Genomic DNA, 60,998 nt, shown 5'->3' on the forward strand with positions numbered 1-60,998 from the left:
AAACAGAATTGCAATTCAAAATTATAGATACACAGAGTGTAAAATGAATGTAACAGCAACTGCAATACCGTAAAACCCCGTCTACAAGCATATAGTGTGCTTCTGATGAAAGCTACATTAATCCAGTCGCCATTATGGAGTTTGAGCAAATAAAGTACGGATCCAAGCATATACAAACAAGTATTATTTTAAGACCGATACATTGTATTGGTATATTAACGCTTGCTTCAAATTAATTAAGCTCTTATAAAAAAACACTATATGCTTGTAGACGGGGTTTTACAATATGTGCTAAAGTTCACAGAAAGGAGAAACTTGGCGCAAGTTTAATAAGTAGATTAGTAACTTGGGTAACATTCGTTCCCACCAGTGTGGTTTGTAAAAATTGAAAATATTAACGTATTTGCAAAATGACCTGAACGAACCCCTAGATCAGGCTTCCTCAAATAGATTTGTTGAAGCGCCACATGAAATAAAAAAAATTTTAATTTGAGGTGCAAATGACGCCATTTGGTGCAACATTTTGTACTTTTTTAGCCTGTCTTTTCAAGGATGACATGGGAATCGCATTGTTTTTTTGTTTTTGTTTTAAATCTAAATGGCGCCTCGCGCCACTCGGGAAGCCACGGCGCGCGCGCCGCTATTTGCGGAGCCCTGCCCTAGATGACCTTTGAGACTTCACACCTGTTGACATCACACATATCAATGTACCCAAGGGTCATTGTGTTCAAGTCTCATTAAAATCCATTAAAGCATGTGCGAGAAATCAACAAAAGATTTTTTAAAAATTGCAAAAAGGATAACATTTTCTCCACACACACAGCCACCTCCACATACTAACAATGGAGCTCATTTTGTAGCCCCTTACTTCGATTGGCAGGGACAAAAATTCAAAGGGGGCGGCAGGGGGCACTAATTATTTAAGGGTGCTAATTAGGTTGAATACTGTAAATCATGTCCTAATTTTAACCACCTGTTTTTACACAGAACCCTTGATCAGCTCTAAATTATACAGTAAACATAATAGCAAAATAATGTACATTGGCACTCAAACACAAATCTTTGAAATGATTATGGCTTTTTGTGGGCTCCAGAGCAAATATGTGACCATCCACGACAAACTCAGTGTAAAGTCCCAATTTTAAGTATCTTAATTGTTGAACAGTTGAAATCTCCAAAAAACAAACTTTAAAATGGTATGTCACTTGTCATAACTGCTTGCAGGTGCTCTAAAATCAAGTTTGCTCTTGAAATTCTTTTGTTTTCTATTGATTTCTATACTGCTTATTGGTCAAAATCTCTGAATAAGCACTGGCGACTCTACACTGAGTTCATGGTGGATGGTCACACATAATTGGGAACTCCTGCTATATAATTATATCAATGCGTGCCCTTCCAGTGAGGATATCCTACCCAGGACAATATGCATGACGTGTCACTGGAGCGGGAACAGATAATAATCAGTTGATTTTTAACTTTTTTGAGTCTTCTCAAAAGTGGACTCTCACGATTCAACTTATTCTTCCAAATATTGTTTAGAGCGGGTCTTCTCAACTGGCGGCGTGTGCACCACTTGTGGCGCTTGGAGTCAGTTGAAGTGGCGCACAGCAATTTTAATCATTTTCCCACACAAATCTTGAACAAAAGCAGGGTAAAAAATACCCAATCTGAGCCTTTAAAAAACTTTAAAAAGCTGCCCCCCTGGATGCCCGATTAAGCATCACTGCACCTTAACCGCTATGCACACATGTATGCTATCTCACAGAGTCGAGTCCTCCCTTAAAATTGTCCTGTTGGCACTTCAAATAAACTAAACTCCTCAACGAAAGTTTGGAAAGTTTTTTCAAGCATCTGTATCTCCAATTTTTTGTGACATATTCATATCGTGTTGCATATCACTGGATAGCTACAATACTCCCCTTTACAATGACACCCCATTTGAAACAATAACATTTTTCCCGGCTGAGTACATGCCTTGTGATTGTAGTGGGGTCTCAAAATGAATTTGCCAAATTGACCATTATTCTGTGCAGCAAGCTGCAATCCCATAACTTCACAATCTGGGACCTAATGCAATCCTCCAAGATGACACCGCTCGCCCCACATAGCCACGGTAGTCAACGACTACCTACAGAATATGGGAGTAGAAGTCAAAATAGCCTGCCATCAGGCCAGACCCGGGGGCCAGACCTCAACCCGATTGAACACTTATGGGACCAGCTTGATCGTGCTGTGCGTGCCAAATAAGCCCATAGGCAACCACATTCAATGACCTGCGACGAATCCTTGTGGAAGAATGGAATTCCATCCCACAGTAACGTGTATCAGGTCGGTGAGCAGCATGAGGAGAAGGTGCCTGACTATTGTGGCTGCCTGTGGTTTTCCACCGCTATTGAGGTTAGTGGCTAGCTTTGTTTGAGCACAGAATAATGGTCAATTTGGCAAATTCATTTTGAGACCCCACTACATTCACAAGGCGTGTACTCAGCCGTGAAAAATGTTGTTGTTTCAAATGGGTGTCATTGTAAAGGGGAGTATTGTAGCTATCCAGTGATATGCAACACGATATGAATATGTCACAAATAATTGGAGATACAGATGCTTGAAAAAACTTTCCAAACTTTCGTTGAGGAGTTTAGTTGAGAAGGCCTGGTTTAGAGAGTCAAGATTGATTCCCTTTGACCATATCTTTTTCACTTTTAACATATATAATTTTGCTCATTTTGTGTCCCTCTTCACATCATTATTTGTACCATAGATGATTCCTTGCTACACACATTTTTGTCTCTCTAATCCAACCTCCATGGGTATAATCACTGTACCTGTTGTTAAATCTTGACAATATTCCAATAAAATGTTTTGCCAAATCCTTTCGACAAAATACTAACCGTCCAGCGGGTATTATTTTGCACAAGGCACAAGCTTGACGTCGCGCCTATACTATCTACATTTTAAAAGGATTTCGCAATACATTATAATAAGCCAGTTCATAGATGGTTCAATGCAAATCGATTGTAATATTTCAATTGACTTCTAAATGCTAATAGCACAAGAATAACAATCTCTATTAAATTTATGGCAGAACACTGGACAGAACCCTTATCAACCATTTCAAACCATTGCAACCCACCATTTACCATTCTGTTATTCCAGCACATGTGTAATTACAGAACCTGTGTCTTCTCACCTCTAGCAGAACCTACTCCAATCCAACATCCAGTCATTACTGTTACTAACCGTGTACACACAGTCTATGTGTAGTTCAGATTCAGTAGTCTTCCGACTCACTGCTCATTGTTAAGATGGCACTTTCATCACATTTGTAGCTCTCATGACTTGTCACTTGTTTCTTCAACATAGAGTTGCATCTATAAAAACAGAAAAACAAATAAGATGTCAGTGATTTTAATGTAAATCCCCATTCAACATGAGGCAAGCAATACCACAGAATTAGAAAAGGAGAACCGGGACTCCTTATACCGCCACATACAATCGCGCCATCAGCTATGGGGAGAAAATTGGGGATATTCGGGTCCTTGCCGATGGTGCGCGGAGACAAACAAAAACAATGCTGCGTCTCATCTGAAGTGTCTTGGTACTCGCGTGCAGGTCGCATCAAATGCGTATCTCAAATGCGACCATCATCCATGTCACGCTTGCATGACAACGAATGCCTCTAGCGCATTCCGAGGGAAACCGAACACCCCCAATTTTTGCTCCATGCCTGTATCAAGATGGCGGTCGAATCCTGGATCTCTGGTTTTAATTCTGTGAGCAATACACATAGCCAACCCTGTAACGTTAAGTCTTCTTTCAATGTTGATTGTTTGGGGTCGGCTCGTTATTCCTAAAGAGGCATTATTCTGAATTTATCAAAACAGGCTTTATTCCTAAGGGGCATTTTATTGAATTTGGCCAAATTTTATCGAATTTTGCCAAGATAATATTCTCAGCTTACATTTAATTTGTTTTTAAAGAATCAAAATCAAAAGTAATCCTATACAGATTAAATCAACTTTTATTCAGCTCTCATTATATCCAGACATCACTGAGACTTTGTGAAATCTCACATCGCAGTATTGAAAATAATAAAATATTATTATTGCCAGGTGAGATATGCACCTGTTTACTTGTAGGCCTATTAACAAGGCATCTTCTGTGTGGAAGACCCTATACACTTGCAATGAGTACAGTCCTACCTTGATTATGTGGGATGACATTGTTTTTAGTGGTATCATTTTGGCATCAGGAAGGCTACTCAGTTCTGTATCAGCTTCTATCCATGGGAAACCCTAGAAAAAATAAATACGGATTGAAACATTGAACAAACAACACAAGGAAACAACTACTTATCTCATATTTCATGAGGACAGTGCTGATGAACTGGCTTACAAACCCACAAACACATCTCTTACAAATGCCTTGCTATGGCCTTTTATAATTGAACACAAGTTCACACTACTTTTTCAATAGGTGTTATTTTAATTTGTTAGCTTCCCTTTTACACCCATCACAATCACATAATTACATGGACAGAACCTATTATTAATTGTTCTAAACTTCTATCCACTTCAAGTTCATTGCCAAATTATACTTGAATTTTCATTAAAGAACTATCTCATTTTTGCATGAACATGCACTTACAAAATGCTGCGACATTTACTACCGATAATTGGCTGAGTAATGAAGTCGCCAATATAATTTTGCCTCTAAAACATTGCCCTTTAGAAAAATTGCACAGCCCACAAGCATTTATTACAGACAATACGTAGTAAATGTAGTAGGTGATGGGAAGTTCTCAAATCTTCCCCTGCTGTTGTTGAAACTCACCTGTACAAACTGACTGTCTTCCATATCTAAGGTTGCAGATGCTTTGGTATATACAAGTACATTGAAAGAACAATCTGAAAATCAGAGAGGATAGAATTGTGCCCAATGAAAAACCTTAAAACGTGACTTGTAAGAAAGTCTTTCCCTGTCAGTACTGCTTCAACTTCCCAAGTAACAGGATTAAAGAATTTGACCAAAATTGCACTTGTGATATTTATGTACTGGGGCCCACTTCTTAAATACTAGGTTTTGCATACATTGTGTACCTTTGGAATTACATTCAATAATGAGTTCTCTTTCTCAAACTAGCAAAGACCAAGTTCAAGGCTATGTAAACAATGATCAGTAGCGGCACCAGGAATTTTTTCGGGGGCATAGTGAATTTCTGGGGGGCAAAATCAACAAATTTTGCTCAAAATGCGGAAAGTTACGTAATTTTGAGGGTTTTGCCTCAAAGCGGGGGGGTGGGCAAAATGGGGCAAGAAAATATTCCCCCCTTGCCAACCCCTAAGCGCCGCCTATGTAAACAATGATGCAACATAGCTTAATTCTTGTTGGGATTTCAGCATTACAACACCAGGGGAATTTTCTTAGCTGTAGTATGATACCAAATTTGTGTAAAAACAAATCAGAATTATCAATGAATTAATGATTGAATGATGTTTGGTGCAATTTGAAAAGGGCAAATTCATTGCCTAACATGTTCCACGCACCTGAAGTCAGTGGCTTTCAGCGGGTACCATATCGATCGCTAACTGACAATGCTGACTGCTGTCTTTTCAATCTGGAGAGCATTTCTCTGCCATTCTTTTCAAACAACTGCTATATCATGTTACAGCTAACAAAATTCTCTACACGTTCATCTGGATTTTATTGCTTTTAATTCATTGTGCTATGAATTATGATTATCCAAGTGAGGACTTTCTGTTTTTGATGCGAGGACTTTCTGTTTTGGATGTGGTTACTTGCCAAATGCCAATCTTACCTTGTGGTATTTCTTGCAACAAGGAGTCACATGTGTTAATTCTTAGTAGAAATGCTCTCAGTGATTGCTCTAATATCATCAGATAACTGTCATCCCTGGAAGATAGAAGGTTATTTGGTTTGAATCAGCAGAAAATCAGAAAGTATCAAAAATATTGTATGTGACATGATCTGGTCCATGGAGGCCAAATGAGGCATTTTTGAAAATTGATTTACTATATTCATTGCCTTATACAAATTAGGTTATCATATACTGAAAACATCACAAGGTCTGGCATACTTGCTTCTAAAGTTATGATGTTTTGCGATGTCTATTTTCTTATGTATATTGGGTTTTTTTTACTCCATATTTTTTACTTTTATGGCAATTTCAAATTTGCCACCTGCCTCCATGGACCAGATTGTGTCACATATGTATGTGCATAGATGTGTACACTTGATGTGAGAGAACTGTGTGCAATGTGCCGAGCGTATACGGGCACAAACGCAGAATTGATAATCACACTTAGTAGCTGATCAACAAGACTGTTGACCCATGTCATCAAGCATATATAAGGGTGACAGACTTCACCTCTTCTACATGCTTGATGATCATCATCACGTAACTAAGACTCTGAAGAATAAGGACATTTATTTTATAAACAGGCCTTTACAAGGTGAATTGAATCATCCATTCAGTAACATCCAGGACATATCCTACTAGAGGCACAAACATACTCTATCCCAATCTGCGATTTCCGAGGTCAGTGTTGACACTGATGATGGACTATTCAATTTCTCGCCAAAATCAAACTATCAAGCAAATTAGCGCACTTTGGAATCGATAACGAAATAGTCTATATCCGTGTGTCATTTTGGGGTTTGATGGGGATATCTATATTGCACTTTCTGTAAGATTATGGATCAATGAATATGAAAGCCTATATGTTTATAATTTTTTCAATGCCCCATGGCCGCCATATTGGAATTAGAGAATAAAAGATATGATTTTGTCTTTTGCCTATCCAATATCGTGTCATAATGGATGGGCTGGCCAATATTTTGAGTAGTGGCGCAGCCGGCATCCACTACGATAAAAATATTGGCCAGCCCATCCATTATGATACAATAACAAAATCCTATCTTTTATTCTCATTCTTATTCAGTTTAGTATAATTCTTTATAGTAGTAAACTGCCTTTTTTAGCTTTCTTAATTCGCGCACATGTATTACGCGAACGCATTATCTCGCGATCATTGAGGGTCTATAAGCGTGCCGCCGTTGTGTGTCGGCACGCTCACTGTCTTATATGACTATCAACTATCGTGTCATAATGGATAGGTGAAAACCAATCAAATTGCATGTATTCTTGACAAGACGCACCAACTGAATTAGAATTCAAAATGGTCTAATAAAGCCTACTCACTCTGCAGGTGGTTCCGTAGGTGGGGCTAATTCAAACACATATCTTTCTATTGGTTTCCTATCGGGACTCAATATCACTACAGTCAAGCACTGGACCTCTTGCTGTGGAAACAAAATGATAACAACAACATCATGACACTATGAACCACAATAGCCTCATCCCAATGGCATAGTCCAATAACCTCAATTACACAATCATAGTGCAAAATCTGACCTTAAGTTGCAGAGTAAGAGTTTTTGTACCCAAATCTTCAAAGGTCATTCAATAAATGTGCCTCTGATAGATGAGCATGTTGTGGATCCTAGTGTGATGAACTTTTAAGATAAACTTTTAAGGAAAGGGAGAAACAGATACAATCCTTCACAAACTAATACACTATGACCCTGCAGTGCCCACACAAAATTTATTGATGGACATGTGTTCCATCTGAATAAGTTGCACAGGTTGATTGTGATCTAAACGATGCATGTGTGCTGCTATAAAGGGTGTGCCTTTATGGGTGCTCTTGATTCTTGTGATGACAGCCTTTTGAACACACACTCTGTCAATCCCAGCACATTTCTCGACAACCCATCATCGTTTCGAGAAAACTGGTTTCAGGAAAAAGTTTGGTGTCCTCAGAAAAGCAGTATTGAACAAGATTTTATATTTTAGTTGACATGAATTCTGCTATCTTATTGGTCAAACACTACTTGGATAAAAACCCATACTACCTGCGTCCTCCTCATTATTATTTATGATTATATATAACTCAGGCAGGTATAGTAGTTCCTTTAATCACCTGCATACTGGCTGGGTTGCCAAACCCGCGATTTGGTAGCCCAATTGGGGCGACTTTTGAAGATTTTTCCTGCGACTTTTGACAATTTCCTGTCCCATAGAAACCAATGGTTAAGAAAAAATTTGGGTGACTTTTCAACATTGGCTCCCGCGACTTCCGATAGTTTCTTGCCCCATAGAAACCAATGGTAAAGAGCAAAATTGGGCGACTTTTCGATTAATTGACCCGCGATTCGGACTGAAATCATTTGGCAACCCAGTACTGGTTACACTTCACACATGTGCTTGCATGATTTTGTTACACCTCACACATGCGCATTCATTTTCATCTTACTTAACCTGGGTAAATCATTCAATATTGAAATACTGTTCTCCCGTAGAGTGTATGAACACCCAGGCATTACCTTGATCGGAACTGGCTGTGAAATCTTTGTAATCACCTGCATCTGCCCCAAATGAAGAGAGGGGATAATTGAATATTGAATTTTTGAATTGAATGATCTTAACCACTAGCCTGGACCATGCCGTTCTCCTTAACATGCACATTGTTATTTTTATAAGAGCAATGAATATATTGGCCTACTTTTCAGTAAGATTACCTAACTAAAATGATAAAATCCTTCAGCAAGGCTTACCAACAAGTCAGATGACACAGAAATCATGTTCACTAAAGGATATTTGTTGCTCCTACAGCTGTTTTCACAAAATACAAGAAAATATGTACGATCTAGCTGGTATTCTATTCTGCCTTAGGCTTCGTGGAACACGGCACCTGATCGTATTATTTCCTGCATTTCGTGAACAAGCTGGGGGTATAACTATTAGTGTCTGTATGTGCATTCCTATATTGCCTACCTTAATTATCAGTGGTTTTATTCCTTGCAACACATCAGTTATATACTGGTTGACATCTGGGTGTCTTGACAACTGTAAAATAAAGAAAAGTTGATGTCTCCAACAATGACAAATCTGAACAAGCAGAATTCATGAAGTGAATTGCACAATCGCATAAAATATAAATAAAATATTACATGACATTTCGAGATCAACCATTGATTTCAAATGAAATATCAATAACTTTTATCATACAAACCCTGTGCAACATTCTCACAGCATTCTTAATTTCTCAAATTCCACACATTGATCATGGACAAAATTCCACAGATTGATCATGGACAAAATTCCAGATTGATCATGGACAAAATTCCACAGAATGATCATGGACAAAATTCTACAGATTGATCATGGACAAAATTCCACAGATTGATGATGGACAAAATTCCACAGATTGATGATGGACAAAATTCCAGATTGATCATGGACAGTGCAGTATCTCAAATCTACAATGTAGTTGAACTAGTGGCCATTCCTGAGAGAATTTTTTGTACTAGTCGGTATCAATTATCAAAGGTCAAAATTTGACGAGAAAACCCATGTGGATTCGCATATAAACAATACATGTAAATGTAGTTGTGACAATCAACTTTTGCTGTCTTTAGTTGTGCAAGCCAAAGCCCCTATTAGCAATTCGGCATTCAAGAAACATGTTATTTGTCGAAAGTTCAAATTTCCAACTTGGGAACAAAACTGCACATAATTCAAGACTTACCTGTACTGGTACATTGTACTTCTTCCTGCTTTCAAATATTCCTGATGGGTAGATCTGTCTTGTGTATAAGATTTGATGGATGGCAACCTCTAAGAACTCACACAAGATGTCTGCTGCAGCTGTGGAAAGAACAGAAATAGAGCAGGATAAGGGTGTGAGTGAGTCAGAGAAACAATGTGCAAAATTCAATTTTTATTTTTTTTTTAGGTCAACCATGAATGATCCTAGCATTTAGGTCTAGGTCCAGAGACACTTCAAAACCGGAAAAAACTTTGAAAAAAAAATTTAAAAAAAAAAAAAAAAAATGTAATTTTTTTTTTTTTTTTTTTGTAATTGGTACCAGTTACCCGCCCGAAAAATGCGGTGGGTACCCGGGCACAAAATTACCCGAAAATCACACCCTAGAGCAGGAAAATCAGGACTTGTTGCATCTTTATGGAGGAATTGGTTGGGTAATCTATCCACGATGACACAATGAGAAGGGAATGAAAATACCTTCAGCCAGTTATCCATTGTCAATTTCAAAACGCTTTTGACCAATTTCTTACCTGTCTAATTTGGCTGGGCTAACTTAGTCACTGATATTGGTTTTCCCTAATACATTGGCATAGCCGTGAATTCTCTGTGTAGTCCCTAGAGTCCTAGTGAGTAGATTTTCTTGCAATATTTGGCCTATTTATCTTCAAATTTGATCATTACATGTACTTTGATTCCAGCACAATATCCAGCGTAGTAAAAAATAAATTTTTGGCGTTTCTGATCGTCACGATGAAGCATTTTTCAGGACAAAAATGGTTGTTCAGTTCTTCGTCTCATTTGTTTTTGTCTTAGGCAGGTGGTAGGTTTAGTCTTGGCCCACACTGTTTGTGTCTATTGAACGATGAGCGTTAGGACAGATGCAAATTGGCTGTGCAAAAGACTATTGTTGATGCTGACATGTCATATTTTCACGCTAGACTTGATCAACCAGTCCTTTAACTGCTTACGCACGGTCATCGGGTTGTGCTTGTTCCACCATGTTTATTGTTTCGAGATCGGGCCTAGAGATTTAGGCTATTTTTACGCGTGACCTTGGAACCAACAGCGGGAATCTGTATTAAATCGACATACATGTGTATAGAAAAGATTAGGGGGGATCAGCAAAAGTTATGGTCAAACCTCTGTGCGCAGTGCACACTGAAATTTGTTATTTTTCATTTGTGATCATTTTTGTTGGACGCAGGGAGAGAGGCGGCTTCTTAAATCATCTTTATTCGCCGAAATTCCAAATGATATTGCGTTTCAAGAATTTGGTAAAAATCCTAGTTACGTTTCTGATTCTTATATGAGTACAGTTTCATATGCATCGTCCAAATTTCAAAGAAATTTGTTAAAATGCCAGACCACACAAAATGGGAAAAACGAGTCTCAGTGGACATAGGAACGGCGTCCATGAGGCTCACAGCGAGTCTAGGCTAACTTCACAGCTGAGACAATTAAAACAGGAAGTCACTCGCTGCCCACTTCAATGTGTTTATCCACTGATGGAATGATATATGGGCAATTCCAAGCGTTGCGGAATGATGCAAACTGCCTTTGTACGAATTTCTTTTTGATGCAGCAGCCAAATATGTATTAACAGCACAAGGTGAATACGGTAGCATAATGTTAAAGTATTTTTGGTTAGTGAATGATTAAGGTAGGAAAAACTTTTCCAAACCACCCTAATTTCCTAATTTGCATATGCAAAGTTCGTTGCGGAATGATGCGCACGGGACCAGTATTTTTTGCACTAAAACATTTTTGACAAACTCTGTGAGTTTAGTAATCTGAGATATTAAATTTGCCACTTAATCTAAAGCTTAGGATGTAAACTGACAATTGTCAGTATCGATTTAAAAAAAATTTGGGCATCGTCTCTTTATGCCAAATTTTCCGACACTAGGTCACGTTATGGAATGATGCAAGGAGCGCGGAATGATGCTGTGCGTAAAATCCCATAGAAAATGAAAAGCAGTCCATGTTTGAAAATAAAAATAAATAGATCAATAAATTTGAGTAAATTGTGTTTTATATACTTGGCTACTTATGTTAGCTGACAAATATCAATATTTATCCAAAAATATTGATCACTGATTTTTTTTAATCAGATAACTTGTGTTGCATGGTCACATTTTGAAACTAAAATTATGTCAACATTTTGCTAGTCTAAAATTCTTGGAAGTGAAATTTAGCACTGGGTGTTAGCCATAGGATGTAACATAACAACTATCACCATCTATCAAGAAATAATCATCACTGTTTTTATTTTATCGTAAATTTAAAGAAAAAATCCTTGCAATCCATGAGTCCTTATGGCGTTGCGGAATGATGCAGGGGGTTTTGTGGAGTTATGTCACTTACAATGGTTCAGGCAATGCTGAAACATCAATTACTGTAAAGATAATTCTGTGCAATACATTTCAGAAAGTTCTAACCCAAAATTGTGAATATTTTTTTTCAAACGGGCATATTATGAATTATGCATCATTCCGCAACGTTGCGGAATGATGCAACTTTAATTGGTCGTTACCGCATAAATTAGACTTTTGAAAATTATTTTTGGGTCATTGGATAGGGATGAATAAATTTGCTTTGCATTCTAGTTTCAATGAAAATCAACCTTATTTTAAAATTGCAGTGGTAATAATGATACTAAAATTGGTACTCAAACAATGCTGACGAAGCTACACGTTATAAAATTTGAAAATTTCTGGTATTTATATTTTGAGCTACTTATAAACTTTATATTCACATGCATAATTTGTTTCCAAAATTTTACAGTACAGAGCAGTTGCTGTGTTTTTAGTTTCGCTGCTTTTACCAGTCAAGAATATGCAAATTTATGCAAATTAGGATGTTTTTCTAACAATGGACACCATTTCCTCCTAAAAAAGTACGTTTTCAGAATATATAGCTTTTTAGCTACAATATGAGACCAAAATCACATACTTGACTTGATTTTTAAATTTTGACAATTTGGGCGAGGTTGCTTGGAATTGATACCGATTGATCAATGGCTTTGCGAGTCAAAACCGTACAACTACACCAAATCTTTTTGATGCTAGAAAGTCAATCTTATGTCTGGTTCCATACAGCAATACCCAGTATTGCTGTCTAGTTAGCAGGTACGAATAATTCCGTGTGAATTGAGACGTCGGAGCCGGTCAAACACAGAGGACTAGCCTACATCCCGTATCCTACTATCACTCAAACAAGCAAATCTCTTCACGAATTCACTCACCTTGCGATCATACATCATCAGTTGAAACAAACATCTAAGTTTCCAAAAACAACTTTGTCATTCCTCAAAACTACAAGTAACTTCATTAATAAAAAATTGAAATCCTACTATTACCCGTTATTGAAAATTTTGTTCGATTTATGTCAACCAAAAGAACGCACGAGTCGAGTTCAGTTGACCAAAATGGTATCTGCTGCCTCCGGTCACCTCAGATATGACATCAGTATCAAGCTGCTTATTAAATATTCATGAAAAGGTCACAATCGGTGGATCGGATTAGTTGAAATCAACGCCACGTTTTTGACCTTACTGGGGTCAGAGATATGCATATGGCCATGCGTTTTGAGTTGGGGATTTTTGCCGGACATTGCATATTTTTGGGAAATCGCACCATTTTTTGTTTATAATTAATTATTTCAGTACCTGTACATGCTACTATAGGCAAAGTATACATATTCTGAAAGGAAATTTCATGAGGATTCCAAAAATGCAGTTATTTATGATGCAGGGGCAATGCTAAGAAATATATATAAAGATAAAAAGAAAATATATAGTTTTACTTTGCTACCTGTTATGGTGCTCAAATTGCGCAAGGGTTTAAACGCGCCAATGCAAAAATGGTGCTGAATTTGATGAAATTAACAAATCATGTTCTGTCTAGAAAAATTAAGTAATTAAAAGTACAAGAATGATATGTACATGTATATATACATGAATTCAAGTTGACATTACAACAAGTTATTCACAGTATTTTGAAATTTGTTGTCCAAAATATGAAGTTTGTAGTAAGTTAAAGTTGCACTTGTATACGATATCAAAGTCAACAACAGGATTTAAAATAATAAGTTTTGCTGATTTGCAGAATTTCAGATCTATATTTTGCAAGTTAATCCCAACATGCAAAACAGTTTCTTTTGGAATTACTGTCTCCTGGGAAAGTCTTGTACAAAATTACTTTATGTTCAAGAAAGATACAGGTACTGGTACAAAGAATCGCAAAAACTGAGATGAAGTCAGTGCTAATTTAAATACACATGTTTGTTCAACTGATGTACATTGAAGTGACTTTATGTAAATGTAATTGTAGTCTTTTGAAATTGTGAAGACCATGGGGTTAGGTGGTTGAGCCATCCCCCACCTGATATGAGTTGGTTAGCTAACTCACTCCCCCCCCCCCAAATAAATGTCAAACACCCCTAAAACCAACCCCTTCCCAAAGAAAATTTCACCCCCCCCCCCCCCATAGTGTGAAATTGAAAATTGGCCTGGTAAGTGGTAAACACATATGTTCACCTTAAGGTTAAATACAAGTGATTTTCAAGGCTTGATTCCAGAGGGGCGTAAGTTAATAATGGAAACAGCCATGCAGAAAAGAATGAACTCACACGCATAATAGTGTATCAATCTGAACTAGGGCCACGGACAAACCGCGGCTCGTGAGTCATCCTTTATGTTGCAGGGATAGGGAAGGGGCGACCACGATAGGACCATATGGGCTGATTAGGGGGGTGTGATTGTGGGCAGCCGTTTTCGGCAATTTTCCTTTGGATTTTCTAAATTTTCAATTTTTAAAATTATCCTGGATGATATCTGTCGTGAAATATATCAATGCTTCTATAGGCTATAATAGGCCTAGTATGCCTATTTATACCCTGATTATGCAATATATAGGCCTACAACAATAACTACAACAACAGTAACAAAACCAACAACCAATATTTTGTTAATATAATTTGTAAAAATATATTCATAGGCCGCGCCTATAGACTAGTATAGCCTAAAAATTCCTGAATTATACAATGAAAAAAAACGGGCAAAAACAATCAATCGCTGCAGTCAGAAAGAAAGAAACGAACAAGAAAAAAAGTGAGAGAAAAATAAAATAAAATAGATGGAATGGACCACATAGGGACTCGAACACGTACCAAAGTTTTCCAGCTCAAAACTATAGTATTATATAGTCGAACGTGAGTCAGACGCAGCTAACCGATTGAGCTACTGAGTGACCTGTGAAATCGATTGATCTCAAACTGACTATTATGGAATAGTGCATACCAGGCTCTTATGATAAACAATCTCATCACCGCTGTAAATGTCGGAGGTATCGATGGCGAAAAACCTTGATTTTTGCAAAAGTAGCTTAAATTTGGAGTGAAATTCAAATGGTAAAGGAATCGACATACTTTTGAGAAACAATGTAGGCAGTTAGAAATCAAAATTAACGTTCCACAATCCAGATATCGATAATGTAACATAAGAGTGTTTTGTGGTACAAGATTCTCGAAAATTGTTCCCAAAAACGGGCTAATAAAATTTAATCGGTACTGTATTTGGTTCTTCCCCATGGCAACATTATTTCCTTGGTCGATTTGTAGTACAATACAAAAAAGGAGAAAACAATCACTCGGCGTGGTTTTATACGGAGCGAATATTTGAAAAAAACTGCATGGAACGTGTTTTTGATCTTGTGAACATGGTGCGTAAAAATGATTTAAACAAAGGATTTTCAAACGGGTTCTAAAAATTTGTATAAACACACAAAAATAATGTTAAGATACATCCATGCACCAACATTTGACTCGCTGCGATATTTGATTGCTGAGAAAACGTGGTTTTAGACAGACGATGGTGGACTACATTATTCAATGTGGCAACAGCCAAAAGCGTAAACAAAACAGACAATATGGACGGCAACACTGCCTGCACGATGGACATAATTATTTTTCCCGGAGCCAAGATCCGCTTTTTAGCTCTATTACAGAAAAAAAATGCACAAAATATATTTCCCAGTGCAATATATACATTTTCACATGAAAATAAATAATTTTAAATTCAAAGAAAAAAGAAGAAGAAAAATTTTTAATCATCGCCGGGGATGGGAATCGATCTTGGGACCCTATGCGTGGCAGGCGAGATCCGTAACCACTACACCACGTAAACTCATTGATACACATAGGGGAAATTTTCAGTATATATCGTAACATATAAATGCGTTATTCATACAAAAAATATAAAAAACAGTACTTACAATGAGGTTCACTGGCGAACCTCAACGGATTTAGACTGATAAAATAGTGCTTAATAACATACGTACAGTTTTGGAATAATTTGAGACATTTTTGTGTTTACGTGTAAAAGCAATGACAACGTCAAAATTGAGCCAATCTTGGCCGGCCTCCCCTGGTTTTAGAGAACAACTTTATATGTCTTTTATACGTTTTTTATACGTTTCTTTGTGTAACCTTAATTTTGGGCTTTAATATAGTGTACAATAGCCATTGTTTTGCACAACAATCACGCCGGGTAATCACAGGGTCAAATGATGGCTACTAGGAATTTGTGTGTCTTTGTCCCTTCAGAAAACTTACCATGATGCGCCACTGAACATGTAAAATACATGGACCCCCCCCCCAAAAAAGATTTTTACCAGGACCATGTAGGTAAATTAAAAGAAGGTTATGTTTGAATATTTAAATCTGAGAGTGTAAATCAAATCAGAAATACAATCCTGATAAGTTTTCGCAAACTTCACCGGAAAAGAGCACATCCTGAGCCGCTATTTCTCGAGCAGCCATATCGTAAAGCCGACTCCACCCTGGCTAAATAATTCAATTAAAACCCTAAAACTCAAAAAGATTACACATTCAGAATACGGTACTTAATAATATCCAGGCTTGTCATATTTAGGCAATTTGACTAATTTTGGGTAAAGAAGCAAATCAGAAACAACATATATAAACAAGCTGGAGCAAACATTAACACAAAAGTGCATATCATGGGCCAGCAATCCAGCATATCATGGGCCGACTCCACCCTGACATTTTTTTCGTTCAGCTGCTATAACTTTTGAAGTATACATGCTATATTAAAAGTTAAGGTACCAATTTGAAGCACTCACTAAGAGTAGGGATGACCAATGAACCATCAACTTGATTAGAACACTCCCATAGACATGCAGGGAGCTCAACTGTGCACTGCTTGCACAGACATTTCTAAATTGAGCTCATTCTTTTATTTTTCATAATTTTTCTGTAAAAATTGGGGATGTTAAAGGGGGGTAACCCTATTGGTTTTGGATATGGATTGTCTTTAAAATTACATAATAATATCAAATATCACCTCCTTTATGCTGCTTTGTGAAAAAACGAGAGCATTTTCAGCGTAAATGTGAATAAATAGCCAAATTTGCAATCCAATACCTTGGTATACGTGAATTGCATTCTGGGCAGGCAATGACGAATGCTGACATGCTGTACAATGCCCGCCCGTATTGAACGGAAAATGTTTTTTTTTTCTTGGTGTTTGCGATATAAAGGAAACAAAATATATTTCCCCTTGCAATATGTACATTTCAAATGAATATAAAAAAGTTTGGGTAAAATGGAGAGGAAAAAACCTTCCGAGACCGGGTTTTGAACCGGGTACCTCTCGGGTAAAAAACAAACGCGCTAGTCAATTGAGCTATTTAGCACACCACGCTTACTGTTGCCGTTTTCATAACTATATATACGGCGCACCGTCTCCTCAGCAGTTAGTGTGGTTCGCTTTTTTCACAGAATGTGTATGACGCGAAACCAAAGTAGCTGTTGCGGTGACTGATATTTCGTTCATAATTCCCTCCCAGAATTCCAAAGTATTTACCATTGTTTACAAACAAAAAAAAAAAAAAAAACCGCTGTGATTCACGATTTCTCGGAAATACATCGACTTGGAGCGTCAAATTTCAGGATAGTAATGAGAAAAATAGTATCTATTATGTGATACCAAAACCTCATCAACAATGAAAAAATCGGGGATGATGCTGTCGATCGGGTTACGGACCTTTAATGCCAATGCCAATTATGTTTTGTAACTATCTTGCAAATTACAGCAACATAACTTATTTCATTTTCCTGTAAGTGCGAGTCAAAATTGGTCCATCGCCACAGTGCGCTTAATTGCCAGTGGCTGAGTTCAGCACTGCTCAAGAATGGCACAAAATATTCATGTCAATAAGATCAGGTGAACAACTGGCCTACTGAGCTGTAATTTGGCAGAGTTGCCAGTAATACCTCTATCATACCCTCTGTAAAAAGGAAAAAAAATTGAACAAGTAGATCTCGAGTTACAAATTAAATCACCAGCTTCCCTTTAGAATTTCCATACTCCTTTCGAATCATGCTAAGAAGACACCTTTCTAAACATAAATGTGAAGTTTCGTGCTCATTCGATGTATTGTTCACCTGATTTCAACCCTAAACGTTTTCTTATATTTAGGCCTATAACATCTACAACTTGCTGCTGGCTATACCTTGTTTAAAAAGAAGCACCTGAATGTGCAACCATAACTGTTTCAAAATAGCCCGCGAAAGTCATGCAGCTAACTTCGAGGTCATGCATGAATTGTATTGAATAAGGAATACTACGGGAACCAGCACCTTTTGTTAGAAGTCACACATGAGCATGATTGTGGATAACCTCTATTCAAAGTATGCTCTATTGTTGTGAATGAGTCAATGACCTTCAATGACACTTAAGATTTTCTTTGCATACACCTACTAATTGGTCATATTAAATCAGATAACATTGACATTTTTGGTTGTGAAAAAAAAGTTCACCTGTACTTAGTGCAATTTTGATTTTGTGCCATATCGGCCATCTTGGATGATTTTTGCCAAATGTTCTCTAAATGCATGATTTCAATGCCTCGGTTTGAAAAAATAATTTATGCCATTGACTAGTAAAGTGCCATTTCATAAGAAACTCCTTTGATACTTTCACAATATGTTGTTTCATGTTTGCATATATGTTAAAATAAAGAAATATATAAAGGTAAATATATGCTTATGCCAATTTTGCTCCCAATTGCTATTTTTGGACCTTGTCATTTCATTTCGTTCCAATGACCGGTCAGAATGGGAAACTTTGAAAATTCATAATTCGAAAAGTTTTTGACCGATTTTGACCATTTAACCACCAAAATACTTCTATTGATGAGTTCTATCCAGAAAACGATCTTTTGTAGCAATAGGGGCAACATGAAATTTTGATGGTTATCCAGGAGCTTTAATTTGGTATATAATTTACCTAGATGTAGGTATCTACAGTAATTGACATTTAAGCAAAAAATTCTGCGCAAATGTCCGGGCTCCAGCCTATGAGACCCCCAACTCATAACATGTGGCCATATTCATGTAAGAAAACAGCGATGCGGATATACTATCATGATCACCGGAACTGAGAAATGCGACATTTTTGATGTTTGTACCAGGGAATTTCAGACACGGAGACCAGGCTTCCCGTTAGTGTGCGTCATTGCGTCCAGACGCGTATTTTACAAATTTGGACGCAAGTTCACATGGCTAATCAAGTATTTTATGCGTCCATTGTGGACGAGACAAAACTTTCAAATTTTATCATTAATTGATGATAAAAATAAGAAATTTGTATTCTTTTATATTTTTAAGATAATAAAAGCCCCAAAATTTTGACCCACCTGCTAAGAATTGAAGTAAATTCTGCAATATTTGTAAATGCAACATCAGGAAATCATGCACTTTTTGCATGCTTTCCTAACGATCGTTGTTTGATGGCCTGGGGAAGTCCCGATTGATTTGTTTACAAGCTGAACACGTGCCGCTATAAACGTGCAGTTAATGTTTATTTAATTATTTATCACAACCTGACAATATTCAATTTTTAATATTTTAAGTTTATTTTCTCATAAATAATCTTGGTTTCCTTTATACGTATTATTGTTACGTTGAATAATTAAAGCAATTTTAAAGCCAAAATTCAAATGATGACCCTTTTTCGTATTATTTGTGGCAGCGCACTAGTTTTAGCTTTGTAGCACCAACAGCACATTAATTTAAAAAAAGAAATGCGGAAGTAAAATTACGAACTAAAATTTGTTCCAGATTGACAGACTTTGCTCATGTTTTTGCACCTGTTTTTGACCACCTTTCGAACCAAAACTGACACAGAAATGAGAAAAATTACCATAGCGAATGGAGATGGAATGTCACAGCGAAAATGCACTTTTTTTTTTTTTAACAATCAACATTTGATGAGGTGTAGACCCGGGGTATGTGTGTATCGTCATAATCGTGAATTTCAGATGGACGCACAAAAATCTGTCTGGACGCAAGTTTTTGCAACCTCGTCAGCAAACTTGCGTCATTACGGGCGCACATTTTTAAAACCTTAACGGGAACCCTGACGGAGACTCCGCTGAGATTTCTACAAATTCGTCCAAAGGTAACCAAAGGGTTGGGGATCGCATTTTTAACTATCACTAAATGTTTCCAAATTGAGGTCGGCTAAAAAGAAGACAGTTTTGGGGACTGTAATTGGTGTAGATGTCACATTTTGAACAGTGAGCAATAAGTGACCAATTTGACGTTCAGCACAAGTGTTTATCTTTACTCAGGGTAAGTCAATCTTTGACAAGATGTTAATATACAATGTACCTTTGCTACGGAAAGTGCTATGACAAAACGGTTTTCAGTTTTGGCTTTCTTTACTCACAGGCTTAATTTGATATATAAAATGATGTAGTTTGATGGCAAATTTGAATTCACCTTTCATATCTACATCGAGGTTAGACGTTCGCCTTTCGTATCTCTTTCCTTGTTGGAAAGGTATAACGTTGAGGAGATAGGAACATGTACAGTCCAGAAGATCCGGGACCTACTCTGCCATGTTTGGCTGAGTACCGGTAACGGTACATGAACACGGTCTTTTGTGCCTATGTAAATTAGTCATTGTGTAAAGCTGTGTTTATACCCAGACTGAATCATTGTCGCTAACTACACAAGTTATGTGTGCAATTTTAGAGAACGTTGACCACACAGAGGGTGTCAATATAGGCCTACGTGTCGCTTTTGAAAAACAGCGAATCATGCGCATGCTCAGCAGGCAAATCGACGGCGATTTAGTACACTGACCATGCGTGCGATTCAGGTTTCTCCAAAAGCGATTGAGTATAAATGCATCTTTAGAAATGACCGGCGATTGTGTGTTCTCAAGAAGTGGGTTTTATCATGTTAATTAGTGACCTCGATCAAGCATTGAAATGCTGTCATTTTTTGTACTGGATCGTTCAAGCATCTCCAACAAATTTTTCAATGTAAGTGCCTCTGGCCCTAGTAGAAGTAAAAACGGATACTATGGCCAGAGTTCTAGGGACTAATCGAGGTCGCGTCACGTCACTGTTAGTGTTACACTGAAAAGTCATGAAAAGATTTTTTTTTAAACGTGTAACTTGTATTGTTCTCAGAAGAAAAAAAAAAGGTTTTCTACCTATGACGCTCTAGTTGAAATACAGCAAGATAATGTAAGATAGTAAAATGTAACTCTGTATTTTAGATAAGAGTATCTCGAGCTAGTGGAAACCTTAAACCTTGGCCTGGGGTAAATGGGTGCCAAATTCTGCAGGCTAACATGATAAACATGCCGACTTTTTAATTTAAGCTTACTGTCACTGAGCATGTGAGACTGATTTCAAATGGCAGAAAAAAAAGACATTGTTATACATATAGGTTTAATACCTTGACAAGATTTCAGCGTATCTTTTCTTTCATATGAAGTCATCTTACCAGCCAAAACACCGTAAATTCGGCACAAAATGTATGCAAAAGTTCCCGCATTTACAACACAACAGGTGACCCGGCTGACGCGAAGCAAAATAAATTTTGCAGGGTTGCCATATGAAGTTTCCAGCCCGAATCCTGGGTTAGCCTATCTCCGTCAGGCCCTATCGCGGCGGCGTCCTACTTTACCCACAATCCTGTTCGTTTTTACCCATAATCCTGTTCGGCCGCGAACCGGCACAGAGAAGCGGCCGTGCGCATAGGTTAGGAGACTGACGGATTTAGTCTAAATCCTGGGTCACCATCACTGAAAAGTCGCCCAAAATGTTTACTATCGAACGATTTATATTGAACATCAACAACAATAACTGGAAATTATGCAACTGTAGTCTACAATTTATCCTTTTGTTTCTCAACCTTATTAGTTTCTATAACACAGTAGCAAACAACAATGAAGTAAAGGACAAAATCTTCATATGTCGCCCAATTGGGCTATAAAATGGTGGGTGAGTGCGGGCAACCAACCAAATAAACTTTTCATCAGGTCGCACACCACCAAATGGTTTAAAGCAATGTGTGATTTCCATTAAAAATAGATTTTTAATTTTCCACCAAATATTGTCAGGGCTGTCAACTCTCACGCATTGGCTGCGAGTCTCATGCATTGGGTCACTTTCTCTCACGGTCTCACGCTAAGGTAGTATAATCTCACGCATGCATAAGTAGTAAATCTCACACAAAAAGCTGGAAAATGAGTAAAATCTCATGCATTGTAAAAATAATTTGTTGTCCCCCCGCTTTTCAGATTCTCGAGGGCCGTGGCTCAAAGAGTGGTGCAATAATTATGTGTACCCCCGGGGTGGTGAATTATAGGGGGGAAAGATTTTTTGGCAGGCCAAAAAAGCTTTTTTGGCAGGTCGAAAGGGGGGGGTCAAGCAATTTTGGCAGGTCGAAAGGGGGGGCAAGCAATTTTTGGCACAGATATTTTGGGCACCGTTTCTATATTAGGCCCGCGTAGGAAAACATTTTTCAACCAGCCAAAAAGGGGAGGGGAGCAATTTTTGGCACACATCAAGAGGCGTACATTCATGTGGCGCCTTTTAAATAAAACGCTCTAAATAGGGTTAGGAAAACAGTACAGATATGCTTTAATATGCACATTTCCTGCTCGCTGCCCTAGCAATATATATCTAGACAATTTAAAGTTTGGAAATTGGGATCCCAAAAATTTGGTTTGTGCAAAGGGGGTGGGGAGGCAAAGAATGTTATGCATGCCAACAAAATCTTTTCTTTAACCCCTAGACATTTTGGTGAACTCAAATTCATAACTTTTAGTTCTGTGGTGCAAATGGTGGTAACAGCAAGCCAGAAATACTGCATATTTTTTAAATTTCATATACTGTTTATCTATTCACAGTTGAATTGAAAGTGATGTCAAAATCGATCATTGCCAGGTCAATTGGTTACGCTATCTGTGTTGGGAACCATGATCAAAATGATCACAACACAAAGTCAATGGGTTCATAACAGGTGTGCAAACCAAGTGTGAACCATGATTAACTAAGTATGACATATTCACTATGATGGCAAATATGCCTTTATATTCACTGGAGGGCACACTATTAATTGACAAAAATGTGTGCCAAAATAGCTTCATGATCTTAAATCAGTAAATATAATAATAACACAAGACATGGATCACCAAGTGACCCTTCTTTTACAATAAAGCTCACAAAATGTGTTTAACATTTCCAAATTTTATTTGAACATGCAATAATCAAACAATTGAAGTACTTCCAATACCCATGGCAAGAAAGTTTGAAAAGATAATAAACACAACAACCACTCAGATATCCCGTGCAGTGCAGTGATTTTCTGATCAGTTACGTTCTTGTCGTCATTCTTCTTCTCTACATTTTATTGAAGTGCCAAGTTTTTTGCCCAAATACATTAAATTCTGACCTTACAGCTGATCCCCAAACTTTGTTGATACCCTGAAATCTTCCAATTTCTTCTCTAATCAGCACCAGTGGCATCTGCAGTGGGGGGTCACAGGTCTTGATTGCCCCTACTGTTCAAAAATGTTTGGCTCGCTTTTCTTGACGTAATAGGTACCCCCATTTTCCCCGACACTGGCTGACAAAATTGGGGAGGGGGTAATTCCCTCAGCCCCCCCCCCCCCTTTGCATACGCCACTGACCCAGCAAACACAAAACGTTTACAAAACGTTTTTGTTAGGTTCTGGTTAGGTCTTTTACGTCTTCGTCTTCCAAAACGTGTTTAAAACGTATTTAAAACGTTGCGATTTGGTTATAATGTTGCAGCTTTAATTTCGTCTTATTAGGACGTTCACAAGACGTATTGTGAACGTTATAAACTGAACGTTATTTCGCGACGTGTATAAAACATTCGCCTGCAACTTTCTCAAAACATATTGTGCTGACGTCTGTTAAACGCTTCTTTATCAATAGAATATTGAAATGTACAATAGAATGTAGGCCTAAAAGAAGAATTTAAATTCTACAAGTAGAAATTTGATTTTAATTTATTCATAAACGTGTACAAGAAGATGACGCGTTTATTTGCATTTTGCATAGGCCTATGGAGTCAATATAAATAATTATTGCGATTTTGTATTTATAGGCCTATACTCATGCATAAATAGTTCTATAGGCCTATATGTACACGTAGAACGCAAACATTTCAAAAACTGAAAGGGAAGTAACAAGTAAGATTTCAAATGGTCCCATGAAAACGGTGTATGTATACACATACACTTTCACTTTGTGTCTTGACCTCAAGAGCAAGACTATGATAGCACCCACGCAGAATATGGAAATAATGCATCAGGTTGAACTTGACCTTAACGGTCACTCACCAAAGCAAGTACAGTACTATGTGCAACGTGTATGTATATCAACTGTATTATTATGTACGCCGGAATCTCACTGTGACACATGGCTCCGGGAATAATTCCTCTCTCTATATATATATTATCAAAGCATCAACGTTTTCCAAGAAGTGACATTTTCAGGTAGGCCTATAGTGATGTTTTTTCCTTGATTTGTGTTACCGACTAACCACTTCCCTGTGAAAACGGAAAGTGTGTTGTAGTGTTTGTAATGCAAGTATCTTGTTGGTACATGTATTGGCGGAATTATTAAGGTGCAAACATAATAATTATCCCAAACAGGTATGCATACAGGGATGTGTTTCTGCTTATCGTGTATATTTTTCCCGGGATCATGCTGATATTCCTGCCGGTAAAATGAAGAACCTGCTGCTGCTGTCGAACACGTAACTGTTGAGGTCATACGTATTACCTTTGGTGTGATTACTATCATCATCATGGTAGACGTATCACTACAAACGGTTCTCGTGTTTATACTACAGTTTTCGTCCGGAGTTTTCGTCACTTGGTCACTGTAAAACTGCCATGGACGCGTTTTTTCTTCTAGAAGCCGGACCTATAGTTTTGTATATTATGTATGATATTTTTGGTACTTTTGTAAAGTGTACTAATAAAAGTTTTCAATACGTCATTATAACGTTCTAAATACGTAGTAGAAACGAACATAAGTCGTCCTGCAATAAAAAACAAAATATACAATACGTTTTTTACGTTCCTATAACGTATTAAGGACGTATTGGACGTTTCGACAACGTCCGTAGTACGGTCGGTGCGTGCTCCAACGTCCGATACGTTTTCTGTAGGTCCTGGATACGTCCTGGGTGACAGAAAGAAAGGTTTTAAAGCGTTGTTTACGTTGTGAAAACGTTTTAGAACGTCTTTTAATAACGTTTTTAGAACGTAAAAACCTTCAACAAAATTACGTGTTTAAAACGTTTTATCGAAACGTCTAGAAAACGTCAACGGTACTTTCTCAGAACGTTTTGAGAACGTTATTTGGTTAGCTGGGGATTAACACTCAAAAGACATTAGGCTTTATCTTTAATAGATTCCTTTTAGGTTTGCCATATCCAAGATTATTAGCACACAATTAAATGACCCTACACATTTAATCCCATCATAAACTTACAGAAGGAAAATGATCAGCTTGTCTTTAAGGGGGTACTACACCCCTGCCAAATTTTGTGCCTATTTTTGCATTTTTCTCAAAAAGTATAGCGCATTGATGACAAGTAAGATATGTATATTATAGGGGCAAGGACTACAACTACTGCACTGGCCATTTTCTTTCAGCACAGACAACAGTTGTGGGGTTACAGTCAAAAATGAGGGAAAACCAATATTTGATCAATAAATCAATAACTACTCGTCTTGAGTTGCTGAATTTTCAGTGCAGTAGTTGTAGTCCTTGCCCCTATAATATACATATCTTACTTGTCACAAATGCGCTTATAATTTTTGAGAAAATGCAAAAATAGGCACAAAATTGGCCAGGGGTGTAGTACCCCCTTAAAGGCCCATTCAGTGATTTGCTCATCCGGACGATCGTAAAAATCATCAAAATTCAGATTTTGGTACCTTTGTAATTGGCATAGATGTGCTAACATAGCCTGCTAGTGGTTCGGTCGAAAAGCCGTGTATTTTAGACAAAATAAAGCATTTGCATGATTCTGGACTTTTGATACTGACAGTACAAAAAGTCCGACTCGAGATCGAAAGAAGCTCACTCTCCACGCACCAACACGCTGCTATGTATTGTTTCTACTACTTATTACATCAGTAGCTACTATTTTAAACAAAATACACAATTTTAACTGTTTTTCATATTTGAATTGACCGTTAGTTTGCCTCGGTGACCTTTAATTGCTTATTTTGTTTTCTACTACAAAATTGTAGCTTTAAAGCGTCTGTTTTAAATCAATTTAGACTCTACTTCCCCGTGTTAGAAACACTGGACTAGGAAGTTTTTCCAGTCGATTAATTGGCGCACTGTACGAAAATCTCGATTTTCTCAGAGTTGAAGTAGAAAACCTTTCTAAAACTTCTGTTTTTTGACTAATTTGTCGATGTATTCAGGGGAAAAGTGGTTTAATGAAATTCTGTAGACTTATTCTTTATTTCTAAGCAACTCTGACAAATTTCCATTTTTTTTTAATGTTCCTGTGAAATCACTGAAAGGGCCTTTAATTCAAAGCTCAGTCACTGACTTTACCAGTACCTGTGAGTGTGTGATTTCCGGTTGAATTGAGTGTGCTCGTTTCCAGGCAAGACCTGTACTACATCAAACAGTAAAATATCTTGCCCCACCTGTTGAACCTGTCTGGTATGTCAAAATCTTCTTCTTTTTTTTTTTTTGCTTAACACTTTATCAGGTGTTCTGGTACACTGATGGCGTCCATAACTATAAATCACTAATTAATTGATTGCCTCTTCAATAGATACTTAAAAACTCATGTATTTATTTCAATATTATTGAGAAAATGCTTAAAAGAATTTTTACATTTAAAATAGACTTGGTGGTTTAGTAAAGCATTATTGCATAATAATGCTTTAATAAACCACCAAGTCTATTTTATTCCAGCTCCCTTCTTATTTGAGTACTTTACTGTGGATGATTTACCTTATTTGGATTTATTTTTAAGAATGGAATCTTTACTCTGTAAATGCTATCAATTATGTTCCTTGAAAATTCCATTTAATATGCCTTAAAATAATACTACAATAAAAGAAAAGATATGAAATGATTTAAATTCAAGATAAATATAATAAACATATCATCATTATTTCCATGTCTACCCTGTAATATACTTGATTGATAGATTTCAATGTTCATGCATTTACAGTTATTAGCTCTGGATATAAACCAAAGAGTAATTACAATGAATAAATCTTTGGTATTGGAATCACTTTATTTCAGGCCTGAAGTGTTACACATTACGTTTTGTTACCTGGAGAGATTTGATCATGTCTCACATCCTTTTTCAACCAAATCAACGGTAATAACTCTTGTAGTGAGGGATCAACATTTAACCACAAATTGCCTCAGGCAAAACTCACATCCTAGGAACTAAATACCATACAAGGTCATTTTTATGTAACTCATTGACCCATGTGTGCCATATACTGCCTCTAGCTATACATATAATGACAGGCTGGTGATGTGGTCAACTCATTGACAGATACCAACCTCAGTAGGGAATTCAATTTTTGATCAATTCTCTTCAGGTAGTGAAACGTAATGAAAGTGGTAAGCTTAGTTTACACATCACTCAAACATATACTGACTTGAGCCTTCCAAAATACCGTAAGCAACCAGGTACATGTATTTAAGCACACCCTTAAATGGGAGATTCTACTTGGGAGTTGGGTTGTAACCTTGGGCTAGTTTGCGAGTTCTTCACTGCATGGAATAAGTAACATACATGTATCTATTGCCTTGAGATTTTAAGTACCCATGCCCACTGGGTATAAGCTCACACCTAAATGGGAAATTCTACATCTAAACATTATGAGGTGGGTTTAATTGTAACCCTAGATTATTATCAGTTCCAACTCCATATATCTCATGAATATTAACCTGGTAAGATATGTTTACTTGAGGGGTATGTAATGGTTTTGATTGCCCATACCTACCACTACAGCAGCATTCACAGTGAGCAGCATTACATAATTTTATATTTTTTTCAAAGTAAAATACTAACACCTATTACAATACATCCAAAGGTCCAAGAAAATTAATAAGGTGTCAATAGAGCTGCCAGGACAGATGTGAGTTTACCAACCATATAGGAAACTGTATATCTTTTATCTATATAGCAAATTGCCGTAACTTACATTTGATGAGAGTGTACTTCCGCATGGTTGACAAGGTGGAACTCAAATTGCATATATGGTAGAATTAAGAATGCGTACTACTAGGTGCCTTGTCAATGCTCTCATCAAAGGTTTACAGCAAAATACTATAACATATTCCCATTGGGTTAAGGGGGTACTACACCCCTGGCCAATTTTGTGCCTATTTTTGCATTTTTCTCAAAAATTATAGCGCATTGGTAACAAGTAAGATATGTATATTATAGGGGCATGGACTACTATTACTGCACTGGAAATTTTATTTCAGCACAGACAACAGTTGTGGAGTTACAGTCACAAATGAGGGAAAACCAATATTTGATCAATAAATCAATAAGTACTTGCCTTGAATTGCTGAATTTTCAGAGCAGTAGTTGTAGTCCTCAAGGAGTTTATATAGGAAGGAGAAGAAATAGATTATGTAACGCTTATTGTTCCTTTGTGCCAATTGGAGTTCCCGACACGCTATTCATCGAGAGGTACCTTTTGTTCGAGATAAAGGGCTTCCGCCATTAAATCGGTAACTGACCTGACCAGCGTATTAACGCTATAATAGGCAGGCTACTGTCAATAAGTGATGAAACGAAAGTCACGTAAAAGAGCCTATACGTACGAGAGGTACCTTTTGTACTAGTCCATCCCAAGGGTGTGCGTGAGTTGTCGCATGCACACAAAACAGAGGTTCACCTACAATAAAAACATATTGCAGCGCCCAAATTGGTTTGGGCGCTCATTTGATTATACTCAGTGAACACGCTTTGCTCTACCATTTCGCTACGGACAGTTCAGCAGCATAGGCAAAGTGTGCGCTCTGTATGGCGGATATAAGAATCTACACAAGTAAGTTGTCTACATTGTTTGCCAATAGGTCTACATAAGGATTTGAAGTAATTATGATATCACTCCTACTCTAGTATTTTTTAAAGACATTAGCCGCGGTCCACATCGTGTTTTATTATGTATAGGCCTACCATAGTATTTTACATGAGCATCGCGTATATAGGAGTCTACCCTGGACCTCAAATGTGATATATTTGCTGAAGCATATAGCCATACTATTTATGAATCAATCAATAAAGCAAAGCAAATCATACTTGTAGGCCTATAATACTATATTAAATATAATTGCGGATCAACCGATGCAGCTCGATACGCCCAATGTATTAATAAAAGCACCTGACAATAAAGTCGCCCAATTGAACAGCTGTAGGTGTTGATCGCACAACTTCATGAATATTGATTGGCAACATTTTCCAATATGTCAGCGCTCAAATCGGAAACAATAGAACAATAGACCCTTCAGTGCGTTGGTAGTCCTTATCATATCTTACTTGTCACCAATGCGCTATAATTTTTGAGAAAAATGAAAAAAGTAGGCACAAAATTGGCCAGGGGTGTAGTACCCACTTAATGATACCCAATCTTAGCTTATTAACCAATTTGCTTGGTTTGACTCCTGGCTGCCACATTATACCTAAATAATAACCTATTGGGGACAGATCAATAATTACACCAATCACCAAGTGAATTTACCCTTTTTAAGCTGAAAAAATGTTGGCTCCAAAATATTCCCTCCTCTGCCCTCCAATGATTGCACAAGATTTTTGTTTAAAACTTTTGTGCTCCCCTGCAAGCAAGCAAAATTGTGTTCCCACCCTAAATCCCCCACGCATATGTTGATCAGTCCATTTCTAGGACCATAAAGACTTGACTTACCATCACTATGATCACCTTTCTTATGGGCATCCTCAAGCACTGATGGATTTCTTACTGTAATTAAAGTCATTAATGTAATGGTTTAAAATGAACCAACATTAATACTACCCGTGTTATTATATTTTAAAACTGGGTACGGCAATACAATGTAGAAACAAATTAGTTTGATCTTTCGATTGACCATTGATGCTTAGTCGATCCTTATTAATATGTATGAAATAAATCAATCTACTATTTTTAATTTTAGTAATTTGTTCCTGTAGTGATTCTCTTGGTCGGGCTAACGTCACACAGGGAAAAAAGCTTTGAAAAACCAGTGTGCGCATGTGCAGTTCCCCTTCCTTTAGCTGGTTGCTATGCGCGCGCTTATGCAAAGGGGACAATATTCTCGGATGTTCGACCATGTGAATATTGACCAATATACATTTAGCATGAATTCCGACTAATTAGTTGATAGTTCATTAATAACAAACAGTAATGCCAGTCGATCCAAAGATCGAACAAATTTGTTTCTGGTGCCTAACTTATTCTGAATTTTTTTCTTAGCTTTAAACATTTTGATTATCACCTCCACACATTTGTTGAAGGATATTAATTTTATAAAAGTTTTTGTGAACCTTAAAACCAGTGAAATATGGCGAATATAGACAGTATATATAGAGAAGTAAAATCTTTGATCTTTTTAAGGAGTTCTAACTTTAAAATGTGGACAATTCATTGGCACCAAGTACACATGTATACGTATACTTAACACCTTTGAAGTCACAACTTATTTGTGATGCGATCAAGCAAAATCAGTCGGAACTCGGAAATAATACATTTTCAGTTTCTCATATCAGAGTAAAAAACATTTACAAAGCTGCATTTTGCAGAAAACCCTATTTAAATTGAACAACCAGTTCCAAAGATATGAGTAATTAAAGAGTTTTCAAAGCAACAGGAAACAAAAGGAAATAATTGTTTGGCTGTACAAATGTATCTCAAAATCAATATTTCTGAGTTTTGACTGATTTTGCTTGATCGCATCACATTTTAGATTTAAAGGAATTATCAGTGATTTTCTTTGTCTAACTGCATCATTTATGTCTATTTCATACAACATTACAAATAACTTGCTTTTAAGTGTAAATTGCTACCCCAGTATACATATGAAGATTTCGGATACAAAAGCTGGAATCGTAAGTCCAAATGCTGGCGTTTTCATCAAAATAAAGCTCTAAAAATGGCACATGTGGTGTGATCAAGCAAAATCAGTCTGAAGTCAGGCATAATAATGTGATTTTCATTTTTCTACTTTGATGTATAAAGCATTTCCAAAGCTACATTTTGCAGAAAACCTCATTGGAATTGGACAAATTGTTCCAAAGATATGAGCAGTTGAAGTGTTTCAAAAACAAAAGTAAAGAGAAGAAATTATTTCATTTGTTTGACTATATCTCAAAATTAATGTTTCTGACTTTCAACTGATTTTTCTTGATCACATCACATATAATGGACTTTAAAACTTAATTTCAATTTTGCTAGTCAAACGACTCATTTTGCTTGATCGCATCACAATATGTTCTGGTTTCGCAAATCACTGATAATCCCTTTAACCCCATGGGCACTCATACTGCCCTTCTTAGGGGCCGTCCATAATTTTCGCCATTTTCAATTACGTACAAAGCGTACGTAAGAGGGAGGGAGGGGGTAGAAATCCTGGGCATGTGTACGTAAGAAAAATGGCGATTTGTTTGAGCAATAAAAAATGAAGGTGAAAAATTATGGTGTTTTCTAATTATTCATAACTTAACCTAAAATTGTTCAATTCGTTTAAATAACAATTTCTATAACATGACATGCAAACAATGATTTTCCCTTTAATTTTTAGTCTAATATGTATAGTAATTTATTACCAAAATACATTACAAAAATATTTTCTATCTGCGCTAGGATCTATGGCAGCAAAGGCCCAAGTGTGGATTGTCAGTGTTGCGACAAAAGACGAAACCCATTGCAAGAACATACGCCAGACATGCCAAAGGGATGTCCCCCTGGTTCCTATATGATGTGATCCCGGTGGTTCTTGAAAAGAGAGTATTGGGATGTTCAGCAGATTTTCGGGTGCATTAGTCATTTAGTTTAGATTCGGGCTGCATTTTAAACTATATTTCAATTTATTGTTTGATCTTGTATTCACGAAAATATGGTTTAAAAAGGATGTTTTTCAGCATTTCTCAACGCATCTGTAAAAACATTAATCCAGAACCAACTGTCCTCCTGGAACACTAACCCTAATCGAACCTTTAACCAAAACTCTAACCCCTACCTCAACCCAACATCTCAATTTTGCTATTAGTAGTAGGTCTACTCATGGAAATCCTTCGCCATTTTATTTGTAACGTAACTCGGGGAGGGAGGGGGTAAAAAGTTACGGACGCTTTGTATGCGTAAGTGAAAATGGCGAAAATTATGGACGGCCCCTTACAGTTCCCCTGATTGGTTAATTACATGATAAAAGCATCTGAGTAACCAATCAAAATAGAGATTTTAGATCTTTCACCAATTTAAAGCTTAATCCCCATCAGCCATACTGATCACTCTTACAATGTCTCTGATTGGCTGAACAGATGATATAGCCCTCTTTTTAACCAATCAAAATAGTTCTTAGAGGCTGATATATCAGCAGGTAGTGCACATGGGGTTAATGTACTGTATAAATAAATAATATCATTTATAGCTTCTTACACCTTATGCTTTACATGTCAAAGTCAAATTTGTATTCCATTGTCCGATACAATCTTCTCACAAGTAGAAATGCAATAATTATAGTAATTATTGCCATAGCTAACAGAGGTCCAGTAATACTTGATTGCGGTGCCGGTGGTGGTAGTTGTTGATTCTCTCTACCAGGTGCTCTGCGGATCAGCGGTGGATCTGTCCTTGCATTCCCTTGTCCACTTTCACCACCCCTTGCTGCACTTGATCTGTGCCGAAGTTCTGTCCCACCAGATGTTGGTGGTGTACTTTGTTGTCCAGCACCCTCTGGTTGTGCAGCTGAAGCAGCCTGTTGATTGGTTGAACTTCCAGTAGCACTTGTTGGTGATTGGTTATCTGTAGTTGAACTTGTTGGTGATTGGCTGTTTGTAGTTGTTCCGCTTGCTGATTGGCTGGATGGGGTTTGACTTTGTAGCTGCTGTTGGTTATTGACACCAGGAGCATTTGGGTTGAAGCCCATTGGATTCATCATATTAGGTGGAAAAGGAAACATCTGCCCTTGGAATGCCATTCCCATGGCAGCAGGATTAAATGCAGCATATGGGTTAGGGGGAGGTACATTTCCTGGTGGAACAGCTCCTGCTGTTCCAGCTGCTGCTGCTGCTCCTTGTTCTTGACCTGTTGCATCTGGTTGACTTGCAGATTTGGGCTCTTCTTTCTGAAAATACAGTGAGCCAAAATACAATACAATTCATTATTCAGATATTAATCCTGAAAATACTACAATCCCTTAGAATCACCACAAGTGTTCTATTCACTTCACTGCATTAAATAGATGAACAAAATCTGTGAAAAGTCATCAATTATTTCTTTAAAACCATTCTACACAATTTGAGCTGTGCTCTCGTGGGGTGACTACACTTTGGCCCTGCTATGCTTGATTTTCAAGGATCAAGTACTTAAAAGTGTTAAGCTTCTAGCAGCCACACATTAAATTGGAACAGCCTTGAGCTATAAAGTCAATGGCAACATTATACAGTAGTGTCATAGCCAATTATTCAAAATTAAATCAATGATGTGCCCCACTGCCTCGTTATACGTTTACATCAGGCATCCGCAAATAGTGGCACGTGCGCCACCAATTGCAAGAGGATCGCAGCACTCGTTGATTGAAAAAAAAAATCAGAAAAATATAAAAGTTTTTAATCATTTTGAAGTAAATTTATTTGTAATATGTCTGTTGAAATACTAATAGTGGAAAACATGAACAAAACCAAGCCAGGAGAGCCCTCCAATACCATTTTCAATGGCCAAAACCCATGAGCTTCCAGGCGCCCCGCCACTGGACCCCTGACATGAGCTTTTCCCCTGGCCCCAACCATGGGACCTTAAAGCTGGAACCCCATCAATGAGACGCTACGCTCTATTTGGTCAGTGGCACTTTCAGTTATTTCATTTTTTATGTGGCAATTCACAGAATCTATTTGAGAATGCATGGTTTACACCATGCATGTTGATAACAGCTCTATATCTACATGTATAGCCAATTATAAGTTTCAAATCCAGATTTGTACATTAGAACACCCATATTTGGAATCAGCATGAAAAATGCATTAAAATGAGTACAAACAAGCCTTGTATTGGTTCAGTAGTTTTCGAGATAGCTCTTTAATAATATTTTGCGAAAAGCATTGGCATCCAATCTTTTACCTTAAAGCTTATTTGTGCAGCAATCTCAGCAGCTTCTCTCTGTGTTTCTTCTGACTGTGCTTTGGACGTTTCTTTGGGTAGAATACTCTTGTTGGGAACATCACATTGCTTACATTTCCACTCCTGAGATCTGCAAACGAATTGACACACACACAGAAACATGTTTTGGTGTAATCGTTTTGTTAGCAATAAAACAACTTTAAAACCACTTGCATGTTTCTCTCGACAGCTTGAGTAACCCATTGGATGGGGTGTGTGGGTGTGTGTGTGTGTGTGGGGGGGGGGTATGCATTTGTTAAGACCTGCATATAAGGCTGCCTGCCCCTAAGAACAATGATAGCCGAGGACACCCAGCAACCATGGCAGTCCATGGTTCCCTTCTCTACAACTGTTGCAATCTATGTAACAATGCATTAGACTGTCTGTTGTTTGCCGATGTAAAATCAGGTCTCGGTCAGATAGTAAAAAGTCAAATAGGACTACAGTTTGGAGCTTATCTTTGAGTGTGCAAGGACCTTAGTTAGACAGAGAAAGTGCATCCCCTGTTGATAGGTTAAAATCCAAAAATATTGTGTATAATTTGTGCAAAACGAGTCAACATCCGCAGTCAGCACAGACGGACCAGTAGAGATACCTTGTTTCCCTGCAAATACATGAATGGGTGGGGGTATGTAAGTGTCAGAGATACCAACGGGCAGATGAAAAAAATAAGGAAAAATGTGAAAGGAGTGAGCGAAGCGAGTGGAGTCTCGCGCCTCACGGTTGGGGGTCCAGGAGGTGAAGCCCTCGGGAGCTCCTGGATTCTAGCGGTTTTAGACCCCTTTTGACACACTAAATGAAGGCAAAAAATGGCCTCCAAGGTATATAGTTCTTACTTTATCAAAAATTACACAAAACTGTTAACTTACAGTTTACCTATGTTCTATTGCAAGGCAATTTATGCATTTCAGTCACTTTTACTTAAAAAATATGTGGGGGGATTTCTTAGAGCAGCTGTTTATATTATAAGAGATAATACAGTATAGGTGAGGGTAGGGTATGATTGCACAATCACGTCACATACATTTGTATTCATGTATCATGTCACTTTTTACCTCTTGGCTAACACCTTCCTCTCCTGTGTAGTATAATCTAGAGATCCTATAGCGCCCTCTCCTTTGGTCGGCATAAACCCAATGATGGCTAATAGTACTGTGCGAACTGCAGAAAAAGAAAAGAAATATTTGTAAAACTAAACCCACTATTACTAATTAGGAATCAAAACTGAACGTACAAAGTTTGATGCTTTAAGAATAAAAACTACTCTAAATAGTACAAATACAATGTGAGGAATAGAATTAAGCACAATTTTAAGACCACAAAAAATACCTGCATGACTAGGCATGTGACATCTATTCTCAGAGGAGGCTTAAATACATTCCCACAAAGCACTATGATTGCGAAATTTGACCAAAATAACCTAATTTTAAAGGCAAAGTCCCCATTATCACACACACCAAATGGTAATTTTAAAATTGCAGCCAACGAGCTAATAGTCAAGACTTACAAAATTAAATTTGAAGTGAAAATTATTTGTTTTTTGTAATGTGCATGTCAATAACGTCCAAACTTACATTTGCATAAATTTACAAAAACATAAAACACTAATGCAATACACGAAGCACACTCATTATAGTATCACTATAGTAGTACTGCGTGCAACAGTGTGTGGGTCATCCTATATCACAACCTCATGTTATGAGCTTCGCTTAATGGGGCCAATCCATTTGAAATCCAAACACCCAAACATGGAAGACATGACCTTAATCTTCCATACAGGGAGTGTGAATTTTAAATCAAATATGTTTACCTGAATGGGTGACTCCCATTTGAAATCTACAGCACCTGTGTGGGAGGAGATTAAGGTCATGTCTTTCATAGGGTGTATGGATTTCAAGTGGAATAGCCCATTACGAGCTGAACAAAGTATACGCTGGCGAAGTTATGTAATTAATCGGATTAATTACCATAGCAATAGGTGAAAACAATTTTGAACATATCGCGCTGCACTACAAGCAGGTTACACTCATCACCTGTGTATGTCTGCAATCATAGATTGAATACAATACTGGTCTTTTCAAAGATACTAATCTTACAAGTGCACTGGTGCAAGTGATCAGCATGATATGGTTCAATGCAGAGGTACCGCGTGAACGTATCAGTGCAGCGTGGTATATTCAAAAATTGTTTTCACCTATTGCTATGGTAGTTAATCCGATTATTACGTAACTTCGCCAGCGATATCTCAAATAATTTATACTTACTACTCCATGAAGGTTGCCAGGTTTCTGGATGATGTCCGGATATAGAAAGACAGATTTTGGTCCCAACTTCAAACCTTCCTGTAGGCTGAAAGATTCAAGATTAGATTTTCAAAAATTTACATTTTATGTGAATACTGAAAAGGGACATCGGACAGCTCCTAATTGAGCAAATTCCAAGAACTGCACATTCTTCATTATATTATTACAAAGTATTTATAAGGCTCTCTACGGACCACACATCACCTTACAAAATAAAAGTAGCATCCAAACAAAGCAATACGGTACACAAAGAACAATAACCATGGAACAGTAGTTTGCTGTTTACATTGCTGTAAGTAACTTTGTTTAAAAGTAAATGGATAACCGATAGTTATGCAACTCATACGAATTGGGTGGTTCACCAGCTACATGTAGTTTCTCCTCCACATGCAAATAGACTTAAGATCACCTTATAACTTCCTTGAATTCGTCGGTTGCAACACATAGTGGCGTACCAGTGGCGTAACGTGGCGCTCCTACCCCGGGGGGCTGAAGAAAATTCAATTTTGCCGGCCCTTCCTCAACAGCCCGAAAAGGTTGACCTTTTTTTTTTCGGTGGTTTGAAAAAGTGATTCTTTTTGCCTTCCGCGCCACCCCTTCGTTTTGGCCGTCCCCTGCTTTTACTCGGGGGGCTCGCGCACCCAAAGCCCCCCAAAATACGCGCATGCGTACGTGAAGGACAAAATATGTCTCCGAGCAAAATGTTTTTGAAGGATATGCTACTAGTAACTGAGTCGATACTCGTCCATTGTTATCTCTCATTGGCCCGATTCCATTTGAAATTGAAATTTAAGGTTCAAACTATTACACTGTATCTTTAATAGTAAATAACTATTATACTATAGGATAATAGCTAGCTCTAAACCTGTACGCCACTATGTGAGACGGAAAGTTTGAAAAATCACTGTACGCCACTATGTGTTGCGACCGACAAATTGTACTTATTTGCTTAATATGCACTTACAGTAAGAAGCATGATGCTGGGTGGTTTCATTGGGTACTCAGGGGGTAGTGTTATCCTCCCATGATACATGCCACTTTCAAAATCTGAGTCTGGTGGACCACGGACAGTGAAATGCCACTCAAACAAGTTGTCCTGCAAAATGAAATTCATAACATAATGGGTTATTCCAGTTAAAATTCGTACCCCCTATGTAAGATATGGTCTTAATCTCCCACACAGGGGGTGTAGATTTCAAATCGAGTCAGTCACAAATTCATGTAACCCCATTTGGAATTCACACTCCATGTGTGAAATAGATTAAGGTCAAGGCTATAAGTGAATAAGTGAATGGACTTCATGAGTCATGACTTTGTAATAACCAACTGACCATAAGAATAAAATTTCAAGACACTTGAACAAGTTGAACTTTATTTAAAAATTAATGAATTTCTACAGAATACCTGGTAGGGAATTTGATGGTCAACAATATACAATGTATGGGCAATTCCATGTTATGAACATGACGTTCACTGTTCTGAACGGTTTTTGAGAGCTTTATTGGACATTTTAGTTTTATGCATTGATTTTTAACAATTTGTTTTGTTGCTAATAGATATGTCAGAGGTATTATGGATTTATGGGAATCTGTTTTTTTAATCAACTTCATATTGCCCCAAAATGTCCTATTTTATGCAGAGTCCATGGCATTTTGCCGTGGGTGCCCATCCCCACTGCCGTAATGCCCTCAAATATATGTCCTTTACCCAAGGCAGTCACTTGCCGTGCCCTCTAATGAAGTTGCCGTCGGTGCCCCAGCCCTGCCCCTTCATTTATAAAATCATCTCATCTGTCTATGTTTGTGTGTGTTTTCTTCACTTTTGAGAAATTGCCTTGGTGCCCTTCTCAAATTTTCAACAGTTGCCATGATGCCCTCTTGAAATATTACAAACTGCCATGCTGCCTTGCCTTTTCAGTGAAAATCCAAGGCATTTTGCAACTTGCCCTAAAAAAGTTGCCATGCCCCTTCAGACTCTTAATTCGAGGGCTGTTATCAATGGAAAGTAACTTTTAAAAGTTTACCTCGAGGGGTTGTGCATAATACTGCTCTGTTGGTTCTGATAACTCCTGTGCCTCCTTCATCAATCGCTTAACAGCTGAAATGAAGAAGGGAAAAAAGAAAACATTACAAACTTGTTATGACAGAAAATGTACTCAGACTAAATATGTGTGCCTTGTGCCATGTTTATTAAATGTTTCTTGTTTGCACAGCACCAATATTGTATTTCCATCAAACTCAATGAAAGTCATCCCTTGCACCAAGTACGCGATGTTAAATATCAAGAAGCTGTAAATTTTAGGAATGGTTTCTGCTTATTCCCAGGGCTGTCAACTCTCACGCATTGGCCGTGAGTCTAACACATTGGGTCACTTTCTCACGCTGTCTCACGCCAAGCAATTCAAAAAAGTTGACAGCCCTGCTTATTCCTATCACATCTCTTATTTGCTCAATCCTATATTGACAAGAGAAGAAGCCTAATCACACATTATGGCTTTTATATTGCACTTCAACTCAATTTTAGACTGTTCTCTAGCCTCTGACTCTTTTCTCTTCTTTTTTTCTCCTTTTTCCCTCTTTCTCTTCTTCTCTCCTTTTTTTTTTTTTTTTTTTTGGGTGGGGGGGGCAGGGGGCCCAGGCCCCCCCTGAATCCAAGCCTGGTTACCTGTCGCCCCTGTAGCCGCTTGTTTGTCAGACGATTGATTTATTTCACAACAGGTCTGTCAACTTTTTGACATGAGACACTGTCGAACAAAGTGGAATTATTTCTGCCGACTACAATGTTCATTTTGACCCATGATTATTTGAGCCACGGCGCTCAAGAATATAAAAAGTGGGGTCGGTAGGGTCAACAAATTATTTTTATGATGCGTGAGATTTTACTCATTTGACGGCTCTTAGTCTTTGCATGAGATTTACTACCTAGGCGTGAGATTATACTACCTTGTCGTGATGAGACCGTGACCGAATGCATGAGACTCACAGCCAATGCTAGGCATGATCACAAAATTTTCAAGTAGGATATTTCACATGGAAATTATTTTGTTTAAAAAGGTGATTAAAACTTTAAACAAGGCGGTTCTCGAACCACGAGTCTCGCCTGCTTTCGCAACCGCCTGCTTTTGTGATTACTTTTGGTAGAGGTAAATGAATTTGGCGGTTATAGGCTAGGCATGATTATCTGGCTGATGGTGACTGTGCCCACCAAGTTTCATGCCCATACAACAGTTTTTACTAATTTGACCCCTGGTGACCCTGAAATGACCTTCCAAAACTTAGGCTCTAAATGTTGACTGCATCCACTAAGTTTCATACCCACACAACAGTTTTTACTAATTTGACCTCAGATGACCCCTGGTGGCCTCGAAATGATCTTCCAAAAATTTGGCTTTAAATGTTGACTGTACCCACCAAGTTTCATGTCCATCGACAGTTTTTACTAATTTGACCTCAGATGACCCCTGGTGACCTTGAAATGACCTTCCAAAAATTTGGCTTTTAAATGTTGACTGTACCCACCAAGTTTCATGCACATCCGATAGTTTTTACTAATTTGACCTCAGATGACCCCTGGTGACCCCGAAATGACCTTCCAAAAATTTGGCTTTAAATGTTGACCTTACCCACCAAGTTTCATGCCCATCCGACAGTTTTACTAATTTGACCTCAGATGACCCTGGTGACCTTGAAATGACCTTCAAAAATTTGGCTTGAAATGTTGACTGTACCTACCAAGTGTCATGCCCATACGACAGTTTTTACTAATTTGACCTCAGATGACCCCTGGTGACCTTGAAATGAGCTTCAAAAAATTTGGCTTGAGATGTTGTCTGTACCTACTAAGTTTCATGCCCATACGACAGTTTTTACTAATTTGACCTCAGATGACCTCTAGAGGTCCTCAGTGACCTTGACCCACTAACCAATACAAACCGGTTTTGTCTCGGGTCAAGATGCACCCACCCACCAAGTTTGAGAAACGTGCGACTCCTAGTCTCCGAGAAAATAGGCGAAAACCAAAACTTTAATCAAATTTGTCACACACACACACACGCACCCCCGCACACACACACACACACACATACATACGGAAAAGTGATTATATAGTCTCCTGCCTTATCAGGCGAGACAAAAATGAGGCGTCAACAAAGTCTGTAGCTCAAAAATCAGCAAAGTTTATATAGGGCAGTAGCGTAGCCAGCGGGGTGGTGGGGGGGGCAGGGGGGGGCAGAGTGCCCCCCCCTGACAAAAAAATGAAAGAAAAAGTGCCCCTCTGACAAAAAATGAAAGAGAAAATCAAGAGGGCAAAGTAAAAGAAAAAGGGCAAGGAGCCCCTTTTCTAGCAAAATTCAGGGCCAAAATAGTGTAAAATACAAAAATTTCCGTACGTTCTGCAAGACATTGTAACAATAAAGCCCTTTTTAGCCGGATAATGGGCGAAAATAGTGTAAAATACCATTTTTTCGGGCTACGCACGCACATCATCCCAATAAGGCCCTTTTCGGGAAGCTCCAAGACATACAGTCTCTATGTATTGTATTTATGCAACTGCAATTTTTTTCGTCTGTGCCCCAAAAATTTCATTTTGCCCCCCCTGACCAAGAAAGCTGGCTACGCCCCTGATATAGGGGCAAATGTTTGTTTTTAAAATAATGCATTTTTCTGCAAATGCCTAAATAACGACTTACTGTACAAAAAGCAAGTACCGGTAATGCATGATTTATCACCACGGCGATCTGATTTTAGTTTATGAAATCTAACTATCACTCAAGCATAATTTAGTACCAGCACTTTTTTTACTACGTCTCCCAAGTTTCTGAGTGTCCAAATTTCAAATTTTTTTATTTCCTTGGGATTACACAGTTAAGCCATTTACTGTGGTCGCAACTTTTTGAGTTGAACATCACCCTCTATAATAAGCAATGACTTTTGTGGACATGCCTACATGTACATGTAGTACCTTAGATTATTAAGGCCTTTTACAATTGATTCTTAAGTTTCCTGTTTCATGGTTGAAAACAAGGGATGAGGCGACTTTTAATTATTAATTACCGTATCTATTATTTTCTTTATTTTAAAACAAGTGGTCGCATCCTACAATAACATCAACCTGTTTTGACTAGGAATATGCATTTTAAATTATTTTACAACTATGTTAGATTTTATGTATACATGTAGTAACGGTACAGTTATGTTCTTTGTTTATTCATCATTATAGTTGATATTTATAAGCAAAGACAGAAAGTAGCAAATTATGGAAGTCATTAAAAGTTATTTTAAAAGAGAAAATCCAAAATAAAAATAAAATAATTAAACATTTTGCAATTCTCTACTTTGGGACGCGCGTGGGAAACAGGAAACTAAGATTGGAATTTTGCATGCCTGTGTGTGCCAAGTTTAAGCGTACTCGAATTCAGCTGACGCCGGTACAGCGTACAGACTTGGCGACATCGCTTATCTTAAGCGCCAAGTTTCTTTTGTGTACGCCGCGCTGTTTGCCCTATTTTGAGTTTGCTCACGCGGTACCTGACTTAGCGTTGATCCCCTGAGGCAACATGCCATGTTTCCGCGGTATGTGTAGTACCAATGCGTGAGAGTTGAACACATGAACAGGGCTGTCATGTCAGACCATGAAGGTAGTAGAGAAGGAGTGAGCTCGCGTTAAGCTCATTACGTAAATTCTATTGTAAACACAATAGAGACAGATATACCTTTGATCTAATGATCATCGCCGATAATTTCTGGAATGACTCCGCCTCATGGGGGTTCATATTTAGTAACAAGTAAATCACGTATCGCATAAAACATGTATTATGGATGCGCATACATTTACTTAGCTGTTGAACTTGAATATTCATATTTCATTTAATATAATAATGATTTTTACGATTAATATGTTGAAACATGTTGTTCCAGAATGTTTCTAAACAGGTTATTATGGAATGGTGCAGTTCACACACATTTTAAGGCCGGGTAAAATTGTTTTAACCACTGTTTTAAAAATACGAAGATCTTATTAAAACAAATTGCGCATTTTTAAGTTGAGGAATTCTCCCATCAAACGAGATGTATCTCAGTGTTGCCCGGTACTGCCCGGGTTGGTCCGATTTTATTTGTTTACCCAAAACTTTAACAATTGTTCCTCCCCCGAGGTTTCAAAATAAACCGCGTCCTGAGCCCTCTTTTAAACTAGGCAATGAAAGAGATGTAAAGCATAATGTGCATCATTTTCATCAAGTTAGAATGACTTATGCTGTTTCATCATATTTATAGTGCACACAAGTGTGCGACCATGCATGTATACAGCACAAAAGATTATAAGTGATAATCGGTTACATAATCAAAACGTTGATATGAAAACCTCAAAGGGCGGCAATTATGATTGTACAATAGAATGCGTGCGAGCTTTCTCCTTCTCTACTACCTCCATGGTCAGACAGCCCTGTTCATGTGTTTCACTAGAGTGCCGTACTAACGCTGTTACTTTCCTATTCGGGGAGGATGTCGATATTGTCATCCTGAACTTGTTCACAACCACTCTCTGTGTTTTACATGATATTTTCAGCACTAAATCATTTTGTATAATTACCTGCAATCCCCTATACGTGATAATAACTTACTTACCTTTCTCCTACAATACTTCAAGCTTCTGGATGTGCACTGGAAATGTGCAAAAAAATCTAATTTCTCGCGCCTACACCGTCGAAAATTCCTGGTCATCGCGAACCTTGTTTGCATGGACAAGCTGGACAACAGAAGTAAACCTATAGTCTCCTTCGCAGACAGTTTGGTGTCTGTGTGGCGGAGCGGAACCAAACTAGCCGGCGAGGAGACTAAGTCAATCGGCATTAGCAGAGGTAAATAAATACGAGTGTGTGGCGAGAGAAACTGTGCTAAAAACGCAACTGGAAAATAGCTTTTTTGTTAGAATGCAGAACGGTTTTTGACATCGATTGTACACCCAAACTTCTGTGTACACCCAAGCAACAATTTGGAGTGTGTTATATATCCAAGTGAGTACAAGTGAAACTCAAAAGTGACATAACTGTTGTCATAAGCTTTACCGCTGTAACCAATTCAGTCCCTATACAAATTTTGTATTGGGACTGATTATTCGTTCATACATACACGCTATATAACGGCGCGCGTGATTGGTCGAGAGCCGGGCATAAACAGCGTTTATGCCCGGTGGCCCGGATGTGCGATCGCGGGGTAGGGAAAACGAAGGAAATTCATGGTTTTTAATGATGTTACTTGTTATTTTTTGTTATTATTTTGATGAAATAAGAATCACAAAATGTTCTGGTATGTATGAACGGGGTTCATTCATATATTTTCATGACTAAGCGGTTGTTTATGCCCTCGGTCGCAAGCGGCCCCTCGGGCATTTACAACCGTTTAGTCATGAAAATGAATGCTGGATGGTTCGCACCCTTTCAATTTCGGACCCGTGCACTTTCGCCCCCTTTCTATTTCGCACCCGTGCACTTTCGCCCCTTTTATACGCTGGGTATTGTGCTGCTGTTGATTGATGCACGATCGATTGCTTGAACACCCGGGAAGGAAGGAAAGAAAGGATATTTTATAACAAAATAGAGGAACGATTTTTTTTCTCAGTATATATTACAGGCCAGATATTTTAGCAGCAGGCTTACACAAAATAATGAAATAATTAGAATTCAATGATAAAAATAGTAATAATAATAAATAATAATAAATTTATATTTAATTATTAATTATAATATGTATAAAAACAGTAAAAATTTGTTCCAACTGACGACCAAAGGATGGATCCAAAAGGATACAAGTGTCAACAAGCAATGGATAAAATTAAAAACAATGAAAGTATGACACAACATCCAATGGGGGAGTAACACAAAACATATAAACAAAGTTAATTTAATAATATAATATGATGATAATAATAATAATATGATAATAATAATAATAATAACAATGTTAATAATATAAACAAAGTTTATTTAATAATATAATATAATGATAATAATATGATAATAATAATATAATAATAAGAAGAAGAATAACAATGATATGAGGATGAATGCAGATTATTTTTATCATATTCATTTATTATAAATTGTTTGTCTCTTAGTGAAATATTGTATTAGTCTATGTACATTTTTGCATTATAATTATCTTTTAACAAACTTTTATATTTTATATTGTAGTAATGTTTTAATATCCACACGGACATGTGGAAGATCAATATTGTATTGAACATGTTTTACCGTGTATAAATAAAGTTATTATTATTATTATTATTATTATTATTATTATTATACCCTCACTTTTCTCAAAAAAATTGAGATTTTTATACCACTGGAAACCTCTGGCTACATAATGTTTATGTCCAAAAATAATTCTTGCAGATTTTATTCGTCTAGCAAAAATATCGTCAATTTTGAATTACGTTCTGGTGTACCAGAACGAAATTACAACAGTGGCCTATGGAGCAGTGTAATACACATAGCCATGCATAACTCGCATAATGCAAAATCGGAATCAACTGAAATTTTGGGAATAAGATTTTTTCAAGCATATCTACCATGTCTATTAAAAAATGTCATAAAAAGATGATACTAGGATCACGAAATACTCCTTTAAGATAGATGTCATTTATGCGTCGGACCGTCACCCCTATTATAGCCTGATCATGCAAACGAAAAAAGAAAGAAAGGAAATAAAGAAAGAAAGGGAAAGAAAAAATGAAATCCAAAGAAATTAAGATGAACTGAACAAATTTAATTGATAGAAATAAATTGATTGTTTAAAACTGTTTATTATGTGCAGCAACATCCAAAAACAAAACAGGGTTCAAAAGACAAAGCAACTTTCTTGATTAAAAAAAAGAAGAAAAAGGGCACTATAAAAACGAAAAAAAAAGGAAAAAGAAAAGAAAAATAAAGAAAGAAATTCATCTCCTTTACACGATCTTTATTATCTAAGAAATAGATGCTATATTACATTATTGACATCTTCGAGTTCAAACATCCCGCCTTAAAATTGTCGGCATATTTAGCAGATTAAGATATAAGATGTCCCGTGGTGTTAATAAAGCATCGTCATATGAGTCCGTGATTGACAGGGCAGTAAACAAAATGAATCATGAACACATAAATGTCAATCATTTACAATGCAGAACTGGATAGCTTTTTTTCCACAAATTTGTTTATTTACTTTATGTTATTTATTAAAACCATATTTATACAGGGTTACCTTTCAGATAAATCTGCTATTACAGGGGCTCTGTGTCATAAAAACAATATACATAACAATTTGTAGAATTATACATAAGCCCTATATATGTAAGAATTTTTTAAAAACATAAAAATGCATAAACATCAAAAAAATCATACATCAAATATATCAAAATTCATTAAAAGTATTTACATTTCTTTGTTTTATACAATTTACGTAACACTTGTAGAAATATATATATTAAATTAATTAAGAACACAGACAAAATACATCATTCATTAAAAGACATAAAAGTTAAAACATTTGGTTCATTATTTACATTTCTCATTAAAACGAACAGAAAACTTTCCTGATTAATAATATTTTACGATCGTACGTCAAGAGGCATATGGCACTTTTGCGTGTCTCTTTACGGTACCCTACCATTGATTGGACCCACACCATACCCGGCGCTTTCGCGTAAGTCATTCATTACATAATGGGTTGAAGGAGTCACACTTTATACAATCACGCGGTCGCGGGCCCGGAGACTTGTCAAGCAATCGATCCGCACGGGTGTGTTCTGGGACGAATATATGCGTGCTACTGCCTAGTCACCGTGAGGCTACCATTGCATTGATTGAACCCATGTCACGCCCGGGCGCTTTCGGCGTACTAGTGGCAGCTAATACTCGCGGTGAAGAAAGGTGGTGAAAGTCGGCACAGCATTATCGCAAAGCTGCTGCAGGCATTTGTTTTGCTTGTGCGCATTTGTCTTTGAGACATTTGCTAAATATTTTTTTCCTTTAGTGTCATGTCAAAGAAGATCAATTCGGCAACATAAAGATGGGATAAAATTATAAATTATAAGCCATCATATTTTTGGCCATATCAATATTAGTCCCTATATAAATTTTATACTTTATAGGCCATAAATAATTGAATACTAAATTATATAGCCTATTATAAAGTACTAATAAGGTAACATAATTCTAATAACAATAATATAATAATAATTAATATAATAATAATTAATAATAATAATAATAATAATAATAATAATAATAATAATAATAATAATAATAATAATAATAATAATAATAATATAATAAAAATAATTAATAGGCTTAAAATAAAATAAAATAGAAATGAAATAAAATAAAATAGGCCTAAGTAAAACAAAATAACAAATCAAAAACGTAATGAATACCAATCTTTAGTCGAAGCACATTTAATATATCGTAATAACATAGGCCTATTAAATTCAATCGAACCGGAGAGTCCATCAACATACTATTTGCTTTTGTACACGCTGGACCCAGTACCGGTACTGCAAACACAGACAATCAACACTCAAAAGTCAACCAATACTATACACATACAACACCCCACTGTACCGCCGGGGAGTTGAAGCGATCGATCGTGCATCATCAATCAACAGCAGCACATTACCCGCGGTTTAAAAAGGGGGCGAAAGTGCACGGGTCCGAAATTGAAAGGGTGCGAACCGTCCTGTTTCCATGAAAATATATGAATGAACCCCTAAGTCTAGTGTTTCACAATGTTCAGCCAATCAGAACCCCACTTTCGCAGCTTTCGTGTTTACGCTCTGCACGCTCTCAAAATGTAAACAAGTGCCATTCTTCTGTGACAAAACTGTATGTTCATAATCATGATAATATTGTAATTACCTATTTAATTGGAAGTGGAACCGTAAAATCTAAAGCGTAAGCTTACTAAAGCTTAATTTGTAAGGCAATGCTAGCTGTATCTGTGTATAATGTAGCTCACTCACCTGGACTTCTCAAAGAGTATTGTCGCTTCATTGTGAACGTTTGCAACTTGTTTAAAGCATCAGTATGAGCAATATTCTGGAAATCCTTTACGAAAATTATACGACATTCACTCAATCTGACGTGGCCCAGCGATATGATATCGTCAGGTATTCAATGTATCGGGCCACACGATTGGTCATTAGTTTTCTACTGGCATTAATTACACCAATCACAGGCCTGATACCATTTCTTGGGAAAATCCCGGAAGTACCGTGTGACCTGTTATGGGCGCACACCATAAATGTAGCGTCCCATTGAAACACACGTTAAAACGTTTTTGCGAGAGCAGGGACCTTTACAAACACTTGGGGGGCTGTTACAAAAGGGGTCCCTTAAAAGTTTTGACTCTCCTAAGGAGGCCCTAAAAAAAATGCTTTTCTATAGGGTTGACTGGGGTGGTGAATTATAGGGGGGGCAAGCGATTTTTGGCAGACCATTTTGAGAATTCACCCCCCGGGGGTACACATAATTATTGCACCACCCCTAATTTTCATGTCAAAAAAAAGGGGGGGGGGAGCTGAAATTTTGGAGATCTGAAAGGGGGGGGGGCCTGAAAATGTTCTTGCTGATTTTTTGCATCAGCCCCCCAAGGGACCGTTCACAAACACTTGTTTGGGGGGGCCTGATGCAAAAAAAAATTATCGTGAACAATTTTCGGCCCCCCTTTACAGATCTCAAAACTTTCAGGCCCCCTTTTTGACATGAAAATTATGGGTCAACCCCATAGAAAAGCATATTAACTCAATTTTCCCAGGAAAATTTGTGGTCATTGTTTTCAGGGCTCCTTTAATAGGAGGGTCAAAAATTTTCAGGGCCCCCCTATTAAACAAGTCCAAGTCCCCTATTAAACAAGTGTTTGTGAACGGTAAACAAGTGTTTGTGAATGGTCCCTCAAGTTATGGTCAGACTTTTTTGGTAAACAAAATGGACATAAAAATACCATACCATGAAAACCAGTTTTATGGCCATTTTTCAATCCGATGGCCTTCCTACTCTTTTATCAAAAATTGTGTTATGCAAGTTTTTTGGTGATCCAAGTTCATGTATTTTATCGAACTTTTAAATCAGAAGCTATGCTTCTCTTTTTGATTACAAGTCCACAAAGAAGCTGAGAGAGGCCCAAAATGACCTCAAACAAGATTTTGTTTTTTGGGCCCATTCAGTGATTACAACGCATGTGTAAAAAAAGAAGTTCAAATTGTCATTTGGTATTTTTGAAATGAAAAATTTGCCAAAAAAACGAAGGAAACAGCAGTATTAACAAAGTTGAAGCCCCATTCAAATACATGTAGGCCTAGCTAATTTATATAGGCCTAGGCCCGTCAGTAGGCCTAAAATTACAGATTCATGTAACTGCCTTTGTCTTGAATTCAGCTTTCGGCTGAACCACTCGCAGGCTATGTTAGCACATCTATGACAATGACAAAATCTGAATTCGAATGATATTTACGATCATCCGGACGAGCAAATCACTGTGTGAATGGGCCTAATACCAGAACTTATTTGGGTTGCACAAATGGCGCATTGATTTAGTGGTGTGCGCCCTTTGGGCAATCCGTCTCCCAAAACAAAGGGGCGGTGACTGGGAGGGGAAGCTCTAGGGGATTGGGAATGCAGGGTTGGTATGTGCTGTGGGCAGGGGGCGGCCACATTAATGACCCCCATTTTTCAAGTCACTCTCACCAAATGATCCCGCTTTTGTGTTTTACTTAACTCCCTCTCACCCAATCATTTTCCTGTCACCAAAAGAAGCCCCCTGTTTGTTTGTTTGTTTTTTTGTCAAAAGAACTTTGGGCATATTTCTAAAAATCTTTTACCAAATGACCCCATTTTTTTTCTAAATAATTTCAAATTTTGATGACTTGAAAATTCTGTATCAAAATTTGTCAACTTTTATATTTTGACATGACTTGACCTGGCAAAATATTTCCCAGTCTCACTGAAAGAACAACTGTTTGGGCAAAATTTCCCATCTCATGGAAAGACCACCTTTTTTTTTTTTTTTTGGGGGTGGGGGCTTCTCAGTCCCTCGATTCGATTACATTGAGGCTTACCATTAAAACAATTTGTCTCCAAATTTTGAATTGCACTTGCTGCAGTAGTTTTGATATGAGCAGAAACATTTATAACAATGCCCGTAGGATAGTAATATACTAAAAATCACTACGTTTTTGTTCACACCATTTAAAAAAACAAATCTCTGGCATTAAATTTCACTGGGGTAATGAGAGAAGTATGAGCTTTCTTCTTATATCAAAATCTGAGTTTCGATGAAAAAACATATGGGATGAGGCTGTTGATCCAGTCACAAATCAAGTTTGTATTTTGGAGACATTGAAACAAATTTATGACACAAATTTATGTATTTTTTTAAAAATGTTATTTTCTTTAAAAAAAAGCAAAATTGAGTGATCAATAATACATTAAATAACACAGACCATACAGTACTCAAAATATACAGAATATTGAGCGGCTTTGAGAGTGGTGCAGCAAAATATTGCACCATTCACAAAGTGACAATTTCATATTTTGCGCAATTTATTATTTTATAACCCCTTTTAAGCCATTCAACATTCATTTAATTAAATTACATTGAATATAGGTTCTCAGGCTTACTCTATGAATTTTTTAAAGCTGAAATACAGGCCTGAAAAAAAAAATTATTTCCTGCATGAAGATAAACATTTCCAAAAAGATGTGAATATTTCTCTACGCAATTCCCTACATAGCAACATGTAGACTATATACTCTGTCATTTGACATACAGATACATTGGGCATTCCATTTAAAATCCACTCCATACACCCCATGTGGAAGATTTTAATGCCATTCTAATTCCAGTCTGGAATTTTTTGTTAAATTACAGTTGAAACTTGTTAAAATTGATAAAATCCAGTTGAATTTTACATAATTTGGTCTCAAAAACTAAAATTATGTTTACAGCGATCCTCCAAAATCTTCCTCATCTTTTCCATATTTTATGGATGAAAATGGTTTGATCCGTTATTGTTTACACTTTTGAATTTGGTTGGTATTCCTAAGTCTTCCTCAATGCAGGTGCGGATTTCAAATCAGCCCATCTCAGTCACCAGTGTCAAGACTCAAATTGACTCGTGCTTACACCCGGAGGTGGGGGCACTTTACACAAATGACTATAATGTACATGTGTGCTCACCGGAAAAAGCTTGTTTTGGGACTGCACAGCACCGAAAGAAGCCTGAATTTCACACAAATAGGTTTGTTGATCATTTCAGCTCTAAAAGACCCCTAAATTGCTCATTCCTCACATTTCTGTTTATTTTCAGGTGATTTTCAACCAGAAGGCACAGAAAAACCCTTGATTTTGACCGTGCTCAGTTCAGAAAGACCCCCTTTTACTGGTATGTCATCAGCTTCCAAAGACCCACCATCTCCAAATTTCAAAAATATTGATGAAAAACTGAAGAGAACAAGCCAATATTTGGTAAGGTTGTTGCTAAGCAGTCCAGTACACATCTTGTAGGCTAATTGGAGTTTAGACAAACTTAGCCCATCAGTAGTCTCAAGTAGTGGCCGGTTTGTCTTGTGAGTGACTATGCCAGTGTTTAGCCCACTAGCAATAACAACTTGGGCAGATCGTATATGCATTGGTACACATGCAATTATATCATACAATCTTGTTCATATAGCTGTGACCTATGCAAATTCTACTGCAGTTTCAGAGTTGTTTATTCCAGTTTTTGTCATTTTCAGTATGAACTTGACTCGCGCTGCTATACTGGTAATGTTTTCGATAAGGTTGTCTTCGCTGCTGATGAAAAGATTTTGGTGAAAAATTTCAGTCCTGTTTGTCCTCCTGGGATGTAGCTTACGATGTACCTGTAACAAGATAATAAAATTTTAGCATTTTGTGATATCTATCTTGACATTAAATTTCTTCTGTTTAAATTAACTTGTGTAGTTCTATTTATGGTTATTATATAGCTTAAAATTTCATGTGGTTTTTGTGCAGGTTCTTCGCTACGATTTGACAAGTGCCCATCATTTTAACCAAAACTGCCTGACCCTATATAAAAATAAATAAATAAATGTAGATTTTTATATAGCGCTTTATGCCGTAAACAGCCTCAAAGCGCTTTACATTTATTCCGCCGTCATTAGATTATGCCAGAACCACGTTTGCAGCCTACAAATGGCGCAGGGTTCATCAGTACAACGACTGTGACTAACCCTAACAGCTTCCCATTGCACCTGGGTGGGGTGAGGCAAGTGAGGTAAAGCGCCTTTCCCAAGGGCGCAACACGGTGGTGGGACGGGGACTTGAACCCACGTACGTCGAGCAAGCTCTCAGATTATGAGTCCAAGGCCGTAACCACTGAGCCACCGTGACCCTGAAAACATTAATTAGGACACCTGCCCATCTCCTATGGGTTCAGTCAGTTCAAAAAACTATTACTATAGCCTTGATTTATTAATCTGGTCTTGTTTTGAGTTCACAGAACTTATTCAAGCATTATTTGCAGTATTTAGCATATGTCACAGGTATTACTTTGATCTGTCTCAGAATTATTTTTAGAAATTAGCATATGTCACAGGTATTAATTTGACCTGTCCCAGGAGCAAACTGAGTGTCCAAAATGATGGGTTTGATGGGTGCCTAGCTAACACCCTGTTTTCATGCCTTCCTCTCATACAACCACTGCATATAAATATACCACAGGTATGCATTAAACACAATCATATGGCTGACGTTGTCCATACATTATAGGCGAATGTGAAAAAAGTTGTGGCTATTGTACCACTTTTAATAATTTCTGTTTGCCGAGTTCAGGTTTTGGTTCCAGTATATTTTTCTTAACTTCTGTGTATCATAAATCAGTTCAATTCAAAACAAAATTGAATCTCATTATTTTGATTTTGTAAGTGAATACTGATGCTCTTTTGTCCCCAGCTTTTGTCCTGTTTCATAATGGGTTTTTTAAGGTATGACGGTGACTATATCCTTCCATACTAGTTTAAATTCCATCAGTGGCGGCGCCAGGAATTTTTTTTTCAGGGGGGGGGGGTGGCATTGAGTGAATTTCAAGGGGGCAAAATCAACAAATGTTGCACAACATTACAGCAAAAAGGTGAAATTTACGTAATTTGGGTTTTTACTGGGGGGCAACAGGTAAGCGTTCTCACTGGGGGACATTTTCCCCCATGCCCCCTACCCCCCATGGCACTGCCACTGAATTCCATATTTTATGACGTCATAGATATATTGAGTAAGCACTTATCACAATGCCACTTGCCAAACTGGTACTGACTTACCAAAATAATGCAATTATCTGGAAGATTGCACAAACAATAGTGAGAATCATCACCTTTTTCTGGAAAGAATATGAAATGAAAGAACAATATATACAAGGTTAGTCTTGATTCATATTCATTTTAATATATTATTGAAAATTGTTTCTTGCAGGAACTTACATATGTGATGTGTCATGTCAAAAGGAGACACTTTTGAGCAGGACCGTAAATGGAGAAATAGCCAAAAATATGCCCGGGGGTGATTTTTCACAATTTGGGTTTGTTGCAAATTTGTGATGTTATTAATGTTAAAAATATTGTCTGATAAACGGGGTTTGGGAGCAAAATAACTCTGTATTTAAGATATCTATCTATCTATCTATACTACTAAAATAATAGCCGTTAGATGTGTGTGTGTCTGTCTGTGTGTCTGTCCGGCTATGCGTTTCGCCGCGCTTCGACGCATGGTTCCGATATTTTAGACATAGATGGGTACCGGGCGTGCGCTGTTTACCGGGTAGTTTTCAAGGTCATCGGAGGTCAAGGTCAAAGGTCAAAATTTGAAACTTTGTCCGATCGGGCCCGAACTTGGTGGGTGGCATCCTTGATACGAGGCGAATATATGCCCGAAATAAAATCGAGGTCGACCGAGGTCAAAGGTCATTGCAGAGGGGTCAAATTTCAAACTTTGTCCGATCGGGCTCAAACTTGGTGGGTCGAAACCTTCGTATGAGGGGAGCATGAAAAACATTATATGGAGGTCATCCGAGGTTAAAGGTCAAAGGTCATGGATTTCAAACTTTGTCCTATCGGGCTCAAACTTGGTGGGTGGAATCCTTGATATGAGGGGAATATATGTGCCAAACTAAATTGAGGTCAACCGAGGTCAAAGGTCATGTAGGGGCTAAATTTAAACTTTGCCCTATTGGGCTTAAACTTGATAGGTGGAATCCTTCGTATGAGGGGAGCATGAAAAAAATTACACCCGAGGTCATCCGAGGTCAAAGGTCATCTGGGGTCAAACAGTATTGCTATCATGCCAGTGCTCTCACAGCATCAGGGCTCTCACAGCTGCAGGTGCACTTTGACGCATCGCTCCAATATTTCAGACATAGATGGGTACCAGGCGGGCGCTATTTATCGGGTAGTTTTAAAGGTCATCCGAGGTCAAGGTCAAAGGTCATGAATTTCAAACTTTGTCCGATTGGGCCCAAACTTGGTAGGTGGAATCCTTGATACGAGGGGAATGTATGCCCACAATAAAATCGAGGTCAACCAAGGTCAAAGGTCATTATGGAGGGGTCAAATTTCAAACTTTGCACGATCGGGCTCAAACTTGGTGGGTGGAATCCTTCGTATGAGGGGAGCATGAAAAACACTATATGGAGGTCATTCGAGGTCAAAGGTCAAAGGTCATGGATTTCAAACTTTGTCCTATCGGGTTCAAACTTGGTGGGTGGAATCCTTCATACGAGGGGAATATATGCGCAAAACAAAATTGAGGTCAACCGAGGTCAAAGGTCATGTAGGGGCTAATTTAAACTTTGCCCTATTGGGCTTAAACTTGATAGGTGGAATAATTCGTATGACTGAGGGGAGCATGAAAAAAATTACACCGAGGTCATCCGAGTTCAAAGGTCATCTGGGGTCAAACAGTATCGCTATCATGCCAGTGCTCTCACAGCATCAGGGCTCTTACAGCCACAGGTGCACTAGTACTAATAAAATAATAAGCGGTCTCTGTCTGTCCGGGTTATGCGTTCCAAGGCCATGACGCATCGATCCGATATTTGGAACATGGGTAGGTGCCGGGAAAAGCATGTTGACCGTGTGGTTTTGAAGGTCATCGGAGGTCAAGGTCAAAGGTCAAATTTTCAAACTTTGTCCGATCGGGCCCAAACTTGGTGGGTGGGATCCTTGATAGGAGGGGAATATAATGCACGAAATAAAATCGAGGTCAACCGAGGTCAAAGGTCATTACGGAGGGGTCAAATTTCAAACTTTGTCCGATCGGGCTCAAACTTGGTGGGTCGAAACCTTCGTATGAGGGGAGCATGAAAAACATTGTATGGAGGTCATCCGAGGTCAAAGGTCATGGATTTCAAACTTTGTCCTATCGGGCTCAAACTTCGTGGGTGGGATCCTTGATATGAGGGGAATATATGCGCGAAACAAAATTGAGGTCAACCGAGGTCAAAGGTCATGTAGGGGCTAAATTTCAACTTTGCCCTATTTTGCTTAATCTTGATAGCTGTAAAAATACATGAAAAAAATTACACCGAGGTCATCCGAGGTCAAAGGTCATCTGGGGTCAAACAGTATCGCTATCATGCCAGTGCTCTCACAGCATCAGGGCTCTCACAGCTGCAGGTGCACTATCTATACTATAATAATCATAAGCGTTGTCTGTCCGTCTGTCTGTCCGGCTATGCGTTTCGCCGCGCTTCGCCGCATCGATCCGATATTTGGGACATGGGTAGGTGACGGGAAAAGCATGTTGACCGTGTGGTTTTGAAGGTCATCGGAGGTCAAGGTCAAAGGTCAAAATTTCAAACTTTGTCCGATCGGGCCCAGACTTGGTGGGTGGGATCCTTGATACGAGGGGAATATATGCGCGAAATAAAATCGAGGTCAACCGAGGTCAAAGGTCATTACGGAGGGGTCAAATTTCAAACTTGGTCAGATCGGGCTCAAACTTGGTGGGTCGAAACCTTCGTATGAGGGGAGCATGAAAACCATTATATGGAGGTCATCCGAGGTCAAAGGTCAAAGGTCATGGATTTCAAACTTTGTCCTATCGGGCTCAAACTTGGTGGGTGGAATCCTTGATACGAGGGGAATATATGCATAAAACAAAATTGAGGTCAAAGGTCATGTAGGGGCTAAATTTAATCTTTGCCCTATTGGGCTTAAACTTGATAGGTGGAATCCTTCGTATGAGGGGAGCATGCAAAAAATTACACCGAGGTCTTAGGTCATCAAACAGTATCGCTATCATGCCAGTGCTCTCACAGCATCAGGGCTCTGACAGCTGCAGGTGCACTAGTACTACTAAAATAATAGCCGTTAGATGTGTGTGTGTCTGTCTGTGTGTCTGTCCGGCTATGCGTTTCGCCACGCTTCGACGCATGGTTCCGATATTTCAGACATATATGGGTACCGGGCATGCGCTATTTACCAGGTAGTGTTCAAGGTCATCGGAGGTCAAGGTCAAAGGTCAAAATTTCAAACTTTGTCCGATCGGGCCCAAACTTGGTGGGTGGAATCCTTGATAGGAGGGGAATATAATGCGCGCAATAAAATCGAGGTCAACCGAGGTCAAAGGTCATTACAGGGGTCAAATTTCAAACTTTGTCCGATCGGGGTCAAACTTGGTGGGTCGAAACCTTTGTATGAGGGGAGCATGAAAAACATTATATGGAGGTCATCCGAGGTCAAAGGTCATGGATTTCAAACTTTGTCCTATCGGGCTCAAACTTGGTGGGTGGAATCCTCGATACGAGGGGAATATATATGTGCAAACAAAATTGAGGTCAACCAGTGCTCTCACAGCATCAGGGCTCTCACAGCTGCAGGTGCACTAGTCTATACTATAATAATCATAAGCTCTGTCTGTGTGTCTGTCTGTCCGGCTATGCGTTTCGCCGCGCTTCGACGCATTGTTCCGATATTTCAGACATGGATGGGTATCGGGCGTGCGCTGTTTACCGGTTAGTTTCGAAGGTCATCGGAGGTCAAGGTCAAAGGTCAAAATTTCAAACTTTGTCCGATCGGGCCCAAACTTGGTGGGTGGGATCCTTGATACGAGGGGAATATATGCGCGAAATAAAATTGAGGTTAACCAAGGTCAAAGGTCATTACGGAGGGGTCACATTTCAAACTTTGTCCGATCGGGCTCAAACTTGGTGGGTGGAATCCTTCAGTATGAGGGGAGCATGAAAAACATTATATGGAGGTCATCCGAGGTCAAAGGTCAAAGGTCATGGATTTCAAACTTTGTCCAATCGGGCTCAAACTTGGTGGGTGGAATCCTTGATACGAGGGGATATATGCGCGAAACAAAATTGAGGTCAACCGAGGTCAAAGGTCATGTAGGGGCTAAATTCAAACTTTGCCCTATTGGGCTTAAACTTGATAGGTGGAATCCTTTGTACGAGGGGAGCATGAAAAAAAATTACACCGAGGTCATCCAAGGTCAAAGGTCATCTGGGGTCAAACAGTATCGCTATCATGCCACTGCTCTCACAGCATCAGGGCTCCCACAGCTGCAGGTGCACTAGTACTAATAAAATAATAAGCGGTCTCTGTCTATCTGTCTGTCCGGCTATGCGTTTTGCCGTGCTTCGACGCATCGCGCTGAAATTTCGCATATAGATAGGTATCAGGAACAGCATGTTGGCCATGTGGTTTCGAAGGTCATCGGAGGTCAAGGTCAAAGGTCAAAATTTCAAACTTTGTCCGATTGGGCCCAAACTTGGTGGGTGGGATCCTTGATACGAGGGGAATATATGCCCGAAATAAAATCGAGGTCAAAGGTCATTACGGAGAGGTCAAATTTCAAACTTTGTCCGATCGGGCTCAAACTTGGCGGGTCGAAACCTTCGTATGAGGGGAGCATGAAAAACATTATATGGAGGTCATCCGAGGTCAAAGGTCAAAGGTCATGGATTTCAAACTTTGTCCTATCGGGTTCAAACGTGGTGGGTGCAATCCTTGATACGAGGGGAATATATGCGCAAAACAAAATTGAGGTCAACCGAGGTCAAAGGTCATGTAGGGGCTAAATTTTAACTTTGCCCTATTGGGCTTAAACTTGATAGGTCAAAGGTCATCTGGGGTCAAACAGTATCGCTATCATGCCAGTGCTCTCACAGCATCTGGGCTCTCACAGCCGCAGGTGCACTAGTAATGTAAAAACCTCAAAATTTATAACCTGCCCAAAAGTATCTCCTTTTGACATGATACGTCACATATATTATTTTCTTGATAAATTATAGGTATTTCTAATAATTTAGAATTTCCTTCTGTGAGACATTGCATTGTGGCACACACTAAATCATCATTATTGTCAATATATCATCATTCCACAGCTGTTAACAGACTTAAAAATGTTTAAGAAGTGTGAGCGAGTTTCATCCACAGAAGTACATCTGGCAGTATTAGTATTACATTCATTACGTACACGTCCTTCATTTCAACTTTAAATAATAACAAACTACATTGAACAGTATGTAAATTATATTTTGCAATTTAAAAGTTCACCAATACTTACAACCATAGCGAAATAAAGTGTAGCAAACATGGTTCCAAAATATATAGCAGTAAAAGGCAGGCGTTGTGATGAACAGAGATGTTTGACATGATGCCATGGTCCCCAGAGGAGAGAAAAACTGAAAGAGAGGAGTGGTAAATAGTAACAATTAGTCCAGAAAATTTGTTATCATCTTTGTATATATTTTATACCATTTTTCAATTCTCGTAAATGCAAATTACTGCAGTAGTATACAGGGCAACCATGGATGCAAAACAAATTATGAACTTATCATCATATGCAATTTTAGGTCTTTCTAGTTTGTTGCGTAAGTTTGGAATCACAGATCTTCTGCGTTTGACAAATCCGTGATTGACAAAATATACATACTTGTGCTTTAAATCACTGATTTATTTATATTTTTTTAAATATAACTACACATGTAGGAGAGCTCAATTTCTTCTTCTGACAGAAAGTTGCTACTGGTTAGAATGTAGCTTTTGACTCTCTGAATTGGAAGTGTGCAACCAAAGAAGACATTCTCATTTTCTCTGGTCCAACCACACAATAAAAAACACACAAAACAAAAACATCTTACCTACTAATTGTGAAAAGACTACCAAGTGAATAAAGCAGAGCAAATTTCCTGGCTCTCACTACAATGAAGGGTGCTATTGATAACGCCATAGCAAAACAGATGGCACCGGCTAGAAGACACATCATGAAACCAAGGATTCGCTGCCTCTTGGACTGAAACAATGTCAAGAAAAAAAACACAATTAAAATTTGATGTTTCTGCCCAGTACAGTAACCTTAATTGTTATGAATTTTCATCTACCCGAAGAAACATGATACCCCACCCCCCCCCCCCCCACATCTCATCGTGCATATATTAAAGGATTCCGATTGTGCGTTCGCGAGTTATGCATGATTTATATATGTGTATTACACTGCTCCATAGACAATGCGTTGTAATTTCGTTCTGGTGCACCAGAACGAAATTCAAATTTCACGATATCTTTGCTAAACGAATTAATCTGCAAGAAATATTTTGTACATAAACATCATGTACAATTGTACATGTAGCCAGAGGTTCAACGTTTCCAGTGATGTAAAAATCTCATAGAGTACCACGATGAAAAATTCTGCGCATGCATGGCTGCATGCATCCCAGGGTCTGCGATGACGCAATCACCCCAAGCCAAACCCAATCAAACAAATGCTCACGGAATTGCGGGCCTGGCAGCAATTAGCCGTGTAGCGCCCGGTCCGCGATCGTGTGGTTGGCTTCTGTGACTTTCATCGCGTTTATTAATGAGGTTATGAATAATGTAACAGACATATTAACTGTTGTTGGTTAAAATGTATTTAAGCTTACCAAAGAAGGACACAGTGGATCTTTCTGCGCTTCGTTGAACCATGCATTGCTTGGATCATTTTCTAAGGTTTCTCCCTCTGTTTTATCTTCTTTTTTCGAAAACCATGATGTCAACGACGAGTGTGAGCTAGATGTTGAAGTGTCAGCGTTTGAAGCACCTGAAGTTCCCGATAAATAAGATTTTAAATCGTTGCTAATGTTTGCCATAGCTGCCAAATTCAGAAGCTTCCCTGCTTCCACACGTGAAAATGTTGTTGTCATTTGGGTTGCCGGTCTGAAAAGGGTGGAAACACTCTCAAGTGGAAATCGCTTAGAAAGGAACCATAAAATCCATATGCCTGGAATAATAAGGAGGGGTCTTGCCGGGAGGGTCAGTCCCCGGGTATCAGGTTCACCATGCCTCACCCCACTCCAATGAGTAACAACTCCAAGGTATTTTAGCTAATGAGTTAATAATATATATTTTTTTCTTTTTTAGGACATGAAGGGGGGATATAAAAAAAATTAGACAAAAGCAAAACCCAACCCAGTTTAGGAGCTGTGCAATAATTATGAGCCCCGGGGGGTAAAATTTCCAAACGGCTCGCCAAAATCGCTTGCCCCCCCCTCTCGGCCCGCCAAAAATCGCTTGCCTCCCCCCCTTGTCCCGCCAAAATGCTTTGCCCCCCCTGTAGGTAGGCCTACATGCCAAATTTTTGGGATCCCAATTTGCAAACCTTTAATGGTTTATATACCTGTTGCTAGCGCAGCGAGTAGGAAAATTTCCGTAAGCCTTTTTAGAGCGTTTTATTTAAAAGGCGCCCCAAGAATGTGTGCCGAAAATCGCTTGCCCCGGCCCCCATTCGGCTCGCCAAACATTTACCCTCCCCAGGGCCCATAATTATTGCACAGCCCCTTAAAACGTTTTAAAATGTTTTGTGTTTGCTGGGCCCAGTAAACAGAAAACGCTTTCAACATCATTCGCAAAAGGTCTAAATCTCGGGTTTTGAAGGGTAGGCCTATATAGGCCCTAGGCCTAAATGTTTTCATAACATTAATTCAAAAACATTTTTTCATAAGCTTTAAAAGTTTAAATAGTTATTTCACCAATTTAAATCATGCAGGTTTAGCTATACTTATTCCATCATCAGCAATATATAATTGCTTCATAAATTCCTACATCAGCAGTAGATATTAGGCTAAACTATTAATAATTATACTTCATCAATTCCAACATTTCACCAATTCCAACATCAGCGAGGCAGATATAGCTCCCCCCCCCCCACACACACACAAGTAGATAGCTTCTCCATAAATTCCAAAATTAACATCAGGGGGTAGATAGTTACTTTATCAATTCCAACATCAGTGGTAGATAGTAATTTTGTTACTTCATCAATTCCAACATCAGCAGTA

At 38.1% G+C, this 60,998-nt stretch overlaps 3 protein-coding genes and 1 long non-coding RNA gene across 4 annotated transcripts; all 4 read right to left on the bottom strand.

The window, feature by feature from the left end:
* Positions 1-2,636: 2,636 nt before the first annotated feature.
* On the bottom strand, positions 2,637-21,517 carry LOC140157079 (mitotic spindle assembly checkpoint protein MAD2B-like). Its single transcript, XM_072180145.1, has 8 exons — positions 21,402-21,517; positions 9,609-9,727; positions 8,855-8,926; positions 7,220-7,320; positions 5,816-5,910; positions 4,831-4,904; positions 4,200-4,292; positions 2,637-3,368 (listed from the first exon to the last, which is right to left on the bottom strand). The coding sequence occupies exons 1-8, from the start codon at positions 21,442-21,444 to the stop codon at positions 3,330-3,332; spliced, it is 636 nt and encodes a 211-aa protein (XP_072036246.1). The 5' UTR covers positions 21,445-21,517; the 3' UTR covers positions 2,637-3,329.
* A 3,957-nt stretch (positions 21,518-25,474) lies between these two features.
* LOC140157080 (uncharacterized) lies at positions 25,475-26,800 on the bottom strand. The gene is made up of 2 exons (XR_011859632.1): positions 26,536-26,800; positions 25,475-25,505 (listed from the first exon to the last, which is right to left on the bottom strand). It is a non-coding gene; the product is annotated as an uncharacterized lncRNA (long non-coding RNA).
* A 5,590-nt stretch (positions 26,801-32,390) lies between these two features.
* Positions 32,391-47,822, bottom strand: LOC140157081 (uncharacterized). The gene is made up of 7 exons (XM_072180146.1): positions 47,664-47,822; positions 38,695-38,768; positions 37,636-37,767; positions 36,633-36,717; positions 35,424-35,529; positions 34,330-34,459; positions 32,391-33,337 (listed from the first exon to the last, which is right to left on the bottom strand). The coding sequence occupies exons 1-7, from the start codon at positions 47,692-47,694 to the stop codon at positions 32,660-32,662; spliced, it is 1,236 nt and encodes a 411-aa protein (XP_072036247.1). The 5' UTR covers positions 47,695-47,822; the 3' UTR covers positions 32,391-32,659.
* A 2,376-nt stretch (positions 47,823-50,198) lies between these two features.
* Positions 50,199-59,900, bottom strand: LOC140157082 (uncharacterized). The gene is made up of 5 exons (XM_072180147.1): positions 59,604-59,900; positions 58,824-58,975; positions 58,247-58,364; positions 52,996-53,054; positions 50,199-51,561 (listed from the first exon to the last, which is right to left on the bottom strand). Exons 1-5 carry the CDS (start codon positions 59,862-59,864, stop codon positions 51,456-51,458), a joined length of 696 nt encoding a protein of 231 aa, XP_072036248.1. The 5' UTR covers positions 59,865-59,900; the 3' UTR covers positions 50,199-51,455.
* Positions 59,901-60,998: the final 1,098 nt, after the last annotated feature.

This window comes from Amphiura filiformis, chromosome 7 (genome assembly GCF_039555335.1).
Source record: "Amphiura filiformis chromosome 7, Afil_fr2py, whole genome shotgun sequence".
Taxonomy (NCBI): domain Eukaryota; kingdom Metazoa; phylum Echinodermata; class Ophiuroidea; order Amphilepidida; family Amphiuridae; genus Amphiura; species Amphiura filiformis.

What these genes read in the sequence shown, in the direction of transcription:
- LOC140157079 (XM_072180145.1), bottom strand. Translation starts at nt 21,444, where the DNA reads ATGACTTCATATGAAAGAAAAGATACGCTGAAATCTTGTCAAG. An exon ending in CCTACGGAACCACCTGCAGA is followed by an intron (nt 5,911 to 7,219) that starts GTGAGTAGGCTT and finishes TCTATCTTCCAG; the next exon opens with GGATGACAGTTATCTGATGA. An exon ending in GTTGCAAGAAATACCACAAG is followed by an intron (nt 4,905 to 5,815) that starts GTAAGATTGGCA and finishes TCTGATTTTCAG; the next exon opens with ATTGTTCTTTCAATGTACTT.
- LOC140157081 (XM_072180146.1), bottom strand. Translation starts at nt 47,694, where the DNA reads ATGAAGCGACAATACTCTTTGAGAAGTCCAG. An exon ending in ATTATGCACAACCCCTCGAG is followed by an intron (nt 37,768 to 38,694) that starts GTAAACTTTTAA and finishes TTCATTTTGCAG; the next exon opens with GACAACTTGTTTGAGTGGCA. An exon ending in CCAGCATCATGCTTCTTACT is followed by an intron (nt 36,718 to 37,635) that starts GTAAGTGCATAT and finishes TGAATCTTTCAG; the next exon opens with CCTACAGGAAGGTTTGAAGT.
- LOC140157082 (XM_072180147.1), bottom strand. Translation starts at nt 59,864, where the DNA reads ATGACAACAACATTTTCACGTGTGGAAGCAGGGAAGCTTCTGAATTTG. An exon ending in ATCCACTGTGTCCTTCTTTG is followed by an intron (nt 58,976 to 59,603) that starts GTAAGCTTAAAT and finishes ACATTGTTTCAG; the next exon opens with TCCAAGAGGCAGCGAATCCT. An exon ending in AGTCTTTTCACAATTAGTAG is followed by an intron (nt 58,365 to 58,823) that starts GTAAGATGTTTT and finishes CCTCTCTTTCAG; the next exon opens with TTTTTCTCTCCTCTGGGGAC.